This window comes from Trachurus trachurus (assembly GCF_905171665.1).
Source record: "Trachurus trachurus genome assembly, chromosome: 16".
Taxonomy (NCBI): Eukaryota; Metazoa; Chordata; class Actinopteri; order Carangiformes; family Carangidae; genus Trachurus; species Trachurus trachurus.
Window position 1 is genome coordinate 2375348 of NC_139902.1, and position 72089 is coordinate 2447436.

The 72089-nt window shown below is 42.3% G+C and overlaps 1 protein-coding gene and 1 long non-coding RNA gene across 2 annotated transcripts; both read right to left on the reverse strand.

Moving 5' to 3' along the window:
* Positions 1 to 36032: 36032 nt before the first annotated feature.
* Positions 36033 to 39885, reverse strand: LOC310999165 (uncharacterized protein; the record flags this gene model as incomplete). The annotated part of the gene is made up of 6 exons (XM_083989489.1): positions 36033 to 36853; positions 38048 to 38173; positions 38470 to 38598; positions 39168 to 39236; positions 39319 to 39457; positions 39814 to 39885. 6 exons carry the CDS (start codon positions 39883 to 39885, stop codon positions 36633 to 36635), a joined length of 756 nt encoding a protein of 251 aa, XP_083845615.1. The 3' UTR covers positions 36033 to 36632.
* Positions 39886 to 41127: 1242 nt separating this feature from the next.
* LOC310998711 lies at positions 41128 to 42466 on the reverse strand. Its single transcript, XR_014596011.1, has 3 exons — positions 42356 to 42466; positions 41480 to 41548; positions 41128 to 41331 (listed from the first exon to the last, which is right to left on the reverse strand). It is a non-coding gene; the product is annotated as an uncharacterized lncRNA (long non-coding RNA).
* Between the last annotated feature and the right edge of the window lie 29623 nt (positions 42467 to 72089).

The following is a 72089-nucleotide window of genomic DNA, read 5'->3' on the forward strand; positions in this document are numbered from 1 at the left end:
TTATCACAGATTCACTAATGGAACCTAGTCTTACACCACTACCCGAACCTGAAATAGTGTAGTCTGTAAATATTATGCAAAGGGACTTGCATAGAGTTTAGGTGGGAGGGTGTAACCTAGATGAATAAGACGATAAACTTATAAAATTAAGATCAAACCTAAAAGTAAGCAAACATAATAATTATTGTGTTTAATTTAACAGAATGTCATCAAAGCAGTCAAAAAGCAGAGTACTGTTCAATTTATCATTATTTTATGTTTACTGCTCCTTTAATAAGTGCCGGTCAGGTGACTATAGCGCCGCTTACTGGAGGGAGAGGATTAAACAGAGTAACAGCAGAACGCTACCGGCAGCAGCAGGCGGATAACTCGTGAGTGAGAGGAAAAAAGAGAAACAATTAGGAGTGAAAAGTGTGTATTTTGAGGTTTTATACCCTGTTTTCTTTACTTTTTGAGGAAGATATTGTACTCGACTGCTGTCCACGTTGCTGGAATCGTTTTTGTTTTGTTTCAAACGAGGATTTGGCCAGGTTTTTTGTCGGGACCGGTGGACCGTGACAACACCGAGGAGAAACCAAGATGGCGAGCTACCCACGATAGGAGACGGGACCTGAACGGAGGAGAACTGAGGAGCACCTTGCTTGCAGAACCCGCCTACACACAGACACATACACTGACAGTGATACTGGGATCGTGGTAGGACAAAATTGACTGGTTTTGCAACAACACACAGTGGATTCATTTGGATAAAGAACTCAATCAAAAGACTGGTTATTCACCACACTGTGGAAATTTGAGTTATTGTTTACATTGATCTGTGAGATCTGAGAATTGAGTTGTAAGTTTGATATTTGATTTAATTTTATTTATTTTTATTTCTTTTCCTTGTGTGCCAATTTGGTATTACATTGTTGGGTTTTGAAAAGGTGATTTAAAGCTTACACATAGCTGATTAAGCAAATTAAAGGGATAGAAGAAAAATAGAACTAAAACTCTTAAATAGGCCTAAACCGAGAATAAAACGAGAACTTAGACTGAACAAACTCAAAATAGATACCAAGAACTAAACAACCAAAATAGGAAACCTAAACCAAAATTATATCTCAACTCAAATAGGTTGAATTAACACAGAAGAAATAATTAGGGATAAATAAACCTGATTTCCTGGGATTTTGGTTTCATTTTGAATGGTTGAAGGGAGATTGAACATTTCACTTATCGAATGTATGTGTGTATGAATGTTGGTACCATTTAATGTTTACTGTTTTTCTGATCATTTTCTATATAAATAAGCCGGCAGTTAAAAACTCACTCACTGGTCTGTGGTCTGTTATTCTTAACACTAAACTCACCACTCTTCCTGAACCTAGAGACTAGTCCAAGTTATCTGTATACATTACAGGTGTTACATGTGCTCCTCAATGAAGTTGAGGCGCGAAAACGTGTTCTTTTTTTCTTTTTGTCCTTTTTATTTTTGCTGTCCTCCGGCACCGACACAAAGGGGGGGTGGGAGAGTGTGGTCAGATATAAAGGTGGACGTGAAGCGGAGGACCGCTGTCGTCTCAAAAGCAGACAATTTCAGTACATAAAATTATGTGAAATGGATTTACACTTTACATTTGCTTATTGTTACACAACTGACTCACACATTTTAAATGAATGCAGAGTTGCGCCGGGGAGGCTGATAAAGACACATTTCCGATTTTACGCACGTGTTTATTGACAGTCTGTGTAGTTTAACCAGCAAAAACAAAAGAAAGTCACTGACAGTATGATACGTGGGGTCCGCCCGCTATTCCAACATGTCTCTATTTAGGCAAGGCAAGGCAATTTTATTTGTATAGCCCATTTTTACAAACAGTTTGTCTCAAAGGGCTTTACATGGCATCGTAACAACATCCCCTGTCCTTAGACCCTCACATCGACTGAGGAAAAACTCCATGGAAACCCTTTTAACAGGGAAAAATCGGAGAAACCTCAGGGTGAGCAACAGAGGAGGGATCCCTCACCCAGGACGGACAGACGTGCAATAGATGTTGTCACAGACAAGAAAACAGTTTATAGTTTATATTTAGACATCCCGCTATTACGACATCCCTCTAGACATGCCGGTATTCCGACACTTTTTGGTATCGCTATTTCGACACGTCATCTTTTTTTTTTTTTTTACACAGCTGCGATACCCAGGCGCGTCTCTCTCTCTCTTTTTCTTTTCAGCATGCTTATCACCGGTTTGATGAGGGAGTGATTTTCTTAATCTCAACAACTAAACTATCAAGTCGCAAACAAAACTGACACATGATAAACAAACAGAACTATGCTGCAGTTTGTTTGTCAAGTTAACCTGTCACCTTCAGCACCACGGACAGCGCCGCGGAGAGCTGCATCTGGGCTTAGGGCCTGGGGCCTCATTTATCAAAACTGTAAGTAAGCAGTGTAAAACTGCTGCTACTAATTTTTTTGCTTAGGCCTACGGCGAAAAAGACACCCAAAATATTTACACCTTTTTCAGATCTATCAAACTGTGCGTGCACAACTCTCCGCAATTTCTCTCTGATAAATCAAACTGGATCCAAGAATGGTGCGCACGTGAACACACCTCATATTCCGCCCCCGGAATGCCTACACAATCATATTGACCCCTTGCAGCTACGTCACAATTAGAACGTGACGCGAGAGGCGACACCATGACGGACGGCAGAAAGTGCTCAGTGATAATGTACTGTCTATGGGTGCCGTCCAACAATGTGGCTCGATCACTTCACACTACAACCTCACAGCATTATCACTTATTTAAAATAGAATATCTACTCATCCGTTGCAATATATGTTTGTTTTTTTGTTATTCGCCGTAGAATATCTCAGTTTTCTGTGCTTTTTCCACTGCTAAGGAGCTAACGTCAGTCAGTGCCACACTCCCCATACAGCAGCTGCTCCTGTCTTTGCTGCTGCTAACTACAGTTAACAGACCTGGAAATTAAAACCTGGTCCGACCCGTGGGTGTTGAAGACCTGACCCGACGTCTGTATAATTAGTGATCATTCTCTGATTAAACCCGGCTGAAAAATAAAAGAAAACAGGAAGCCGTCTTCGTTGTAATCGCCGCGATCCGACGGCGGCAACTACGTTGTGACGGTGCTATGTTTAATACAAGCGTTAGCTGTTGTTAGCCACAGCATGTAGCTCAGCTAGTTAGCTTCAACTGTGTTTACATCGACTATACACTGTAGATAAACTAACTTATAATGGCATCGATAACGTGTCTGTATATCTTCGCACTGGTCCTGTTGCTCATGTAACCCGCTGCCAGTGGCCAGCCCCCGGTTCTTAGCTCTAGCCCAGCAAGGAGTTGGTGCTTCAGACCAGTTTTAAGGACCAATAACCGGTTTTTAAGCGGTGGAAAAGCAAAGAACCGGTGCTAGTCAGGCTCTGGCTCCGAACCAGCACTCGAACCAGCTCAGTGGAAAAGGAGGGGAAACCCTACAACCCCGGTATGTCACAAAACTATAACGCGCCCATTCAATTACATTGACGTTCACTGTTCTTTTGCCGTCCATCATGGCGTCCGGAGCTATCGCGAGTGGAACGTGACGTCACGTGCAAGGGGTCAATATGGTCAGCACATGTTAACGCATATTAATTAGCCATGTGCGCTCTGTGGAGCGGCTACAAAGTGACAACGAAGACAACGGCGGAGGGCGGGGGAAAGAAAGCGAGATACATGGCATCGGGCAATAAATCAGTCAGAAAAATGATAAATAAAATAAAAACAAAAACCTCCCAAATCTCAACAAAAGGGAGCAGAAAGAAGAATTATCTTATGTAATCTGCCCCTTTATCCTTTTTTTTCTTTTACCTATGTTAAAACAATGTAAAGCAGGATTTCCAGGATAGTTACCATTACTTTGAACGCCTTTCCACTACACAGTTACAGCTCTACTGGACTCGGTTTAGGTCATTTTCCATTACAGCTGAGTCCTTCACAGTTCCTCTCATTCTTTATTCTCTCGTCAGCTCCAAACACACGTGCACCTTGTTAACTCAGGTGACAGAATAGCCTAATAACAGTCTCAGTAGGCTGCAGATCAGTGTGCGCTGCTGCCGGTGTGTTTTTAAACTTGGCGGGTTTGGCACTCAACGCATGGGAACGAAAAACGAGAAATTACGTGGTTGGCACTCAATGAGTTAATGTACACTTTGCACTGCAGCATTTGCAATATCCTCCAATAAAGCTATTGTTGTTGAAGGCATTTTCAGCGCCACTTTGCGCATGGTTTTATATCCACTCACCTAATTCCCAGGGGTCAGCCCTATGTTCCCACAGCTCAATGATCCCACAGCCCTATGTTCCCTCATTTCTAAGAATTTTTTTTTCACTGAAAATTTTGAAAATTAGGCCTTATGTTCCCACAGCCCTATGTTCCCACAGTCCTATGTTCCCACAGTCCTATGTTCCCTCAGGTTTATGTTGCCTCATTTCTAAGATTTTTCTCATTTCTAAGAATTTTCTCAAAATGAAACTCTAAGTTAAGTCGTTTTTATTTTAACACTAGCACCGCCGTTGCACACTATATACCTATAACCGCCATGAGTCGTTCATTGGACGAACTGTAATAAAGCGTTAATTAGTGCTGTATAGGTGTTACATTTGTTGTAGTCTTTTAACAGCTACTCTGGGCCATGAAGTAGGCTGCACCCCGCAGCCTCCGCGAGGGGGGGGGGTCGGGGGGGGGGGGGGGCATACCGTAGGAACCCCGCCCCCGCCTGTAAAGCCGGGTTTCCACCGTATAAACCCCCCCCCTCCCCGCGTGCACTCACGTCGGCGCTTTACATGAAGAGCACAGCGACTCTGTTTTTACACTAGTTTGCTCCTAAATACTGGCTTTATAAAACGAATTTCGTTTTCTTTTGATATCATATTGATATTTCCCCCCTGAATGTAGGCTACACCTCTTCTACAACTAGTCCGTCCAGTCTGGAAAATAATTTCTGCACCGTGCGTGTGTGAAGTGTGGACGTGAGTGTGCATCTGCGCAGCCTGCGCACGTGTACACACAGAGACACACGTACACGCACACACACAAACACACACACACAGAGAGAGAGGGAGAGAGGGAGAGCGAGAGAGAGAGCGCACAAGCCCAATAATGCCGGCGCAAATCGGTGAATTCTCTGGTCGTCCAATGAACGAACGTGGCGGTTATAGGTAAAAATGAGAAAACATGATCGATATTTTTTTGTGTGAGTAATATTAATTGTATTTAACAAAACGGGGTGCTGCCCAACATCATTTTAGGAAAAGTCACAGACTGGTGGACTTCAATGTATTTTTTAAATAAAGTTATGCACAAATGAAAATCAAAGTCGTCCGTAAGTAAAAGTAATTTCAACCTAGGGTCCTTTGCACCATGACCTTGAGCCAAATGCCCCCCCCCCCAGAAGCTTGTTTTCCCTTGCTCGAACAGTGGTCAAGTCACCGCTATTAACCGAATGGTGCCAAGCAGCTATCTTAAATTACCCCACTAATAATGTCCAGAATTCCTGGTGTACTAACTGTACAAACTTTCTAATGCTTTGTTTACTACTACTAACACTATTTGTACTACTGTAGAAGTTTGTTGTTTAAATTGCACTAACTCATGGAGGTGGGTTTAATTTCGGTATACGGGTTCATCACTCAACCCTATGTTGGAGTAGCGGTGTTGGAAGGGGTCAGCCCTGTGTTCCCAGGGCCCTATGTTCCCAGATTTAGCTAAAAGCTACATTACATCTATAGTCAACTGCTACTGGATAATAGGTTGGGTGTAATTGACTACCAAATTGGGAGAAATGTGGATAAAATCTGATGCAAATTGATCATAAAGGAAATGTGGGAACATATAGGGCCTAATTTTGGAAAGAAAAAAATAACCTTAGAAATTAGGGAACATAGGGCTGTGGGAACATAGGGCTGAGGGAACAAAGGGCTGAGGGAACATAGGGCTGTGGGAACATAGGCACGCTCCCAATTCCCACATGTGGATGTGTTAATTGTGCATGTGTCTCTTCTGTGCACATCAAGATAAGGACTAATTTTTTTCACATTATTAACAGTTTCCCAGCATCACCTGTAGGTGTCGCCAAAGGAACAACAGCTGTGGAAACGTGCGTACGCCAGCCATGGAGTTGGCGTGGGCCACCGCACTTTTCCACGGTCATTTCACTTTTGATACATCTGAACGTTGGCGTGGAAAATGACGTACGCCACTTTTTTGTGCGTACGCAACATTAGCTGTGTTTACATGCGCAAAATTTCTTAATCAGATTAAAAATTTGAGGGATCGGAAAATCCGAATCCACTGTTTACATGGGTGCGAAATCAAATAATCCGATCATGACGTGCGTACACATGCAGTTGTACTTCCTGTACTACTGTAAACAAACCAATAAACGCGGAAGTGGCTCAATTTATCCCATTCAGTAGCCTACTCAAAATGGACCTGCGCCAGATTTTAAGAGCTGTTGCTGTACTCCTATTGTACATCGTTATTAAGCCGACTCAGCAACGTGAACTACTGTTCCTGCCATTGATAAATCTCACCGGACCCATGAATAGTGCGGATGTGAACGGGAACTGCCCATTGGCCCGACCTCCCGGTTACATGCTGCCATTCCGACATGCTGCCACTCCGACATACCGACATACCGCCATTCCGACATTCTACTATTCAGACATGTCACCATTCAGACATACCACCATTCCGACATGCAAACGTCCTGCCATTCCGACAGTTTCGTCCCGCCATTCCGACAAGGCTTTTTTTTTCATGTTTTAAGACATGTGTACAGATGTGATACAGTCAGTGGAAGCTTAATAAATAAACAAACACAAAGTCTCGCCATTTACAATCACACACTCCGATGTCAGTTTGTAACAATTTCCCTTACAATAAGGATATAAGGGGAACTGGCACAACGCAGTCCTGCTGCAGGCGGATCTAGGCTCACGCTACTGGTGCGTCCAGGGAAGCAATAATCAAAGTCGCTACTTAGTCTGAGTCTCTGTATTTCACTGAACTCAAAACGCGCCCATCACAGGCGGCATAAAATAAACAATTACACACAGATAAACAGAACCCGAAAGCCCTCCCGCTGTCCATTAAGTCCGAGTCCCAGCTGCGTGTATGTGTGTGTGCGGGCAGGGGTGCAGATCCGATGTCAGGATTGGGGGGGACACCAACGTGATTTTTATTTTTTATTTTTTGCCAATATGCAACTCATACCATGCCATAAATCGGTAAAGGCTCGCCAAAAAATACTGCACAGGGAATCATTTATTGTGCTTACCTTTCTTGTTTATTTGTCCTAAACAGCCAACAGTGTGTGTCACTGCTTACTTAGGCTAACTGTTATATTAGTAAATCATAATTTTAAGGGTTTTGGGCATGTAGTGTCTACTCATGTCAAATTCTTCTCACCATCTTCCTTTTATCCTATGGGACTACTTTATGCACGATCAATTGATATATGGATGAAATATGGAGCCTTAACCAAGTTGTTTAAACTAACTGATCATGTTTTAACACAGTTATCGTGGTAAACAGTTCTAAAAAAAAAAAAAATTACCCAGTGCTAAGAGCAAAATAAACACAGCACAAGTTGACCCAACATCAAATTTATTTACATAAATCCATCCATGCTCGTTTTCATCTGTCATTTTCTAGGACTCCCTGGAAGAAGAGATCCTGTATGGCTAACTCTTCTTGTCAGTATAACTCTTCTTATCTGTATCTAGACAACTCATGGATAATACAACTTGACAATAAATTCATATCCATTCATTTATATAGTCATTCATTTAGAGTAGAGACACAAGAAAATCATGAAAATTATCAACAAAATGTACCCATGTTGCCCTTTTATCATCAATCTGACCAGTAAACACAACAAAATCATGAAAATCATCAACAAAATGTACCCATGTTGCCCTTTTTTATCATCAATCTGACCAGTAGACACAACAAAATCATGAAAATCATCAACAAAATGTACCCATGTTGCCCTTTTTATCATCAATCTGACCAGTAGACACAACAAAATCATGAAAATCATCAACAAAATGTACCCATGTTGCCCTTTTTATCATCAATCTGACCAGTAGACACAACAAAATCATGAAAATCATCAACAAAATGTGCCCATGTTGCCCTTTTTATCATCAATCTGACCAGTAGACACAACAAAATCATGAAAATCATTCAATTTAATTCAATTCAATTCAAATAATGTATTTCAAACCAATCAGACGAACCAAATACCAACCAACAACAAACAAAAACACCAAACAGAACAACCACCTTTGTTTAAAACGGGGATGGAAGAATCAGAGCACATCTACTATTTGCAACCCCAGTCTTCACAAATTTCATCAACATCAAAAAGTAGACTCAACATCATCATGAATTCATATCCATCCATTATACAGTCATGTGAGTATTGACCACTGATCACTACACTCCCAAACTATCATAACTAGGCAAATGAGCCAAAGGTGTGTTTGCGAGTTTCACTACCAGCAATAAATTGCTGACAGAGATTTGGTCTATCAAGCCCATCAACCTTTTCTCTGTGTACATGACACACAACAACACTGTTCAGTCGTTCCTGAGACATGGTGGCTCTAAGCCAGGTTTTAAGCCTTCTTAGGGCACTAAAACTCCTCTCTGCTTCACAGGAAGATGCTGGCACTACCAATAAAAGTCTAACCAGAGCCTCCACTTGTTCAAACAGTCCCCGCAGCTCTACAGGTAGTTCCCTGAGTACCTCTGCTGCTTCCTTACTGCATCTGAACTCATATTTACTCTTAAATAAAGGCAACTCAACAGCAAGAGCACCTCTTTTCAGCTCAGGGTACTGGTCTACCACATCATCCACTTGCCCAGTGAGGAGCATATTCTCCAGTTTCTGCAGATCCTTAAAACTCTCCTGATCAAAGCGTTCAGCAAATTGAGCATCCACAGTATCCAAGACCTTGAAGAACTCCCCACGGTAGTAGTCAACTGCTTCACCAGGAAAGCGTCTGGCATTTGGCACCTCAATGGGTTGCATCTGTGCAGACTTGACCACTGCAGAGTTTGCCTTTTCAAAAAGGGTCACATAGTGTTGGTCGTTTCGTTTCTCCTGGAAAGAGGAGCGGACACAGTCGACTGCTGCCAGCATTCCAGAGACAGTCTGGGTTCTTCTCTGCAGGGATTTGTTGAGGCATTCAAGCTCTCCTACCACAGCAGAAGCGAGTGTAAGACCTAAGACTGCACTGGCACTGGCTGCAGATTTGGATGTACTACCAGCCATTTTATCCAAGCTGCATAGAACTCTGTCATACTGAGTAAGCACAGCCTTAATGGCTGTGTCCCGGACAGTCCACCTGGTTGGGCACAATGGTTTCAAGGTTGTCATTGGCTGAGGTTGATTGTCTGTTGTTGCGATGTCTGCAAACATGGTCTTGAATTTTCCTGACTGACCAAAGAGCACACCTAGCTGGTGGACCCAAAAAAGTGAGTCCCGGATCAGGGGGGAGGCTGAGCAGGCAGCCTGTGTAATAAGATTGGAACAGTGTGCCCCACAGTGAACATACAGCGCTAGTGGTTGCTGTCTTCTCAGAATAGCCTGCGCACCAGAGTATTTGCCTGCCATGTTGGCTGCCCCATCATAGCCTTGCCCCCGCAAACCAGCCATTGGTAGGTTTAGCCTCACAAAAACATCAGTGACCATATCAGCAATGGCCTGACCAGTCGTCTCAGACACCATATAGAGTCCAATAAACTCTTCATGTGGCATTAAGTCATGATCGACATAGCGGAGGCAGACAGACTCCTGCTCTGCACCAGAAATATCTTGTGTACCGTCTACAATTATTGAAAACTGCAGAATGGGAAGAGACCTGATGGTGTTTGCTATGTCACGAATGACAGTGTTCGCCATTACATTCAGTATCTCATTCTGTGCATGACAAGTGGTGTAATTAGTGGCGCGGGTCAGCCACTTTTTCAGAACAGGATCATCTTCTGACCTCAGCTTCAACAGTTGTTCACTGCCAGATTTACCTCTCAAGGCTAGACCCTGTCTTGCCAGGTACTGAACAGAGTTGACGATTCTCAGGAGGCTATGCCTGGCCTCCTCCTGTTGTTTAGCCCATGAGCTGGATAGTTGGACACTGACAGGGTTAGAGTCATATGCACTCACTGTTACTGCGTGACAATGAGAGTGGGTTTTTTGGTGAGCTGCAAATTTCTCCAAAGCCTTCTTCCAGTTTCGGAAGCCTTCATTTACAAAAGCAGCATCCACTTTTTTGCCAAAAGAGGACCTGTTGTCAGTAAACACTTTGTTACAATAAAAGCACAAGACCCCTTTGAGCTTCGGATTGTAATGTAGCCAGGTGTACTCCTGAAACCATTTCTCTTGAAAAGATAAAACCCTCTTCGACAACTTTTGTGTCTCTATGTGTTTTGGGTGTGGCTGATAAGGTTTTGTGCCACCTTCTACCCCTGTACTGCATCTGGGCTCTGGCCTGGTCTGGTTGGTCTCTGGCACTGGTATTTCCCTGGGTCTGCAGGCTGAACCTGAACTCTGAGCTGGACACTCCACCACGCCCGACTGAGAACATTCTGCCTAAAGAAATAAAATAAATACCATTTTCATTTCTTGAGGACATCTACTTTCCTTTTCCCTCTTCACATTTCTTTTTACTCAAAATGACAGAGCTTACTATAACTGTGAAACCTTACCGGAGACTCCGTTTCTACATCCTCTCGACTGCTGCAGCTTGAACTTGGACTCTGTAGCTGACATTCCACCACGTCACTCTCCCTGATCTCCTCTTCTGCCTCTCAATTCAAAATAAATAATCATCATATTACTGTCTAAAACCTTACCCTATACTCCCTTTCCCCATCATCTTGTCTGGTAATGTAATTTAAGCTGCTCACCACCTCTTCAGCTGTCTTCCTAACTTTCCTTGGCCCAAGAAAGAAATCTCTTATGTCCCCTCTCCTTTTTTCTGCCATGCTTTAGGAAACAGTGACCTGGACCACACATAAAAAATAGGACAACATTGGTTATTTTTGGAATGATTACTTCAACTTATTCCTCTTGAGTTCGGGTCACCATGTGACCTGCTCTCAGGTTTTAAATGCCAGTGCCACATAATTGTTTATAACATCAAGGCTTTTTGACTTTGTCAATATCCTCTATTTAAACAAAATGAAAAAAAAAAATCTATATATTATTGTTTAATTACAAAATTCTAAAATACTCTGGTTAAAATTATAAAATTTGTGGTATTAGAGTCAATTTTGACCTGGTTAAATCAATAAGAACAATAATGAGAGAAAACTGAAATCATAAGTGCAAAACCAATCTTTTCATGGATGAGGAGGCCTAACAAAGTAGCCTAACCAAGAGATGAGAAACATCTCATCTAGAGCTGTCAGAGTTAAAACATTAATCGCTTTAACTCAATTAAAAAAAATAATGCATTAATTTTTTTTAATCGCAGCCCATTTAATCCTCCTACTGAGCCACACTCCAGTGCAGTAGGTGACTAAAGGCAGCTTTAAGTTGCTGCCAACCACCAATAAACTCCATAGAAGAAGCTGCAAAATGTAAAATGTCCATCTGTAATAGTTATTTATTCCCATTCTGCTGCTTCTCTCCTGACGTGACCGTCTCATAATGTCACAGGAAACCTGCAGATGTTTTTGCTCCTCCTGTTCCTGTTCTACAGAACTTGTTCTTCTTCACCAAATGCTGCTGCTCTGTCTGACATCTTCACTCACACTCATTTTTAAATACCACCAGCATTCTGGTGCTCATGCTTTCTATTCATATTCTTCATTAATCTGATGATTTTACATAGATAAATATTCACTAAGCTTCTGCCTCAAGTAGAAAAATGCAATTCATGAATTAATCACGATTAATTTTACAGATTTGTGAGATTAATTAGTTAATTCTTTTAATCTATTGACAGCACTAATCTCATCATGTTTTTGGTGTGTTTTACAGCTGATTTAAGACTGGAGTCAAAACTGACCCTCACACAAGAGATGGTAGCTGAAAGCTAACAAGAGGAAGTTTAAATTGAAGTCAAGGGGTAGGTCATACTGACAAAAAAGGCTCAGTGGACCACACCAAAAAATATTAAAACCAATATTTTCATGGATAAGGAAGCCAATTGTATGAAAAAAAAAACTTTTATGTATTTTACAGCTGATCAAAACTGACCCATAAACCATAGATGGTAGCAATTGCTAACACAATACGAAGGTTAACTTCACAGTAAAAGAGCTAATAACACCTAATCAATGTGCACTAGCAAGCAGGCAAGTCATCTTGCTAGTGTATGTATAAGTATTAGGGCTAGTGCTAACAAGCAACCAACTTTATCTAGCTACCTAGCCAGAACCCACTAGCTGGAAAATAGTGCTAGCTGGTTAGTGCTGCTAAACTAGCTTCTAGCTAAGTTACTACAGGTGGCAAACAGAGTCTGATTACGATTTAAAATCATTTATGGGTATTCTACTTCCGATCAAAATTACTCACAGAAAGGCATCTGCTTCTGAAGCAAATTATTACCAGACCCAGGCTGCAGCCACTTTCCAGGGCTGAGAGAAAGATTGAGGAGGTTGTTGTTTTTTAAAAAGCCTGCTGATGTCATCAGTGTCTGTGTACCCATTCATTTGCATTGTAGTGGATGAGACCAGAGATGGAATGTGGAGTCAGAAATATTATTGATATGATATTGTATTTGTTCCACCATTTCTTTTTAGATGTGAATCTAAAATGTGAATAATGTTAAAGGTTGAATGTAGGATTACCAGAACAATAACAGAACGTTAGACCGTTGCTAGGTAAAACGGGTCGTTGCTAGGGACTCCGTTCTGATCAGAGGACACAGAGGAGGAGAACGATGCAGGATTTACCTTATGTTTATTTTTTTACCGTCATTTAACAGCATAAATAAGTGACTTGTAGCTTGTTACAGGGAGAGTGGAGGCTCTCTGCCTTCCACACCGCTGCTGAAAACCAAACCTGTACACCTCAAAATGCACCATGGATGTATTCTTTTTTTAGAAACATATTTTTAAATAAATATTCTACATGTTCAACCTTTAAGTCTGAAAATACATTTGTTCAATTTTGAATAATTTAGGGTATTTTTATTGGGGGGGACAATTCATGGTTTTCAGAAATTGGGGGATCTGCACCCATGTGTGCGGGGGTGCGCGAGCGCACAGTCAATGTGTGTGTGCGTGCGTGTGTGAGTTGACGCGTGGTGAGGGTGAGTGAGAGAGAGTTTGTTTGTCCTACTGTCCACACGGGAGAGACGCTGCGGCTCCGCCGAGGTGACCACCAGTCCTCTCCCTCGTCCTGCTTGGCTGAAAACGGGCCCGGCCGTGCGGTGTCCAAACGGGCCTTTATGATCCACAGGGTAATCCGGTTCCAGGGTGCCATTCCGAAGGGCCGCCATTCCGAAGGGCCGCCACTCCGAACGTTTACTTTAATTTGTCGGAATGCCGACCCTTAATTATTTATGGGAAAAGGGTGCCATTACGAACCTGAAAGAAAGGGTGCCATTCCGAACCTGAAAAAATCTTGAATGGTTTACGGCACGGAGTAAACAAGTCTAATTGCGGTGGTAGCGTAGTGGTCAGAGCATCTGCTTTTGACGCGGTGGATCAGGGTTCGACTCCCGGGGGGGATACATATTAACTGCGATTTTATTGGCCTCTACCTAACCTTTTTACTAAACTTAACCAACTCCTTTCTACATTGCCTAAACCTAACCAAAACACAGAGCAAGGACATTTATTTTCAGCAGGAGTGCCGCGGCTGCATCAGACCATGGATGTAATGCATCAGACTCGCACCTGGGTGAAACTTTGGAGGCGGAGGGGGAGGGGCCGGTCGGGCGCTGTCCCCGCGGCGCGTCGTGTCAAGCCGGGCAGGAAGTCAAACCACGAGAGAATCCGGTCAATTTTCAAAATAAAACACATTCGGAACGGCGGCCCCTCGGGAAGTTCGAAATGACGGACCTTCGGGAATTTTCGGACTGGCAGACCGTCGGAATGGCGGTCCTTCGGAATGGCGGTCACCCCCCGGGTAATCCACCAGGAAAAATAATCCACTATGCCGTTTTGGAATTGCCGCCACGCCAGCCGTCCAAACGCCGACTGTGTCTCTCACTCTCCTCCCCTCTCACCACGTCACTTCTCCATTTAAACCCTCGGCCCCACTAATGCACTTTTACGCATTACGCACACAACTTACAGCAAAAAAGAAACATTCATTCATTCATTCATTAAAGGTCCGCACGTCCCAGTGCGCAAACCACAAGGATAATTGATCGCCTAATACACAATGAAAAAAACCTGGGGAGCAAACCTGCAAATCAACTACCCCAGCTGGCCAGGCAAAACCCAGTGTGTCACTACAAGTTGTTGCAACTTTTGGGAATTTACTCCTGGTAAAAAGGCTTACAAACATGGACCAGGACGGCTCCATAATACGCACAAAAATCCAAAGGAAACGAAAGGTAACTTTAAAAAAAATAGCAACAGCACGAAGTAGTCAAAATATGTGTTTTACGCATGCCTCTGTGCGTCTGCAGATCAAATTGTCTATAATTAAACTTGGAGCCAGACCCGGCCAGGCTACAGGAGAGATCAACAATATGCAGGGGCCCAGGACCCCCATGAGAACCACTGATTCTGTTGAACGTACTGTAACCACTGTGATACAATAAAAAACAACATCACTGATCTGATTCACTGGCGTAGCGGTCCCTCTCTCCATTAACTCTCTCGACCACAGCTGCAAACTAAGTAGCACAGCGCCAATAATAATAATAATAATGCATTTTATAATCGAGATGGGATGTGACAAGGGCGTTGACCAGAGTCAAAGTGCGGTTAGAGGAGAGAGATGGGCGGAGGCGGTGATCATTATTAACCTACACATAGCCTACATTAATGACCTTATGTCGGAATGGGTTACATGCTGCCATTCCGACATGCTGCCACTCCGACATATCGCCATTCCGACATTTTACTATTCAGACATGTCACCACTCAGACATACCACCATTCCGACATGCAAACGTCCTGCCATTCCGACAGTTTCGTCCCGCCATACCGACAAGGCTTTAATTTCCATAAGGAAATGTGCGTTACTCCGAGCGGCGGTTAGGTGTATGTGTGTATGTTTTTTTTTTTTTTTCATGTTTTAAGACATGTGTACAGATGTGATACAGTCAGTGGAAGCTTAATAAATAAACAAACACAAAGTCTCGCCATGTACAATCACACACTCCGATGTCAGTTTGTAACAATTTCCCTTACAATAAGGATATAAGAGGAACTGACACAACTGCTGGAGGCGGATCTAGGCTCGCGCTACTGGTGCGTCCAGGGAAGCAATAATCAAAGTCGCTACTTAGAGTCTCTGTATTTCACTGAACCCGAAAGACCTCCCCCCTCCCACTGTCCATTAAGTCCGAGTGGGAATGAGTGTGTGTGTGGGTGCGCGAGCGCACTGTCACTGTCCGTGCCGGCGTGTATGTGTGTGTGCGGGGGTGCGCGAGCTCACAGTCAATGTGTGTGTGTGTGCTCCGCCGAGGTGACCACCAGTCCTCTCCCTCGTCCCGCTTGGCTGAAAACGGGCCGTGCGGTGTCCAAACGGGCCTTTATGATCCACAGGGTAATCCACCGGGAAAAATAATCCACTATGCCGCCTCTCCTCCCCTCTCACCACGTCACTTCTCCATTTAAACCCTCGGTCCCACTAATGCACTTTTACGCATTACGCACACAACTTACAGCAAAAAAGAAACATTCATTCATTCATTAAAGGTCCGCACGTCCAAGTGCGCAAACCACAAGGATAATTGATCATTTCCCTGGCCTCATACACAATGAAAAAAACCTGGGGAGCAAACCTGCAAATCAACTACCCCAGCTGGCCAGGCAAAACCCAGTGGATCACTACAAGTTGTTGCAACTTTTGGGAATTTACAGGGCGGCTCCATAATACGCACAAAAATCCAAAGGAAACGAAAGGTAACTTTAAAAAAAATAGCAACAGCACGAAGTAGTCTAAATATGTGTTTTACGCATGCCTCTGTGCGTCTGCAGATCAAATTGTCTATAATTAAACTTGGAGCCAGACCCGGCCAGGCTACAGGAGAGATCAACAATATGCAGGGGTCCAGGACCCCCATGAGAACCACTGATCCTGTTGAACGTACTGTAACCACTGTGATACAATAAAAACAACATCACTGATCTGATTCACCGGCGTAGCGGTCCCTCTCTCCATTAACTCTCTAGCTCTCTCGACCACAGCTGCAAACTAAGTAGCACAGCGCCAATAATAATAATAATAATAATAATAATAATAAAGCATTTTATAATCGAGATGGATGTGACAAGGCCGTTGACCAGAGTCAAAGTGCTGTTAGAGGAGAGAGATGGGCAGGCAGGGAGGCGGTGATCATTATTAACCTACACATTTAATGACCTTATGTCGGAATGGCGGGACGTTTCCAAAAAAGGAAAGTACCGCCATTCCGACAATGGAAACAAAAATTGTCGGAGTGGTGGGACGTTTTCAATTAATGGAAGTGCCGCCATTACGACAATTAGACGTCAATGTCGGAGTGGCGGTATGTCGGAATGACCCGCGGATACCGTCGGAATGGCGTAACGTTTCCAAAAAAGGAAAGTACCGCCATTCCGACAATGGAAACAAAAATTGTCGGAGTGGTGGGACGTTTTCAATCAATGGAAGTGCCGCCATTACGACAACTAGACGTCAATGTCGGAGTGGCGGTATGTCGGAATGACCCGCGGATACCGACCTCCCATTGGTTCGACCTCCTGTTACTCCGACGAAATACCCACTGGTCCGACCTCCCATTAGTTCGACCTCCCGTTACTCCGACAAAATCAACCACAAGTCGGACCAATGGGTGGTCCCGTTAGTTCGAACTGTCATCGCTACTTTGTGACAACCATAGGAGCATGTAGCTTTCTCTCTCTCTCTCTCTCTGTGAGAGAGAGCAGAATAACGAGAATTACTGAAAGAGAGAGAGCTCTCAGAAACACACAGAAACGCACATCACACACACGCGCGCGGCCCAGAAAGGAGCCAGATCATGTCAGATCGCGCACAACCATCATAAATGCTGATCAAGATGTGTAAACTGATAATCAAAGCCCCCCCTCCCAGAGTACAGAGTAAAAGAAATACACTTTTTTTTCTCTCCTCTGTTTTTTCTCTCTCCCCCACTCTGTTCGGAGTGGGGGAGAGAGAGAGAGAACCCAATCCACCTGTCTGTATATCTGTCTGTAATGTAAGTTTTCAAGGTTTAATTATGGACACTAATGAGCGCGCAGCGGTTCCAGGGTGCCATTCCGAAGGGCCGCCACTCCGAACGTTTACTTTAAGTTGTCGGAATGCCGACCCTTAATTATTTATGGGAAAAGGGTGCCATTACGAACCTGAAAGAAAGGGTGCCATTCCGAACCTGAACAAGTCTTGAATACGGCACGGAGTAAACCAGCCTAATTGCGGTGGTAGCGTAGTGGTCAGAGCATCTGCTTTTGACGCGGTGGATCAGGGTTCGACTCCCGGGGGAGATACATATTAAATGCGATTTTATTGGCCTCTACCTAACCTTTTTACTAAACTTAACCAACTCCTTTCTACATTGCCTAAACCTAACCAAAGCACAGAGCAAGGACATTTATTTTCAGCAGGAGTGCCGCGGCTGCATCAGACTCGCAGCTGGGTGAAACTTTGGAGGCGGAGGGGGAGGGGCCGGTCGGGCGCTGTCCCCGCGGCGCGTCGTGTCAAGCCGGGCAGGAAGTCAAACCACGAGAGAATCCGGTCAATTTTCAAAATAAAACACATTCGGAACGGCGGCCCCTCGGGAAGTTCGAAATGACGGACCTTCGGGAATTTTCGGACTGGCAGACCGTCGGAATGGCGGTCCTTCGGAATGGCGGTCGCCCCCCGCGCAGCAGTGCGTAAAAGTCGTGCGTAATGACAGCTCCTCGGTGAAACACAAACTGCACCTCTTCTTCCACGTGTGTCTTATTGACAGGTGGAGCCTATATTAATAATTATATAAATGCATAGTGAACGGTAAGAATGGAGAGTTGGACTAATGCTAATAACTAGTCCAGTTCGAACTAATGAGGACCAGTGTTGCCAACTTGGCGACTTTGTCGCTAAATCTGGCGACTTTCCAACCCCTCTTGGTGACTTTTTTTGTCAAAAGCGACTAGCGACAAATCTAGCGACTTTTTCCCGTGATATTACAAACGTTTCTGGACCTGAAATCACGTTATCACAGCTGTTTTCAACGAGCAGCGGCGCTGCCGCGGGCACTCACAGGTATTCAGCCTACACACAGTAGTGTCACGGAGCTGCTTCCGCTGCATTCAGAGACGCACTGCTCCACGCCACAGATAAAGAGCGCCGCTGGCCGCTGCCCCCCCCGCCCCCCCGCTGAGATAATGACGTCATTTAGCGACTTTTAGCGACTTTTACGGCAGCCAATAGCGACTTTGCTTACTGAGGAGTTGGCAACACTGATGAGGACCTCCCATTAGTTCGAACTCTCATTACTCCGATTGTCGGACCAATGGGAGGTCGAACCAATGGGAGGTCGAACTAATGGGAGGTCGGACTAATGGGAGGTCGGACCAGTGCCATGGACCCGGATGTGAACACGCCATATCCCGCCCTCTATACACCCAAACACAACCATATGGTCAATGCAAAACAATGCGTGCATATTAATTAACCATGTGCGCTCTGGAAATTTGGGGCGTTACGTCAGTGGAAGACGGTGAAGACAACGGACAGAGAGCGGGGAAAGAAGGGGATTACTCTGAAAGCGAGATATACGGCGTTAACTCAGGTGACAGAATAACAAGTCTCAGTAGATCCGTGTGCGCTGCTGCCAGTGTGTTTTTAAACTTAGCGGGTTTGATTCCTGTCGGACGTCACGTCACACTAGAGTGTGTAAAAGCAAAAACGAATAGGCTAAATAAATAAGAACCGAGTAGAACTGTGTACAGCCGTGTCGCACTAGTGGGAAAGGACGTAATGATCGGAATAAGTGTTTACATGGACGTCGTTCGGAATAACGATCGGCATAAACCACCCCTCTCGATCCGAACAGAATTTCTTTCGGATCGAGCCGAATCCGATCAGAATCTTCCAATTTACGGTTTTACATGACACATTTTTATTCGGATCAGCCCTTTATTCCGAATATTTGTGTCCATGTAAACGCACCTATTGATACATGAGGCCCCAGGTCTGTACCATTAAAGAGACAGGCACTGAAACCAGCCGTTCTGAATACATAATTTAAGCATTGCGATGTGCACATCGCAGGAGGTGCAATGTTTTCTTTTTTTTTTACATGTTAAAGCAGAAGTGAGTGATATATTTGTGTTAATATAAGTCTTAAATAGTTATATCTTCCGACAGCAATCACTTACATAGAGTGTTTGGACTGAAACACGGGTCTCTCAGTCCCTCTGCTCTGCTCTGAGCCGAAGAGAAAACATTTATCGTATCCTACAGTTTTTATCCAATGAGGAGAGAGAACGGCATGCAGGGCTGTGTGTGCAGCCAAGGAACGCCGTGAATGTGGCGACGTAGGGACGAGGACTGTTATGGTGCGTTCAAGGAAACTCGTATTTTTCCGACCGTGAAGTCGTACCAGTTCGATCTGGTACGAGTTCACCGGTCGGAAGTTACGAGTGGCCGTTATAGTGACTTTCACCGGTAAAACAGGTCGGAAAAACACTAGTGGGTTGCCTGGAACGCTACAAAGTCGTAAGTTGTGACTTGAAGCTGTAATTTACGATTTCAAAAGTCTGGCTGGAACGCAGCATTAGCGAAAACGACCGGATCACTCACTTCTGCTTTAACTTTTATTCTAAGGGCCCCACATAGTCGGGCAAGCGGACTCCGCGGACGTCCATGTGTACTCGAGGCGGACTACGGTGCGGAGTCCGCGTACGCCTACTCAGTGTTACACAATAGACTGCTTGATGGGAAGTCTTCATATCGACCTGTTGTTGTTGTGACACTGAGTTGACACGACTTGCTCGTCTATGAGACCATTAAACATCTGCAGACAGCGCGTGCGGAGTCTGTGCCCCTTACAATACATGCTCAATACAGCCAACTCTGTGGGAGCCACATTGACTTAGAGAAAAAAGTCGCAAATTTACAAGAATTAAGTCATAAATTTACGGGAATAAAGTCATAATATTATGAGGAAAAGGTCATAATTTGAACTCCATGAAGACCAGAGGCCATCACCGCAGCTCAGTCATAAGACTGAACACTACCTTTCAAGTGCATCCAACCTCGTTTAGAAAGGCAGTAATGCGAACTGCAACAGCCTCCGCCTGCTTGTCTGCAGTGACATCCTCAAATCTGAAAAATCTCTCCTTCACGCCTCTGTCAGTGACGTAACGTAACACAAGTGACATCTGTGCTGTGTTACTGGTGTCCGTTGTCTCATCAACCATGACCGCTACAAATGGTGTGTTCCTCACCTCCTCTTTCATTGCATCCCTTAACACATCTGCAGTGGCACTGATCAGGTCATTCTGGATTTTCCTTGATGTACCAGTAAACACCTTAAATGAGGCCAGGTGGCATCTCAGCTCTCTGTCATATTCAGCTAAATAGTCCAACAACTCCAGATAATTCCCTTTGTTAGCCGAATCTCTGCTCTCGTCATGTCCTCTTGGCGGTAGTTCCTGCAGCAAAAATACAGGCTGCAAGCAAATTCACTGATGAGCAATATCAGTTGAAGCTGGCCTATCTCAGCAATGGGTTTGGCAAGCTGAATGAATTAAATCTTCAGCTTCAAGGCAAAGACAAGCACCTACCTCAACTGGCAGACAAGATCACTGCATTCTCCCGAAAGCCCGAGGCATGGGGTAGACAGATGTCTTTGAGAACCTGAGTGAAGTTGCTAAAACCATTGGAGCCACCACACTGCCCTGCTAAGCCAGACCGCAGTAACGCGAACAGTGAAACTGAGAAAAATGGCTTTAAAGTTTTTTGATTAGCCTTCCAAATGTGTTGTAGGTAGATTAGTGAAAATACACAGATTTGACAGGTTTTCATGAAGTAATATTTATGCAATTAAATATATGACCACATATTTTATATTTGACCCCTAAAAAGCAGATACTGCGCTCTGGTGCCAGGTTTCCTTAAATAAATACACAGGTAATGCTAGGGCAAAGTGCAGTAACTACAATGTTGTTGTTTTTTTCCAGCATGCTTCTAGCCTGTCTAGCCTCTACCTGGTCTTTTTACTGAACTTAACAAACTTCTTTCTTCATGGCCTAAGCTCAACCAAAGCATCAGAGCAGAGAAATATTTTTTTTTCTCCCCCATCTGCTGTCAACAGGAGCGGGGGCTGCAGCAGACTCGTGCCCGTGTGGGCTGAGCTCAAGCCGCATACAAGCCGGGTTCAGCCGCGCTGAGCGGAGCGGGGAAGGGAAAAAAAAGTGTAGCCTACCGGTATTTCTTCTACTCTGTGGGACGGTAGATCATAACGGAGGGGGGGAGAAAGCAAGTGGGACAGATCTGCCCAGTCCCTGAGCAGCGCACGTTTCACAGACAGGCGCACAGTGTAAACAACGTCACCGGTTCAGCACCATGGATAGCTGGGGGGGGTCCGAGGGTCCGGGGGGTGGGGGGGTCCGATGGTCCGGGAGGGGGGGGGGGGGTCCGAGGGTCCGAACAGCGGTGGGTGGGGGGGGGGGGGGGGGGGCGAACGAACCGGTCCCTGTGCTGGTGCTAACCTGCCGAAGCTAACGTTAGCTAGCTACCGTAACTGGCTAGCGGTGTGTAAGAGCGCAGTAACTACAGGTGTAGTCCAGGGGAAAAGAGGCAGAGTGCAGTAACTGCGCAGTTACTGCGGTTTGGCTCAGTTTTGAGCGTGATTTTGTACAGGGAAACAGATACAGAGTGCAGTAACTGTAGTTACTGCGGTTTGGCTTAGTTTCAAGAGTGATTTTGTAGTTACTGCAATTTTTCATACCTCATATCTCTAAAACTGAGCAATATTGACCGCTGAAAATTTTACACAAGATAAAACATTTATTGACAAGTTAAATTTCACAAAAAAATCAATTTCGAATTTTCGGTAGTTACTGCGGTCTGGCTTAGCAGGGCAGCACAGTGATCCCATGTAGTGCAGTGCAGATGGTTTAGTGCTGAATTACTGTCCAATACTATAGTCAGTGTTGTACCTGAACGCGTTCAATGAACAATTGAAGAGACTGTGGCAGGCCCAAATGAGACTGTGCCGCCACAATCTCGTTAGTTATGGTAAACACTGTCATGGTGTTCTGACGTGGGGGTTGTGGCATAGGCTACCTCCTTTTCACGCTACATGATTGGTTGATGCATTTATTTGCCGGGCGAAAGCTCAGAAAAATCGACCTCACTCCGAAAAAAAATATTGACGCGCAAATTATTCGCATGAAAAATACGTCTCCGGTGTGAAAGGGCCTTTAGAGCCATCAGTCCCTCCAGTCTGTTTATTCTATATTGTTGTGAATCCTGTAGCACAACTTAATCCTTTCATCAATGTCGGGGGGGTCGGAACAGCGGCGTTTTGGGGGGACGTTCGTAACTGTGGGGTTTCGGAGTGGTCGGAACAGCAGGGTGTCGGAATGGAGGTGTTTCGGAATGGAGAGCTGTCCCCCAAAACATAACCTGTATGCCTGCCATAAAATGCCGCATGCGCAGAAGCGTCTGGAATGGATCTTGTTCCAGGTACCGATCGGGCACTGACAAGGTGCACCCACCAGTGTCTGTACTTGTGCCCCCGGAGGATAATTGACGTAGTTGTTTTTTGGGGTTTTTTTGTGCTAGTTAGCATTAGCAGCTAGGCTATATCTTACAATGTTGAGCTGTTTTTATTAGGGCTGTCAATAGATTAAAATTTTTTTATTCATTTCTAAACGAATAAACTGCATTTGTCCTCTTACGACTTGAGCTTATAACGAAAATGTATTCATGTATAATCATCAAATTAGTGTAGAATGAACACAAAAAAGTATATTTAAATTCAAAGACTATTTTAATGGCTTTCTTTAAACTTTAAACACAGTTTCTCTCCTGTGAAGAACAAATTTGGCACAAAAAAGGCCACTTGCTTATATCCTCCAACACAGTGGTTCCCAAATATTTTTGTCTTGCGTACCCTCAGAGCCTTTTTTCCATACCACAAGTACCCCCTCCCTCATACGTATTGATGATTCTCCAAAAGTGGTCGTATAGAACGTAACACAACTGATTATGAAATGAAAATCATTTCAATTTCTCTCTTCAATTTGTACAAAGACATTTTACACATATTCTCCTGCATTTTATTTGTTTCTGGGGACATGAAGGGCTTCAAAGAACTGCTGAGGATGAGTCCGGAGGAATTCCACATTCTCCTGGAGAAGGTAGCCCCACTCAAGACACGCAGTTCAGAAAATCCATTTCTGCAAGTATCAGGCTTTCAGTCACGCTCCGTTTTCTGGCTACAGGTACAATAGATTCACATTTTCTTTTATCGTTTTCATGGCTTTTTCTAAATACCATTTTCAGGGGAGACCTACAACTCCTTGAGACTCCTGTACAGGATTGGAGCCACATTTTTATGGCCCTATCATTTATCTGCCTTAATTCACTTGCAACTTGTTTTCCAAATGTGTCCTCATCATCTAGAGCTTTGCAAGTGTAACGGATGTGCACTCACTCCACCCATAAAAGACGTGCTAACCAACTTGCCAAGCGGTTGTCAACCTCTTGGCGAAGAGGTTAGCATCGTCGCCTCCGGTGCGGGAGGTCGTGGGATCGAACCCCACCTAGGGCAGGCCGTGAGAAACACAACGCAGAGGGCCAGATATGACGTCGGCTACAGTGGTGCCGTGACCCGGATGCCCTGGGTGGAGTGAGTTCAGCGGGGGTGAGTGTAACGGATGTGCACTCACTCCACCCATAAAAGACGTGCTAACCAACTTGCCAAGTGATTGTCAACCTCTTGGCGAAGAGGTTAGCATCGTCGCCTCCGGTGCGGGAGGTCGTGGGATCGAACCCCACCTAGGGCAGGCCGTGAGAAACACAACGCAGAGGGCCAGATATGACATCGGCTACACAAGCAGCAATAGGCAATAGGCAATACCTTGCTCCTCGTTATCCAGTTGGGCCTCTGGGTCCTCCTGCCTCTCCTCTGCCTGACTGTCCTCCACTGACGATTCATCCTCCTCAAGATCCAACTAGGAAAGGGTACAAGTTAGTGATGTATTCTCAAAATGTAGTCTGATGTTATCCGTGCTAAGCAGTCTATTCTACAGGCTAAGATTTCTAATGAGAAGAATTGTATTTAAATAGTACTGTAGACTAATCTTACATCTATGGCAAATTTTGACCTTGTGTCATTATGACAACATACTATTTATGAGTTATATGAAGTTATTATTGTAGTTATTTTTACAGTTATTGCTACAGAGCTAGCAAGTATAAGCAACCGATACAAGCTCACATAGCACAGATGTCAAATGACAGTTTTCACCTCTGGGACATTAAAGTTTATTCTAATTATGATTCATAGCCTAACTTTTTGTAGGACACAAACCAGTGATGACACAACATTAAAGTGGGAACAGGGATATGCATGTGTGGCTATGTTAACTTACATTGGATTGGCTATGTTTACTTACATTGGATTGGCTCTGCCATTGAATAACGTAAGGTTTTAAAAAATCCAAATGTCTGAGGATCCAGCTCTGCCATGGGGTAAGGGCTTTCTGAGCGCTTCCACTTGGTTTCGGCCTCAACAGCTTCCCAAGTTGGGTACGGAGAGAAGCTGTCCGCCTTTTGATTTCACTGACTGAAATGAGACAGTAGCAACAAACATGAACGGACCTATTGGGCAACTCTACTGCAAACTCATATTATTATGAACAGTGAACACATTGATGTCAACAAAGCTGGAGCCACGTGAATATAGCTACTCATATCCTACCAGGTGAGTCAAGAGCTGATGCTATCACTCTCCAGCTATTGTCCCTCATATTTCTGTGATGGTAGGAAGCAGCTGACACATCAAAGAGACATTCATGCTCCCTCCATAACTCCACCAGTCTCTCCTCTTTCTCTTCAGACCGCTGGGTGTGCGAAGCGGGAGCTCAACCTCGACCTCTAGTTGTCATTTTGAGCTGTTTTTGATTTTGAACAGTGTGGAGACTTTTGGGGGCAAAAACCTGTCATATGTGCAGAATCTTGACATAGGACCCCATACATTGTCCATCACGACAAGAAATTTTCTGGCATGTCAGAAATTTGTCGGGAGGTTGGCGACTTGTCTTTATGACATCGGGAATTTGGATTTTTCCTCATTTCCTCCAGCCACTGGTCCTTTGGCAGGGCTTCTGTCACAGGACAGTACACATTGCCACGGTACTGGCTGTGGCCAGTTTCTGCTGTGCGGAACTGCCCACACTTATTGCAGGTATTTGCTGGTACCGTGCGTTTATATGGCCGCTTTAAGGTGACTTCAGTTAACGCTGTGGATGGATGGATGGGTTGTGGGGTGGAAGCTATGGTGGTGTTGGTGTTGGGGGGGCCCTGAATAGCTGCTGCAGGAAGAGCCCACTGAAGCACTCCAACTGGTGTCAGAAGCTTAGGTGTCCTGGTGCTGGGGATGCAGTGAACAGCTTCCTCTTTGGCATGATGGGCCGAGAAAGCTGGGTGGATGAAGCTCTCTGTCTTTGCCTGGCCTAGCCTGCCGTACTCTCGGGCAGCTGGTACTGGTGCTCCTGCTGTGCCCGCATTGGCTGATCAGGGAGCATTCTTGCCTCCTGAAGAGGCTGCGCTGACATAGGGAGGTCTGGAGGCAGGACAGTGCCCTGCAGTCTCACAGAGAGCTCCAGTCTCTTTAGCCGCCGGTTGTGCCACTGGATGAGGGTGTTTTGGTTCACCTCAACCAGCTGAATGTCTGTGCCCTGCATCACGAGCGCATTGCCAGTGACAATCTGTCTGATTCGATGGTAGTCCCTAAGAATTAAGGACCACCTCGAATCAGTTGTCTTGCCTCGTTTCAATGGGCTCGGATGCAGGTTGCACAGCCTGATGAAGATGTTTTCAACCAGCCGGCAGCAGTCAGGCCACTGTGCAGGGAAGCTACTTGCCCCCAATGTACAGCGGGTGGTGCTCTCCACACCAGGGGTTGAAGCTGGGGAACAATCGTCCGTCAAAGAAGGGGAAGAAGGGGGGAGAAGGAAAAAGAGGAAAAAAGGAGTAAAGAAGGGAAAAATTGGCTATCTTGTATATATATAATACTTTTCTAGCTGCCTGGACGCAAGTTGGAATTTTTTTGTGTTTTTGACAAAATGCAGCCGGGATTCGAACCCGTGAACTCACCATGGGAGTCGCGCCATGACGCACATTGCCTTATTTGGACTACTGCCAGAGATGGGTGGGGGTGTTCCCCAGTTCTAAAGTTTGGGCGCTGACGGGGCTAAATCATGTTTTCTTGTGAAAATATAATTTCAGCATAATTCTTGTATCCTAATTATTCTTTTTTTCTTCTCCCACCATCCTTATAGGACCAGAATGCCCACTGATATGGGCTCATCATTTGGGTAGCAGATCTTTTCCATTGCTGTCCATTCTGAATTTTCTCCTCATGTTTACCAGAGATCACCTCCACTATTTATCAGTAATAGAAATGCCTCCTCTGAGCATTTTATGCTGTTGATGTGCTACACACTGTAACAAAACTGTAACAATTTAACTGTTACTTTTAATCTTTTCCTGTATAATAATAAATTAAATTAAATAGCATGGTGTTTTTTCAAGAGTCGTCAAGTTAATTAACTTGTAAATAACATACCATGTTACTGTTACATACAATTTTGAAAGATTTAAATTAGAATAGACCATGAAAAGTACAGCAAATAAAATAATCAAATGTAGAAAAATATAAAATTATCACACAACTATTCACACAACAGTATCCATACAACATTTAAGTAACAACTAAGCTAAACTCAACTTAACAATAAAATTGCGAATTATCAACTATTTACAATAAATTTAACTTTTATTTTTCAAATGTAGAAATATTGAGTTATGATACAACTATTCACAGTAAACAGGATAAGATATTAATACTTATGTGATTCATGCTGATTCATGCTTTTATCTCCAGTAGACTAGACTACTGTAACGGTCTTCTGACTGGTCTCCCCCAAAAAAGCATCAAACAGCTGCAGCTCATTCAGAACGCTGCAGCTCGAGTTTTAACCAGAACAAAGAGATCAGATCACATCACCCCGGTTCTTAAGACCTTACATTGGCTCCCAGTCAGCTACAGAATAGATTTTAAAGTTCTGCTACTGGTTTACAAATCACTGAATGGTTTAGGTCCAGAATACATGAATGACGTGTTAGTAGAGTATAAACCCAGTAGAGCTCTGAGATCTACTGACTCAGGTCAGATAGTGGAGCTCAGAGTTCAGACCAGACATGGTGAAGCAGCATTTAGCTGTTATGCTGCTCACAAGTGGAACAAACTACCAGCAGAACTGAGATCAGCCCCAACTCTCAGCACTTTTAAATCCAGGTTAAAAACATTTCTCTTTTCACGTGCTTATAGCTGAGAACTTAAAACTTTATCTATTTTCTTTTATTTTACTTTTATTTGCTCTTGCTTTTAACTCTGTTTTCAGTGTTTTGTTTGTTTTTATTCTGTCTTATGCTTCTTCTTTTTTTAATGTTTTGTCTTTATGTAAAGCACATTGAGTTGCCTTGGTATGAAATGCGCTATATAAATAAAGATGCCTTGCCTTGCCTTGCCTTAAAGTATTCAAAATTTCATTTCAAAAATTTCAAATTATTTACAATTTAACTATTATTTACAAGCATTATTTATTTACGATATATTACTTATTTCTTCCTCATTTCCTCCAACCACTGCTGTTTGGTGAGTGCATCGAAGGAAGGGCAATACACTTTGCCACGGAACTGGCTGTGTCCAGTCTCAGCCGTGCGGAACTAGCCACACTTTTTTGCAAGTGTTTGTCTCCACTGTTCTCCTGTGGGGCCTCTTTGCTGGAGGTCCAGCCTCTGCTGTGGTGTTGGGCCCTGTTGTTTGTGGGCTGGTGCCCTGAACTGGCGCAGGAAGGACTATTGGGACAAACTGAGCAAATGTTTGTCCTGTTGCAATGATCTGAGGTGCTGGGGGCGCAACAAGCAAAAGCCTCTTCACTGGCGCTTTTGGTATGATGGTGCGACTGGAGGCTGTCGGCCTCTGTTGTGCCTGACCTGCTGTGCTCTCTGGCAGCTGGTACTGGTGCTCCTGTCGAGCTGACCTGGGCTCAGCAGGAAGTGCTTTTGCCTCCTGAAGAGGCTCCTCAGACTCAGGGAGGGCTGGAGGCAACACAGTGCCCTGGAGTAGCACCCAACAGGCAGGCTCTTCTTTTTGAGAAGACTCAGGCCCTTTGACATCTGTAATGTAATGCTGCGTATCTTCTATCAGTCTGTCATTGCACGTGTTACATTCTTTGCTATTGTCTGCTGGGGTAACAACATCAAGGTCAGGGACAGGAACAGACTAGACAGGCTCATCAAAAAATGTAGCTCTGTGATGGGGGAGGGAGCAGAGCTGGTAGAGGCTGTGGTTAAGTGGAGGATGGGGTGTAAGTTGAAGACCATCCTGGGTGACCCCCAGCACCCTCTACACAAAACCCTCACAGGTCAGAGGAGCAGCCGCAGTAAAAGGCTCATCTCCCTGACCTGCAGAACTGAAAGATTTAAGAGGTAATTTGTTCCTGCTGCAATCATGTTATATAACACTTATTAAAATGTTTTTTGTGTTCATCTTTCTTTCTTTTTTGTGTCATTGTTGTGTGAGCTACTGGAGTAATTTGAATTTCCCTGCTAGGGATGAATAAAGTATTCTCTACTCTACTCTACTAACATGCAACAGGTGGCGCTCTCCACACCACTCAAAAGTCTCCACTGGTGTCGCGCCACGTAGATCACCCGCTGCTTGTCACCTTCGTCCAGCTTCTCCCACAGTGCTATGATTGCACTGGCTTGCTGGTTGGTGAGAGAGAGAGAGAGAGAGAGAGGTCTGCTCCAGAAGCTTCACCAAGGACTCAGCGAGTCTGTCCACGTGCTGGTATCCAGGAACATTTTGGTCTTCAACAGCCTGTGCAAATAAGAAAATAGCAAACCTTACAACCTTCACAGTTTCTTTAAAGTACACATCATCCAGAGTGTGTGCATATGTACTGTGTGCGAATGTGTATATGTAAGAGTTGGGCTCATATCTATACACCTACATATTCAAAAGTGATCACACACACACTTATACCATATCTTCATCTTTAGCCTAAGATTATTTTGTATAGATATTACAGCATCACAGTTTTAATTTTCACAGCAAAAAACTATTATATATTGCAATTTAACTAATATTTTGAATAGTTCAACCATACCAGTAGCTATGGTGGATGTGCCGATGCTCAGGGTGGATATGTCAGGAGCCGTGCCAGATGTGGTGATCGCCAGGGTGGAGACGGTGGACGCCAGACTGGATGAGGGACCAGGAGTGAGAGGCGCTGCAACCTGAAGGACCTCCAGGTCAGCCACTGTGGGGTCGTCTGGGATGTCAGCGAAGCCCTCATCTGCTTCCATATCATCCCCATGCTGTTCAATTAGCTCTGCAGTCTCTTCTGAGTCAGGGTGCATGTCCTGCAGGGCCTGACCAGTCTGCCGGAACAGATACTGCAGCCCTATGAGCTCTCCTGAAATAATTGAAGTGGATAATTTACAGTGTGTGTTTTTTCTGGACATGCCAGATGTGCTCCATCCTCTCCCTGTCAAACAGGGGAGCTCCAAGGGAGTCGTTCCCACTCGTTCCCGCCAGCCCCTGCAGCAGCTCCTCCAGCAGCTTAGTGGTGGTCTCCTCACCACGGGTCCTCCTCCGGCAGTGGAGAGCCAGCTCCTCCCTGGACAGATGTCGGCTGACATCACTATCAGTGAGACATGGCAGGCCCTGGGACTGAAGCTGCTGTCTTTTTGCTTCACGCAACAGAGCTAGATCAGCTGCATCCCACTCGAACACGCACGCTGACAGGCGTGACATGAACACTGGGTACAGCTGATGCGCATCTGTTGTGCATCCCAGGGCAAGTCGGCGCATGAAGTGCCAGATATCCAGCCTTACTGTCAGGTCTGGCCACCCACTGAATCTAGCCTTCAATTTGGTCTCTGCCGCCTCAGCACAGCAGCCACAGTCCACATACAGGATGACAGGGGGATCCACGCCTGCCTGCTGGTACCGTTTCACCAGATCCGCTGCCATGTCCAGGCCAGCTCCCTCCTGTACGGTGTACATTTTAGGACATCCTCAGGATCAGACTTCAGTGTCAGACCTCAGATGAAAAGGTATATGGTCTGAGGAAAACCTCTGTCATACTCGCACCAAACTTCATCAGGTCTTCATCACTAAGCCTTCAGAGTTAGACTGAACGGCCTCACACTTTACGCTGTTATTTATAAACTCTCAGAATCAGCCTCAACGGCATCGCACGTTACGCTGTCATTTATAAGCTCTCAGAATCATTCTCAACGGCATCGCACGTTACGCCGTCATCTATAAGCTCTCAGAATCATTCTCAACGGCATCGCACGTTTCGCCGTCATCCATAAGCTCTCGGGATCATCCTGAACGGCATCGCACGTTTCGCCGTCATCCATAAGCTCTCAGGATCATCATGAACGGCATTGTGCGTTACGCCGTCATCCATAAGCTCTCAGGATCATCCTGAACGGCATCATGAAAAAATATGTCACAGTGTGTATCAGGACAACAGCTGATTCGCCAGCAACGACGCTGAAGTTCGCTTCCAACACACACACACACACACACACACCTCAGACCCTCAGTTTCTCATTTGTTTGTTTGTTTGCGTGTCATATCTCGGGCCCCCATTCCTATTTTCACGAGTGCTGGACTCTGAATTATTTTGCATTTGGTGCGGCTTCTTTTATAAGTTGTTCTGTCACTTCTGCAAATGTCTATGGGAAAGACCCCCTCCCCCACCCCGGCCCCTACTCCTCCCACTACGAATCACCTCCGCTGTGCGTAATAGTCGCGCGCGCGTAATGACAGCTCCTCGCCGGTGAAATACATCGTCCATCGTCCGTTTATGGATAAATGAGTGGAAATTAAGCCTACATTAACTGAGAGTTATAATAATAATAACAATAAAAAAAGCATCACATAGCATGTCGAAACGAGTGTAGGCTCTTAATGGCTTTGTGTGTGCCCCACAGTTTTATCAATGAATCTACAGAGTTTTTGTTAAGATTACATCAGTGACAGATTTCTTTCGTTTACTGATTTCTTTCGTTTACTGAACATTAGGCTATGCGTAAACCCTCTCTCCACACCCTGGAGATTCAATACTGTAACAACCGTTTTCGCCTTGTAAAATCTATGTTGTGCATTTACAAAAAGTTACCAGCTGGTGTCGCACTGCGAGCATTTGGTAGGATCTACAACGTTCCTCGATCGGGGAGTCCTCTTGCCCTTACCATTGCAGCAGGCAGTGACAGAACATGCAACTTAGCCGCACCAAATGCAAAGTAAATCAGAATCCAGCACTCGTAAATGGTCAAGACAAGCTGGACACGATCAGGACAAAAAAGAGTAGAAAAGAACCATAAATGGGCCGCTGCCACCTACCAAATGTGCCCGGGGTCATGAGACCAAGAAGAAAGTTACTTGGCTTTAACATTTGTGGAAATCGATTTTCCCTTCTTATTTTATAGGCCTAACTGAAAAACAACATTTTCTGTTTTTTTGTTTGTTTGTTTGTTTGTTTGTTTGTTTTTGAAACGGAAAAACGAAAGAACTAAGGGTACACGGATTGTGAGGGAGAGAAAAACGCCAAACTGATATTCATAAATGATCGAATTAAAATAATATTGCAGTATTTATTAATTTCACTCATAAACCATGTGGGATAATATAGTTGGTCTGTTGTTATGGAGAAATAAACCCAGACAGGATGTATGAAGCCCAGTAATGTTGTCAAGAAACTATCATTCCCATCCTGCGGTTTGTACCTACTGTCATAATGAGAACTGTCAAATCGGACACAAATAGACCGCAGTCCCTTCCATAGATATATACGTATATATCTATGAGTCCCTTCGACGTGACGTCACCACACCAGTCAGGTCAGAGCCTCCGAGCGAAAGATACAACACAGGACGAGTTGCAAGAAGGAGACACGAACGTAAGTTTTATTCATTGTTTTTATTTTCTCACAACTCAAAACTGTCTATAATAGTTCGTTTTTTATGTGAAGTCTAATACACTTGCCATAGGCCTACATTGTTTACAACAGCCGACGATATCAAAACGTCAGCCCATTAGCATTAGCTTTACTTTACAGTTTTTCTCGATTGCTTACACACATTTTCTGAAAGAATGCCTCATACTCTCAAACGCTTGTAGTTCAGCAGATTTGGTTAAGGGAGTTGGTGGATGAGTTAGATGTAGAGGTCATTGTGCCTCAACAGCCAGAAATTGTGTGTTAACAATCGAGAAAAACTGTAAAAGAGAAGACGAATTCTTTCACAAGATGCAAATGATTTCTTAGTTGGCAGCAGTGGTGTTGTCTACAGGTATACCCACTAGAAAGGGTCAGTGATATCCACCTGCCCGAGCATAGGCCTAATTATCAACATTATATTGTGACAGCCTTCATAAGGGAGCATGCAATCCCGACCGCCCATCTTTCCCATTGTGGAGCAGTGATGCTCTGCTCACACCTCTCCCTCAGCCACTTAACACCGAACTCTATTGCTGCCTGCCACTTCTTTCTGCAATTACGTTTTTACCAGTTTCCATCGCATTTTTATCACAATCTTATCTAATATTTATTATAGCAGTAAAAATAAATTCGCAATAGTAAACAACCAAATGCATTATTGTTTCAAATCAGCTACCAATCTGCAGGGGACGGCGCGTGCTATAAACAAAAACGGACAAAAATGTACACAAACAGGAAAGCTGGCAGCAAAAAGAAAAAGGCAGAGCCTGTTGCTGCCCATCTTCGGGTGACACGCTGTCATTCATTCATATTTCTGTGCTTGGTGATATTCAACACTACTAAGGCAAAATATCAGCAGTTCACTCTTCACCGCGAAATGTACTGTCCATATTATGAGGCATTGTAATAATAAAGTGTGCCCCTTCACATAACACAGTGAATCCATTTGGGCACTATTTGCCTTTTCTAGCTCCATTTATTTACGTGAAGTATATTTGAAGCTAATTTGAGGTGTTTTCTTACTCATGTAATAATCATTATTTATTTATATGTTCTCAAGATGTATACTAGGCCGTGCATTACTGAATGTCATTCAGTTTCAGATGTTTTCTTTATGTATGTATTAAATAAACATCTGAATCTTGATCACATTCAATAATGCATAGCCTACAGTATAGCCTACATGTTGTTGAGAGCATTCTGAAATACTGTTATCAACATTGTGATGGTGCATGAGTTGTTGCCCCAAGATGGTTGTTGTTTTAAAATGTGTGTTTCTGGGAGTGAGTTAGAGTATAGACATTATGCAAAAAACGGCAAAATACTAGACTATACCACTGTTTTACAGCAAACTATAAATAAATTGATTAAGGGATCCTGAATATGGATCGAATCCCCTCTCCCCTAATCTGCATGTAGGCCTACAGTAATTGAAAATGTGGCACTGTGGTTGAGAAATAACAATTTGCTTGTTGTACATGTTTTTCAGACATTGATTGAAGATGTCAGACGAGAGAAGAGAAAGAAGTATCCACAATAATTGTTTTACTTCAACGATGACTTGTCTGAAGCTGTCAATTATGAAGCTTATTTCATGTTAATGTAACAGTGGTAATACATTATGTAATTTAATATAGCCTAAAGATCAATGTGAAGGCTTAATGTAAATTATTGACAGATTCATGACATTTACAGACTGTTACTATTTCATCAGTCCACTGAGTTACTAATAGTCACAACTCTTAAAGGTTTTTGACATCCCTACAAGCTAAGATGCTACTATGACGAGTATGTTATGCCCCCATATGTTATCAGTTTAATTTTAGAAAAGGTGTATTTCTCTTGGCAAGGTCGCTGTGTGAGAGTTTATTTTATTTATTGCAGAATACAGCTGAATCTTAGCTTCTACACTTTTAACAAATACATGCCCATAATTTCCCTGTTATAGTATTGAGAATCAGTAAAATAGGTAGATAAGGCTTCAGCCTATGGTTGTCACACTTGACTGTTTCCAGATGAACTGATAATTTTGTTGTTTCGCAATGGCATGAAACAAAAAGAAATCAGAGGAGCACTGTCTTCATATGGACACCACGTCAGGTAGGCCAACAATTTGACAACTACCTGTAGCCTATGTCTTGCAGTTTCCGATACCATGCTATTACAATACAATAATTATTTTCTTGTGGGCAAGGACAATTGATTTCTTTAATTATGGGAAATTACTGTTTTGTGGTTTGTATTTGTCCTAACAGTGAGAGACACCTTAGAAGACTCCTAAAAGTCCTTGGGTTGAAGCGGAGAGCCTGCGAGCGACCTGTCACTGAGATCCAAAGAGCTGTGGAGGTAACATTTAAAACAGATAATGACAATTAAATAAATCCATTATATATTTTAAGCAGCATCTGTAATGTAAGCAACTTACTTAAACATAATAATTGATGATAATTAAAAAGCATTATAGGTAGGCTGCAGTTAGTGATTTGATGAAAGTAGAAGTTGGTTAAAATTACCCCACAATACACTACCATATCCCTGTATAAAAGTCCAAGTGCCAAGTATCCCCCCATACACATAAAGTCACATGAATGCACAGGCACACACACGCACGCACACACACACACACACATACTGGTTTCCATGGTTCATGGGGACTAAGTTTGTAATCATCACTTCTGGGGACCACCCTTTCTAGTGGTTCTACAAGTCTGAAAAAAATCAGGTAAAGTATGCATTGGTCAGTAAGCCTAAACACACCTTCAAACCTTTGAAAAGGCAATGTAGTGTTTTCCCCATGCTACATGGGGACCTCCGTAAAAACGAGTCAATGTGTTTACAGGGGACACTTTTTGCATAAATTTACATACTTCACACAAATGCGTATTTTACTTGTGGGGACCTATCTTTCTTTTTTTTTAACAATTTTTTATTTTATTTTAATTCATTTTATGCCAACTTAAACAGGGCAGACATACAGTATGCTTATCTTTGTACCTTTGGTTGTAGCAGCATATTGTCCAATATACATTGGACAATATCCCTATCTTTATACTTACATGGCAAACAATTTGCTAAATTCTCCAACATATTGCATCTGGGAGTTTAACTTCTACTGTAGCGGTATCTAGAAAGATGCAGATTGACTCATTTCTAATCACTCGTGTTGTGCAAGTGATGAGGATGATTCTTAAAAGGATGGCCATTGTGACAAATTTCACTATTATAAATACTACCCATGTCAACACATTACCTATTGAATCGGTTCAAAACCTTCATGGCTATTTAAAAAATGTGCTAACAGGGTAACAGCTGTGCCTGAATGATTAGATCTGTGGAACTAACTCCAGTATCCGCTAAATATATGGAGACTGATTCCCAAGTGTAAAAAAAAAATATCATGTCTGGTCTTGTTAGCCTATGAAGACTGCGCTACTACTCAGTCAACTCATCCACACAAAAATCAAACCAATTTGACTTGTACACCATACCTTTTATTAAACAAGGTAAATTAGCGGAGAACTCTCTTTTCATTTCTTCACAAATTACAATTTTGCAATTAACAGTATGTGTATAAAACATTCACAACTTCTGTGATACCATAAAACAAATTTTCTTCATTTGTAACTATCCAAATGTTTTATAACTAATAAAGTTGGCATTCAGACAAAGGTTTGTTTCACTTGTGCCATTCAACACTCCCAGCTTATTGATGGTCAAAGCCTAAACGCTATCTCTTTTACATTTCTTCATATATTACAATTTTGCAACATACACATCTACAACTTCTGCGATACCATAAAGCATCAAGCTTTTAAAGAAATACCTGCCAAACTGAACAATTGGCATCATAAAACTACATATCTAAGAAAAAAACAAAACTTCTCTACAACCCTTTTCTTTGTAATTGCCATACTATTTACCCAATATGTTTTGACTATTCCTTTTTTCCTCCCTTCCTCCATCCTTTCCTTCTTCCTTCTTTCATCCCTCCTCCATTCCTTTCTCTATCCTCCTTCCCTTCTTTCTACCTTCCCCTCAATCTCTCTTTCCTCCCTCCTTTCTGTCCTCCCTCCCTCTTTCCTTCTTCCTCTACTTAACTTTCTTTCCTCCATCCTTCTTTCTTGCCTCCATCCTTCCCTCTTCTTTCTTCAGAGGACAACAATAGGGTTAAATCTAGACATTTAGATTAGACTACTTAGACATTTTCCTTTTTAAGGCGGTAATCCGGTTGTACACATAAAATTTCAAGTTCCGCCAGTCTCTGTTCCTGAGAGCTTCAGGTTCAGCCCTTAAACATTTTTCACAATCACTCTTTGACGGTACAGTACAAGATCGGATTAACTGATTCATTTGCCTCTCTACTGCCCTAATCTCTGCCGGCTGCCAGCGTGCTCTTTTCTGTGGAGCTTTACCTGTAAGTGAGGAGACAAAAACAAAAGTTTTATTAACAGTGTAAGGGAGACGCTACAGTTCCAAGTCCTGTGCCAGTACATACAGTACAAGTGAAATTAAGAGGCTGATCAGAGCTGAGATAAGCATCGGTCCTCAATTATTTGATCAGTTTACAGCTGACAAATTTACAGCCGAGCCACAACTTGTGATTAGATGGCATTATAGGCCATAAGAAAGGCCCTTAAAAGTGCTTTAGTTTTTGAGGTTCCTTCCGGACGTGGAACAAACAAGAATGTTTTCTGTACATAATCAATAATGTCGCTGCAGTATTTATGTCTTTAGATGACATTATTTTGAGTGCTGTTGGAGCAATTAACTACAGTGTTTGCACAGTACAGCGCTGATCCACCAGACCTCATTCACAAAACAAACATTTTAACAGTTTGCGTGTCGTCTTGCAGACAGACGACACAAAGCAATAATTCAGACTTTTTATGAATCTGCATCATGATGTCAATTCGGGATACTTTTGATCACTTTATTACGATTAAATCTCGTGAATATCTGAGTTTATTTTGATGTGGCTAATGACACTTTGTTTTGGTGTACAGGCAGTAACATTACACTGCGAACCCTAACAGTGAAATAAAATCACTTTTTATAGCTTAAACTAAAATTTAAACAATATATTGAGTTACCCTGCTGTACAAGAGCATTGTTATTCTTGTCCTTCACGTGAAGTGTCAAGACGTGGGGTACCTGACGCTTGCATTGTGACCGCTGAGCTTTTCCCTCTATTTTAATGATCTCCTCATGATTGACAATACTTCGCCAGCAGATGATATTGTGAATGTAGCTCTCAATGCGTATTGAAGACCTTTCTGTCTTCTTTCTGATATCTCCGAACCGTTTTTCCAGAAATTTGATATTATTTCCTTTGGTATATCTCTCACTGATATAGCTGAAAACTTCTCATGCTAGGAGCGAAAGCTTGACAGGCGTAGCAACAGTATCCAAGGGGGGCGGGACTTAGCAAAGGGTCAATTTGTACTGAAATGCAGTACTAAAATGCACTCAGTTACAGTCCACCAGTGCTTGGGGGCCACCAGACTGAGGGTTGCAATGATGGCTCTCATTAATCTCCTGTCTTCAAATCTAGTGATATTACAATAAAAAAAGAGTAAAAAACAAACAAACAAACAAAAAAACATCACCTTTGGAGGAATATCCCACAGTACTGACTCCAGATGATGATCCGTGCTCTGCTGATGGCAGTTGTTGCTTGTCTGTTGAGTTTTCATTCCTCACAGCATCTGCAACAGTTTCCTCTGTTGACGGTTCTATGACATACACACAATGTACCTGATAAGACATACTTCAAATGCACTACAAACATTCTGGTCATAGAAAACAAAAGTAGGTCATTTATTGTTGCAAAAATGCTTCAAATTACAAAAAGAAAAATCTGTGCAAACAACAAGTTTCAAAAAACTGTTTTCTTCATTAACTATATCTAAATATTCTTTAATAATTGATCAAGTTGGGGTGATATCTACTTCACGTCACATTGTTGCATCCAGTATTAACTGTCCAGTAAAAGTTTGTTTCACAAAAAAAGAGGAAAAAAAACAATTACCTTTGGAGGAATGTCCCACAGTACTGACTCCAGAAGATGATCCGTGCTCTGCTGATGGCAGTTTTTGTTGCTTGTCTGTTGAGTTTTCACTCCTCAAAGTATCTGCAACAGTTTCCTCTGTTGACGGTTCTATGACATTCACACAATGTACCCGATAAGACATACTTCAAAAGTAATACAAACATTCTGGTCATAGAAAACAAAAGTAGGTCATTTATTGTTGCAAGAATGCAACAATAACCTCAACCTGGTGGAGCAAGAGGAGTCACGCCGGCTCAGCTGCCTTCATCAATAAAACCCGGTCAGTTTATAATGTTTAAGTTGCCTTTAGATGACATTATTTTGAGTGTTGTTAGAGCAATTAACTACAGTGTTTGCACAGTACAGCGCTGACCCACCAGACCTCATTCACAAAAACATTTTAACAGTTGTTTGCGTGTCGTCTTGCAGACAGACCTCACAAAGAAACAATTCAGACTTTTTATGAATCTGCATCATGATATTGTCATTTCGGGATACTTTTGATCACTTTATTACGATTAAATCTCATGAAAATCTGAGTTTATTTTGGTGTGGCTAATGTTTTGGTGTTCAGGCAGCGCACAACGCGAACCCTAGCGGTGAAATGAAATCCCTTATTACACCTTTAAAAACAACCATCTTACTCTTTTTTTTTACATGAAATTACTGAAACATACCATCAACAGGAAATGAATGATTTCCATCCTCTCCGCATGAATCTTCCTCATCACTCCCCATAACGTTTTCTGCAGGAGACATGACACGCTTATAATTCGGTCAGACAAAATGAAAAGACGATAGATCAAGTACAGTGAAAATCAAATATACCATTTGGGTCAATTGTGATTTCGTCCAAGTTCTTTCCATGGAACTCAGCCAGTCTTCCTTTCTCTAGTGCCAGCAGAACTTTACTGATCTTTGCCAGTTGCAGGGTCTTGTCAGGGAGTCGATAAAACTCTCGTGGATCCTGATATCGTGACCAAGAAAGTTCGCTAGTTGGTCCATCTCGGTGTCAGTCATGTTGAGCACTGTTGATAGAGTTGCAGCGTGTTTTCGCAGTTTGGTTGATGACAATGCCTTTGGACACTTTGCGCCAGATGACTTTGCAAAGCCACGTATACAGTCTGAGCCACGGAAATGTGACATAGCTGAAGGTCTTGCAAACAAGTAAGGATTATCACCAAGAACCCCGCAGGCATCTCTTTGCTGAACGAGGAGTTCCAAAGCATGGAGCATTTTTGGAGTCAGGAGAATTGGAACTGCTCTGCCTCGCTTTCCTCTGGTGACAATTCTGGAGAAATGTCTGCAGAGCTTTTTTTCTACCTCTGACAGTGCCCAGTCCAAGTCCTCATGGGGATCTGATGTGTCCCTTGACAAAAAAGCCGACAAAGGCATGCTCGACACCTCTCCTTCTCTGCGTCTGTTAAACATGATGGTCTGTGTTAAACAAACTTTTGCAAGGTCAATCCAAGCCTTTGTCGAGGGACTTTCAGACAATGTGATGCAACATTCATCTAGTTTTTGACTGAGAAACTGGTGCATTCTTTGCACATCCTCGGTAAAGGGCATCACAGTGGGTGCATTCCACTTGGCCTCAACGATGTTCCTTAGTGCTGTTGCAGAAACCAATGCATTCCACTTCTCGTTGTGCACTTCTTGGAACTCAGATGCACGCTTCACAAGCTCTTGGTTGCCGGAAATGAGTCCTTGAGCTTTCAAGAGCTTGCTGACTTTTACCAAAGCATTTCCAAGTTTTGTTGCCAGTGAGGGAATGATATATGCGTTGGTACTGCTCTCATAGCCACAAGTACTTTTGACAGCTTTGACCATCTCCACATAATTCGCAGGATTAATGAAATCCTCAATCTTTCTTAACCTGGTATTTTTCCTGGCATTGTCCAGCAGTCGTCCCAATTCACGCATTCTTTCACGGATGCACTGTTGACTTTTTAATGTCATTCCACCTTTATTGAGCAAGTGCTCTCCATATTCAATAATGACATGGTCATTCTTAATTATTTCTGTGACAGGACCCGGATTCATGGCACTGACAACTTTCCAAAGCTGCCTGCTGATATGTGAAGGCACAGGCGCAGTGTATGCACATAGAGCCTGAACACGGTTCTTGCCAGGTTTTGGGTTGACTGATCCAGACTTGAATCTACAAACTCGCATATGTCTCCATAGAACATTTCGTGTGAAAAGTCCCTGGCAGTGTGCACAGTGCATAAAGTCACTTCCCTGCCCTTCTTTTGGTGGCCGTTTACATGGGACAAGTTGTCCCTTTCCTGACTCCATCACAGTAGCATTATGGGCATAGTTGCCTTTGTTCCGAATATATTCTAGCTGATTTTTTCTCTCTTTGGACTGTTTTGGAAAGCTAAAAGCTCTTGCCACATCCACCATATTTTTGTGTGCATGTTCCAAATGTCTTGCCATTTTGGCATATGGCTTTTTGCAATACATACAATAGTGTCTCTTATCGTAGCATCTCTTGCCATTTTTATTTTGGTGAGCACCAACTACTAGACTATCATTGGTTCGCTGACTTGAGCAGGGTTCTTCCTCTACACCAAGTTCAGGGCAGGGTTCTTCCTCTACAGAGGATTCAGATGCAACGGAGTGGGTGTCCAATCCAGGTGTTGTGGTGTCACATTCATAAGGCATATCTGAGCCAAGGTTTAGACGAGAATCAAGAAGTCTTTTTTTTCTTGGAGTGAGGTCAATACTAGAATCACTGTCAGTGTCCGGGTCAGAATCAGGAACATACTCGTCTTCATCTCCACTGACTGATGATGTGGTATCATACAGTTCTGTGTCTTCAAGAAATATGTCCTTCATCTAAGAGATTTTTTTAAAAGATAAAAATAAAAAAAAAGTCACTTGGACATATTTTCTCTAAAATAAACACTCCATTAAATCATGTACTTTATGAAAGATTGTGGAACATTTCCACAATGTCAATCCAGGCACTTAGTTGTGGACTTACTATAATGCTTTTTGTCCGTCTTAGTCTTGGTACAATTTCTTCATTCTCATTATGGAAGTCCTTCAGAGTCTGTAAAAATAAGCAACAACTTAAATCATTATACAGTATGAAATTAAACTGAAAAGTACAAAAAAAAGTAGTGTATGAAGCTAAATGAGACTCAAACATTCTTTAGAGAATGATAGTAAAATGTATTGACAGACGTTTTTAAGCCACTACTTAGGGAAATTTCTATCTTCAATACAACAAGCTTCATGGGGACTTTAATACACACCATGTTATCATCCTTCACGGGGACTAAGCATCTCTGGATGTTATTTAACACTAATAGTATCATAAGTACATTGTGGGGACATCGTAAATGTGTTGGATTACAGTGATATTTAGGCAAAAAGAAAATGTCCAGACAGGTTCAGATCCATCTTAAAAGTGCTTTTATCTTTTGCCTCATTGAGGCATTAGATTTAACTGTTAGTAGATCTGACCGACAATAAATTACCCTCACAATGACCCCATTTGCTTTATTTAGTGCGACTGTGGTCTGGAGGTAGAGCAGTCGTCCACCAATCGGAAGATCAGTGGTTTGATTCTTGGCTTCTCCATGTCGATGTGTCCTTGGGCAAGACACTTAACCCAAAATTACTCCCAAAGGCTGTGCCATTGGTGTGTGAATGTGAATGTATAACTCTAAAATGTACGTCACTTTGGATAAAAGTGTCTGCTAAATGACATTGTAACATTGTAGCATTAGATTTAACTGTTAGTAGATCTGATCGACAATAAATTAACTGCACAATGACCCCATTTGCTTTATTTAGTTACTTAAACCTAAGAGAGGCTGTTGCAGTAAACAACAAGTGATAAAGGTGAATGTACCTGTTGAGGACTGTCCTGTGGACACGAAGCTGCTTCCATCTGTTTCTCAGACACGGCAAGAGGATGGGACGTCTTTGTAGGATCAATATCCAGGGCACACAATGTCATCTGCAATGATGTATAAAGAAAACAATGGAGAAATTAAGACCTTAATGTGGCCACTATATAAAACTCAAGTAGATAAAAATACATGTTCAAGGATCTTTAAACTTTAGTACATGCCAAAACACCAGACTTCAGAGGAAAGAAAACAGAAAGAAAATTGTAATATTTCAGACTAATGAGTAAACCTGTGTTTGCTTTAACACATCTTCAATACAACAAGCTTCATGGGGACTTTAATACACACCATGTTATCATCCTTCACGGGGACTAAGCATCTCTGGATGTTATTTAACACTAATAGTATCATAAGTACATTGTGGGGACATCGTAAATGTGTTGGATTACAGTGATATTTAGGCCAAAAGAAAATGTCCAGACAGGTTCAGATCCATCTTAAAAGAGCTTTTATCTTTTGCCTCATTGAGGCATTAGATTTAACTGTTAGTAGATCTGATCGACAATAAATTACCCTCACAATGACCCCATTTGCTTTATATAGTGCGACTGTGGTCTGGAGGTAGAGCAGTCGTCCACCAATAGGAAGATCAGTGGTTTGATTCTTGGCTTCTCCATGTCGATGTGTCCTTGGGCAAGACACTTAACCCAAAATTACTCCCAAAGGCTGTGCCATTGGTGTGTGAATGTGAATGTATAACTCTAAAATGTACGTCGCTTTGGACTAAAGCGTCGGTAACGCTTTATATTAAGGTCCTTGTAATAAGCATTAGTTAATAGGTAATAAGGCTCTTATAAGTGATTACAAGATGCTTATTAACATTATTATGCATTTATAAGACTATATATGTATTAATAGACTCATTATAATATAGTTAATAGCAGACTATAATTGATTTATAATAACTTATAATAAACTTAGTTAACTGTTTGTTGATGCTTATGAACATTAATAAGATCCTTATGAGTATCTTATAATTGTTCATAATAACATTACAAACACATATATTGACTCAACTAGCCCAATCATTATGTCTTTGTTATGCCTTTATTAATCTTAAGGTCTGTGTAATAAGCGTTAGTTAATAGGTAATAAAGCTCTTATAAGTGCTTACAAGTATTAATAGTCTCATTATAATATAGTTAATGGCAGACTATAAGAGATTTATAATAACTTATAAGAAACTTGTTAACTGTTTGTTGATGCTTAAGAACATTAATAAAATCTTCATGAGTATCTTATAATTGTTCATAATAACATTACAAACACATTGAGTGTAGCCCAACCATGATGTCTTTGTCATGCCTTTATTAATCTTTTTTGTTTGATTTATTAACATTAATATATACTTTATTGCTCATCTATTATAAATTAACAATGCACTTGTTAACAGTTAACTATGCTTTTTGCAGGTACTGGATCTAAAGCGAGAACAATGTCTTATTAAGGCTGATAAATACTTTTATTGTGCATTATTATGCCCTTATTATCAGTTAACTATGCACTTGTTAACAGTTAACTATGCTTTTTGCAGGTACTGGATCTAAAGCGAGAACAATGCCTTATTAAGTCTAATACATCTTTTGTAATGCATTCATTAATGGTTAACAATGATTTTCACAACTTCCACATCTGTAATGAACAATACATGTGGTCAAGGTTGATGAAATGTAAAGAAAAGATTGCATAGTAATACAAATGTTTCAACAGTGAAGCCCAACATTGTTTTATTCATTGCTGTCAAGTAAAGAGACATTTTACTGAAAATGTATAAAAATCTAAATCACCTAAAACAGGTAGAAAGCACCTTTAAAACATTTAGGCATATTATACAAAACATAATTTAACTCAAAAAAGTGCAATTTTGCAAAGTGCAACATGATTTTTATACTTAAAATGTATAAAAATAACCTAAAACAGGTCTTTGAAAAAAAAGTACACTTTTATTTTTTGTAATTTTTAATTCCATTGAACATTTAACGCAGCTGCTCTTTTGCACTCTTGTTTGCATCAAAAGCAATTCCCTCCTCCTCTTCTTCTTGCCATCATCTGAGGTTGAGGAGCTTGAGGAGTCTGAGGAGGGGTCGGTAGAGAATGAGGATAGAGGAAATTTACATCTGAGTTTTCATAATGACATTTTTTTAAATGTAAAAACATAAAAATAAAAGTCTCGATATATCCTGCAATAACACTTTACAGTTGAATTTTCAAGCATTTTAAATGTAGCACATTTCATTAAACTCAAACTCAAATGACTGTGCTGAATGTACACAGCAGTAAGTAGGCTATCATGTACAGAAAAGTGTCAAGAACATATCAGACGGTGCACAACGAAAGAGAGAAGTTATATATTTCGACAATGTACACTGTATGTACTGTATATAAGCCTAGCTGGAGACAAAATAAACTTCATCATTTTAATATAAAAACTTTCTCACTGATACACAGAGGAGCGCTTCCGTAGGGCAGCAACAGTCATGAGGCGGCTAGGTCTACACTAGCTTCGGCTAACGTTAGCTATGCATGTTTGAGTTTGTACTAACGAGTTAGCAGCAGTTAAACTTACCAGAAGAGTCATCCACCGTCTCACAACGCTTCCTCTCGTCAGCTGCTTCTTTTCGTGGCCCAGAATGGGTTTGAATTCTACTCGGGGGCAGAAATGTTGGGCAACTACCTCCATTTTACACATTGGCATGTGTTAAGCTATCAGCTGCTAGCTTAAACCGGAACTTCCGGTTTTGCTGTTTGCCTTCAAAATAAAAGCGAAAGGGTAAAATGTTTCAAGTGAGAAGAAACTCTACAAGTCTGCTCTTCTCCTCCGACGCACCTTTCTGAAAACCAAAATCAAATGCATAATAAAAGATTTATCAGCCTTAATAAGACATTGTTCTCGCTTTAGATCCAGTACCTGCAAAAAGCACAGTTTACTGTAAACAAGTAAACTAAAAAAAAGATGAGCAATAAAGTATAATGTTAATAAATCAAACAAAAAAAAAGATTAATAAAGGCATGACAAAGACATCATGGTTGGGTTAGATTGATACTCATGAAGATTTTATTAATGTTCTTAAGCATCAACAAACAGTTAACAAGTTTCTTATAAGTTATTATAAATCTCTTATAGTCTGCTATTAACTATATTATAATGAGACTATTAATACTTGTTAGCACTTATAAGAGCCTTATTACCTATTAACTAACGCTTATTACACAGACCTTAAGATTAATAAAGACATAATGATTGGGCTAGTTGAGTCAATATATGTGTTTGTAATGTTATTATGAACAATTATAAGATACTCATAAGGATTTTATTAATGTTCATAAGCATCAACAAACAGTTAACTAAGTTTATTATAAGTTATTATAAATCTCTTATAGTCTGCTATTAACTATATTATAATGAGTCTATTAATACATATAGTCTTATGAATGCATAATAATGTTAATAAGCATCTTGTAATCACTTATAAGGGCCTTATTACCTATTAACTAATGCTTATTACAAGGACCTTAATATAAAGCGTTACCAAAGCGTCTGCTTAATGACACTGTAACATTGTAGCATTAGATTTAACTGTTAGTAGATCTGATCGACAATAAATTAACTGCACAATGAGCCCATTTGCTTTATTTAGTTACTTAAAACTAACTTAGGAGAGGCTGTTGCAGTAAACAACAAGTGATAAAGGTGAATGTACCTGTTGAGGACTATCCTGTGGACACGAAGCTGCTTCCATCTGTTTCTCAGACACGGCAAGAGGATGGGACGTCTTTGTAGGATGAATATCCAGGGCACACAATGTCATCTGCAATGATGTATAAAGAAAACAATGGAAAAATTAAGACCTTAATGTGCCCACCATATAAAACTCAAGTAGATAAAAATACATGTTCAAGGATCTTTAAACTTTAGTACATGCCAAAACACCAGACTTCAGAGGAAAGAAAACACCAAATTGTAATATTTCAGACTAATGAGTAAACCTGTGTTTGCTTTAACACATCTTCAATACAACAAGCTTCATGGGGACTTTAATACACACCATGTTATCATCCTTCACGGGGACTAAGCATCTCTGGATGTTATTTAACACTAATAGTATCATAAGTACATTGTGGGGACATCGTAAATGTGTTGGATTACAGTGATATTTAGGCCAAAAGAAAATGTCCAGACAGGTTCAGATCCATCTTAAAAGAGCTTTTATCTTTGCCTCATTGAGGCATTAGATTTAACTGTTAGTAGATCTGATCGACAATAAATTAACTGCACAATGACCCTATTTGCTTTATTTAGTTACTTAAAACTAACTTAAGAGAGGCTGTTGCAGTAATCAACAAGTGATAAAGGTGAATGTACCTGTTGAGGACTGTCCTGTGGACACGAAGCTGCTTCCATCTGTTTCTCAGACACGGCAAGAGGATGGGACGTCTTTGTAGGATGAATATCCAGGGCACACAATGTCATCTGCAATGATGTATAAAGAAAACAATGGAGAAATTAAGACCTTAATGTGCCCACCATATAAAACTCAAGTAGATAAACATACATGTTCAAGGATCTTTAAACTTTAGTACATGCCAAAACACCAGACTTCAGAGGAAAGAAAACAGAAAGAAAATTGTAATATTTCAGACTAATGAGTAAACCGGTGTTTGCTTTAACACATCTTCAATACAACAAGCTTCATGGGGACTTTAATACACACCATGTTATCATCCTTCACGGGGACTAAGCATCTCTGGATGTTATTTAACACTAATAGTATCATAAGTACATTGTGGGGACATCGTAAATGTGTTGGATTACAGTGATATTTAGGCCAAAAGAAAATGTCCAGACAGGTTCAGATCCATCTTAAAAGAGCTTTTATCTTTTGCCTCATTGAGGCATTAGATTTAACTGTTAGTAGATCTGATCGACAATAAATTAACTGCACAATGACCCTATTTGCTTTATTTAGTTACTTAAAACTAACTTAAGAGAGGCTGTTGCAGTAAACAACAAGTGATAAAGGTGAATGTACCTGTTGAGGACTGTCCTGTGGACACGAAGCTGCTTCCATCTGTTTCTCAGACACGGCAAGAGGATGGGACGTCTTTGTAGGATGAATATCCACACACACACACACACAGCAGCCACAACTACACTTACAGAACCCGTAGTATTAGAAACTGGAGACTTTAACCTCTTCCACTCCCACCCTATTTTGAAGCAAAAACGCATAAAATTCCATGCTCAAATTATTATAGCTGTAGCTTCTGAACCACTTTGACTATATCCATAAATGAGGGCTTGCCAGGAAGGGGACACTGTAGAGTTTCTTATGAAAGTGTAAGAAACACTTCAGGTATTACTGGAACAGAGCAGTGGTCTAGTAAGTGTGCAAAAAATTAAGATTTTTTGTCCGCCTAAAAATGAATAAATTATTAAAAAATAAAAAACAGCCTTTGTGACTTTATCCATGAAGGTAAATGAAAGTATGAATCTGTAAGCACACTATCAATGAACACCTGGTTAAAATTTGAAGAAGATAGCACAAAGTATGACCATTCTGCAGTGTTTTTTTCATGATAAGATCCAGGCGGACATGAGAGTCAAAATGGGGAAAATAGGCTGTAATATCTGAATCCAAGTCAAGTAGCCTAACTTATTGAGAATCAAATCACTCAAATCAATGAATGATTGATTTGATTGTCATAACCCCCCCCCTCCCCTCTCCCCCTCCACACACACACACACGCGGGAGGGGGGAGTGAGGGGGGAGGGGGGCGGCGCGGTTGCTCCGTGTTTTGCCCATACAGTCTATGGTTGTGACACCGTGACGTTCGGCTACACACCGCGACCGCGAGCAGCCGTTACAGCAGACACACACACACACACACACACGTGTGACGATCGTGACGATTTGCTCCGTGTTTTGACATGACGTTCAACAACACCGCGGATTTGCGCACACTTACATTTACAATTCTTCCTCTTCTCCATCTTGTACACATTTATGATGAAATAAGTTAAATCTTTATTTATATTGTCCATTGACCTTTCCGGAAGCTGGTAACATCAACATCCGTCTTCCTGTAACTTCAAAATAAAATCGCGAGACCGTCTCCCTCGGTTGAACAGCGGTTGAAACGAGGAGAGAAAAAAAGAAAAAGATTTATAACGACGGTTATACTTTTGGACTGATATTGTGTATTCTTGCACAAAATAAATGAGAAATGAAATAAAGACAATGCTAAATTTGAAAAAACAAACAAATAAAAACATAATGAAGCCACAGATACCAAAAATGCCATGTTTAGTGTTGTAGTAAGCCTGGGCAAGCTGAGACTGCAGAAGGGGAGGGGCTTGGGGACGCCGGCGTCCCCCGGGAGTTGAAGAGGTTAAAACGATATTGCGTCTCTCTCACTGATGTTTCTGCATGTTGGGATGGATGGGGGCTGATAGAGATGACAGGAGGAACATGACGGAGTATATCATCTCTAAATTCCACACATTTCAAAACTCTACTATTGTCAGCTTACAACAACGTTTATGAGCTGTGATTGGCTGCTCCTCCTATACTTCTCTAACTAACAGGTGGCAGAGGAATTGGATTTTAATATAATAATAATAATAAGGCTTTTTTGGATTTATGAAGATTTAGGAAGCGTTTTTTTGGACACTCAAAACCGATTGACAGAAAACATTAATTCATACCACATTCACAACGGTGGTGTTAGGCTATGTCTGTAGCCACAGCTGCCCTAGAGCAGACTAACTGGCCTTGTGACCACCACCCAAAACATTCATAAACATTCACATTAGGCATTTTGTCCTACATTACCCTTTTTCATGTCCTATTATCAGATTATACTGACAGTTCCATCAAATGACTGAATAATTTTTAATAATTCTAATATACTATTGTAAAGTGTTCTTTGTTTGACCAACCAGTGAAAGTGGACAAGGCAACACAAGACAAAGGTACGGTTTAAAGGAGTCCTTTTTATTTATAGAAATATATAAAAACTAATTAAGTCTATGGGGGAAGTAATTAAAAGAGTCTGGAAGGAGGTGGCTGAGAGTGTGGCTCCGTGTGGCCTGGTGAGTGGCCGGGCTTCACTCACACAGACTGGCAGGCTGGCTGGATCTGCTGGTCAGTTGGTGTACTGGTTCGATGTCAAGGCTGTATCATCATTGCTGGCGCCGTGTGCTGTGCTGCTTACGACTGCTGCAGGCTGCTGCACTCCACTTCGTGGCTGTAAAGCGCTTCTGTTCAGCCCTCGAGGTTCCAACCTGACCCAGCGTCCAAAGTAACTCCAGCCTACGCCACACGCCACCTGTCACAGAGAAGATCAGAGGGAGACTCAACACCAGATACATTCAACTTACAATTTCTTAAGACCTCAGACCACATTCACACAGGTACCTGTCACAGAGAAGATCAGAGGGAGACTGAAGGAGAGAGTGTGTGTGGGTAATTAAGCTGGTTGCCGACCTGTCCAGCACACCTGTTTCCAGTTAGCCCGTCACCATGCAATCACTGCAGACACTCACTCTGTTAAAGCCACACTCACTCTGTTCAAACCACACCCACAGCAAAATCCACCACAGTGTCACACAAAATACAAAGATTACTAGCCGATACAGGTTTACCCCATTACACCCCTCCCTGCTGAAACGGTCATTGTCCCAATGACCACTGTGCAACGGCACACTGGCTCCAACGGTCCTGGTAGCGCTGTGGGGGCATGCCTCTGGTCGCTCTGGTGGATCGTCTGGGCTCTGGAGTCCTGGACGCTGGTCTTGCCTCAGCACCTGTAGGGACCCAGAACCCAACCCATGGGGGCCCGACGGGACCCGTGTTTGAGGTCTGTGGCTGGGGGCTTATGGGCTGGATCACTCGATGATTCGGGCCATCGGACACCTGACGGGGGCCTTGCATCCCATGCTGTAGTGGTGCTGACAGGGGTCTCAAGAGGTTACGATGCACAACTTTTTCAACATTTCCCTCCACTTGTCTGATGACATACACTGGAAGTTCAGGGTCTGGCTGCTTAATCACCATGTACGGTTGTTGCTCCCACTTATTGGCCAGTTTACCCCGGCCCTTGGCTCTCATGTCCTGTAAAAGTACCTGTTGGCCCGTGGTCAGTGGTGAGCCGTCCGCCTTCTGGTCATAGTAGGTCTTTTGTCTGGCCATCTCAGTGTCTCTGTGTTGTACGGCCCTTTCGAATGCGAGCTGCAGCCTCCGTTGGTGACATTTGACCCAGTCCTCTGTTGATGAGCAGCCCACATTCTCTGAGAGTCCTAGGAGGCGGTCCTGTGGGAGAAATCCCTGCCTCCCAAATGTGGCGAGGTGGAGTGGTGAGTAGTGGTGAGTGGTTGCCAACAACGCCACCTGGGGAGTTTCGCCCCAGGAAATAGTTACTGTTTTTTATAAAAATGAAAAAGGTCACGCAGGCTCGAATCACCACAGGGGAGAGTTCAGGTATCAAAAGAATTTATTGTCACAATATTGTTTCTATAAAACTTCAATAGTTGCCAAAATATTTCACATTCACAAAAGACTGGGCCAAAGAAAGGGGAATGGACAGGGCTGGGCCAGCCACGGCGACCTTAAACCAAACCAAGGGGAAGGAGAAACAAACCAAGAAAAATAATATCACCCGTGACACTGCATACACACGCAATGGAGAAGTGAAGAAGCCACCACCAGGGATTGGGCCGCCGCGCTGGACTACAGCACCTGTCCACAGGGAGAGAGGGAAAAATTAAGATGGCCGCAGTCTAGCTGACCTCCACACACACCAAGAACAATTAGATATTATTTATAATACAAAAACATAATGAAGTCTTCTTAAAATATTCAAATACAAATTAGAGGAGAACAATTAAACAATTATCAAACCCGCCCCCCCCACAAAAGAAAAAGGAAAACAAGAAAGAAAAGAAATAAATTGTTAAATGTCTCCGAGGTCACTATCGTCGGCAACAACAATCATTTAATCAAAACCATGTAATCGAGCCAAACAAAACAGCAGCAAACATCATGGTGGCCGATGACCGGAACACACCAGGACGCAGGATAGTGTGCAGAACTAGAAGAGTGGGGGCCGCTGGTTACAGCGCCCCGCTGTAAAGCAAGAGAGACAGTGTCACAACTAGTGCAATGATGTAAAACTGCAACAGCAGACAATTAGAGCAGCCTACCTCTGAGCTCTACTGCACCCAACACGCGCCCACCAGAACCGCTCGCTCCCTCCGGCTCACCGCCGCTCCGAGCACTGCAACGGAGCGGGAGGATGAAGCCCCAGGGCCAATAAAAGTAAAACACCAAACAATAACTAACACGGCATGCTTACCTTAGTGATATGACGGGGAGACTCGGGCATGCACGCCAGCCCGCTCACCGAACGCGCCGCACAGCAGAGGCAGAGAGGGAGAACAGCGACCAAACACACCTGTCCCAATCACACACACACAGCGTCGCTCCACCAGCTCGCCGTTGCTCCAACACTGCAACGGAGCAAAGGGATGAGGCCTCAGGCCCAATAACAGCAAACACAAACCAGCAAATACGCAGAATTCCTACCTTAATGGTACGACGGGAGGACACAAACAAGCACGCCGGCCAGCTCACCGGACGCACCGCACAGCAGAAGCAGAGAGGGAAAATGTCGACCAACACAGCTGTTTTAATCACCTAACAGTGCCGTCCCCCCATTAACCTGCGCCAGGCTGACAACAGCGCCATGCAGTGACCAGGAGGGAGATGACTCACCCGGTCACACAAACATTAAGTAGTGTGGGGGATAGCCAGTAGAGCTGTGCACTGTGTTGTTGTATACCTGTAACACTTCCGGGAGATGTTCATGCCAGTTCCTCTTGTCCTCCCCCAGGGTCCCCAGCAGTCCTAGGAGGGTCCTATTAAAGCGTTCACAAGCGCCATTTCCTGCTGGGTGGTAAGGCGTAGTGTGGCTTTTGGCCACTTTATACAAGTTACAGAGTTCTTTCATGAGATGCGATTCAAAATTAGGGCCTTGGTCAGACAACAGACATTTAGGTGCACCAAAAGGCTGGATTACTTTGTTCCACAGTACCTTAGCTGTTGTTGTTGCTGTTTGGTCTCTGGTCGCTACTGCCCAGGCGTACTTGGTGAAGTGATCTACCATAACCAGCACATTGTGGTATGCGTCTTCTGGGTGACCTATGGACAAAAAATCTACAGACAATAATTCCAAGGGAGCAGAGGTCAAAATAGGGGTCAGAGGCGCAGGCCTAGAGTTAGGAGCCTTACGCAAAACACACTGCTGGCATCGTGCACACCACTCTGTTACCTCCTTGGCCAATTGTGGCCAGAAAAACCTTCTCTGAATCAGAGAGACAGTCTTTTCAGGGCCCCAGTGTCCAGCCTGCTCATGATACAACTGCCAGATATAATGTCGCTCACCTTCAGGAACCACATGTTGGGTTATGGGGTCAACTTCCTTTGGGTCTTGTCGTGTCCGACACAGCACTCCATCCACCAGGGAAAGCCGGGGCCAGTGACGCATGATCTGCTGGACTGGCTTGGTCTCTTGTTGTCGCTCTCTTTTATTGGGCAGAGAGCCCCTTTGTACATACTTGATTACTCTGACCAAAGTGGGGTCCGCATTTTGAAGACTCCTCCACTGGTCAGGTGTCCTTTCCGGAAACAAGGGTATCCCCGGTGTAGCACTTTGCAGGCTCGGCTTTGTAATGTTCTTTCCTGTACCGATGCACAGTGCTTTCACAGTCCTGGCTCCAATATGGGTGAAAGCGGGTATCTCCAGCCCCTCTTTTCTCTCCTCAGAGTCTGATATGGGGGCTTCTGGGGGAAAACGAGACAGAGCATCTGCACTTTGATTAGTACGTCCTGGTTTATATTTTATTTCAAACTGAAAGCTCGCCAGGCGCGCTGCCCATCTCTGCTCCAAGCTCCCAAGTTTAGCCGAGTTTAAGTGCACCAGAGGATTATTGTCCGTATATATATATAACAAATGGAGCACAGTGCAAGTATTCTGCAAATTTCTGGGTTACTGCCCAGGTCAAAGCCAAAAATTCAAGCTTAAAGGAGCTGTAATTTTTGTCGTTTTTCTCTGTGGGGCTTAAGGCCCGGCTGGCAAATGCAATTACCCTCTCTTTTCCATCCTGCACCTGACTCAGTACAGCTCCCAGGCCTCGGCTGCTGGCGTCTGTATACAAGACAAAAGGAAGGTCAAAATCAGCATAAGCCAGTATTGGTGCAGAGGTTAGGGTCTTCTTTAGTGTGTCAAAAGCATCCTGACAAGTTGAGTCCCAGTTAGCAATTAGTTGATGACCTGAGGCTCTTGAGTGTTTTGGACTGATTCCTCTTAAGAGTTCGTTTAATGGTTTGGCTATTTTAGCAAAGTCTTTCACAAACCTGCGATAATAGCCGGCCAGTCCCAAAAAAGACTGTAGTTGTTTCACTGTCTTGGGGGTCGGCCATTCTTGAACACACTTCACCTTCTCGGGGTCTGGGGAGATCCCCTCTGCTGACACACGATGTCCCAAGTACTGCACTTCTTTTTTCAACAGGTGGCACTTTTCAGACATTAATTTTAAGCCATGTTTTTTCAGTTTGTCCAAAATGACATCCAAATGTTTTAGGTGTGAATCAAAGTCAGGAGAATATATTATGACATCAAGGTAAATCAACAAAGACTGTAGGTTGTGGTCTCCTAAACAGGTGTGCATTAACCTTTGGAATGTGGCAGGCGCATTTGACAAACCAAAAGGCATTCGGGTAAATTCATATAGCCCCATGGGAGTAACAAAGGCAGTCTTTTCCCTGTCGGCGGGGGCAACCTCAACCTGCCAATATCCACTCGCCAGGTCTAATGTGGAAAAATACTTTGCTTTGTTCAAGCTGGCCAATGACTCCTCAATTCGAGGGAGTGGGTAAGCATCTTTGTGGGTTGCTGCATTGAGCTTACGATAATCCACACAGAATCGTGGTGTTCCATCTTTTTTGCGCACTAATACGATGGGGGCAGACCAAGGACTAGCGCTGGGTGTAATGATTTTAGAATCCAACATACCTTGAAGCAGGGTTTTCACTTCCTGATACATTTTTGGTGGAATCTGCCTGTAGCGTTCCCTCACAGGCGGAGCATCACCAGTGGGAATCACATGCTGGACGGTGCTTGTCCTGCCATAATCTTCATCATGTGTGGCAAAAACTGCTCGATGTTTGTGCAGCAGGGTCTGCATTTTTTCTCTCTCCTCTGCAGATAAACCAAGGTCAGTTACATCAGGCAATGAACTCTTTTCAGTATGTTTACTTTTCTCCAGGCTTACTTTAACAGCATTGGTGCTGACCCGGACCATACTCACACTATGCTCTGGTGTGATATCGGCTGGATCAACCTCACACGTCTTAGCTAGTTTCTGATGTCTATAAAGATACATTGGGGAGTCATTTGGATTTTTGATTTTAATTAGAACTCTCCCCCTTTGAACTGTTGACAGGGATCGAGCTACAAAAAGTCCACCCACCTCCTCAGGTTCCACGAGGCACTGGTAGTCTTTTCCACCTGGTCCCGCCTTGGTCCGGCCCCACAGCAGCACCTCACTCTGAGCCGGAACTCTCACAGGACGGCGATTGATGGTGCGCACGTGCCCAATGGAGCCATCTGGAGCCACAAACTGTGCCTGTGTGGAACAGATTTTAAAGGCCATAGCCCACGCTTGTTGTTGGCGCCGACTGCCAGAAAGACAGTGCAAGGGCTTGTTGTCCACGTTTCTCCAACAACTTCTAATAATGTTCATGCCCACCACCCCTTCTGTATCAGTTAGGCAGTGATCTTTAACAACCAGAAACCCACCCTCAGGAACTTCGACTTCTCCAACTTTAACAGGTAACACATAACCTAAATAAGGAATGTCCAGTCCATTAGCAGCTTCTAAGGTCAGCCAGCTGTCAGCCTCCTTAAGCCGTTCACCTTTTTCTGCAAAATGTTCCAAGAAAAAACTGTTCTTCATCAACGACACATTTGACCCTGTATCAAGGATGCAATTAATAGGGACATCACCAAGCAACAGGTTAACTTTAGGGACATCTCCAATTAATTTGTGTGTGTCTTCATGCAGAGGCCCATTCACTTCTGAACACCCCACTGTCTGGGCCGCCACAGTGGTGTATTCTAGTTTAACGATGCTGACCTTTGTCTGTTTGTGCATGAGCGTGCTATATGTCCAGGTTGAGAACAAAGGTTGCAAATGGGATTACCCTGGCCATCATACCGGTTTGCTGAACCTAACCGGGGTCGGTTCCTCCTCGGTGGTCCACGTGGGGCAGGCTGGCTCCACTCTGCACCCCGTGGTGTCCTCTGGTGCAGCTCTGACCGGATCTCTTGAATTAAAGACTGGGACAGTTCATTAAATTTATTTGACATTTGTGTGTTCATTTCATCCCTTAATTGCGTCTTGATTTGTTCCAAATCCTTTACATGAGGAGAATTAACTTGGTTGTGCCCCCTCATGGCAAGGCAGTGTGCTTGTTCAAATGTTTCCCCATATGCTTGTTCCCTTAAGGAGAGCTCTGCCTTGATGGTCTGAAACGTCAGACTATCATCCAATAGAATCTTGGCTCTGAATTCCCCCCTCGTTGCAGAGTCTCTCAGCCCCTCAATCAAATGATCTCGGAGCAACACATCGTCATCTCTGATGCCCCTTGAGTCTTTTTTCTTGAGCCTAAGAAAGTCTTCCTGCAGTCTCAATGCAAAAGAACTAATGTCCTCATGTGGCTCTTGGCGGGCATTAAAAAACTGAGAGCGCAGGACTGAGGCAGTGGCTCTATCCCCATACAACTTATCTAATTCCCCAAAAATCAGCTCAGCTGTGTTGCGTTTCTCTGGAGGTAAAATTAAGATCTCTCTCTTAGCTTTTCCCTCCAGACAACATAGCGTTAATTCAGCTCTAAAATCGTTTGGGACTCCTTGTAAAGCAAAGGTAGTTTTCAGATTACTCTTCCACTCTCCTAAACCAATGTCTGAATCTCTTCCTTTAAATTTAGATGTCATCAGATTAAACATAGGAACCATACCAACCGGTCTGGACATTGCACTAGGAGCTTGGTTTTCTCGACTAGGACCAGGTTGAGGCTCACTTTGATCTGTCATGTTGGCCTTGCCCACCACTGGTTTCTTTTTTGGTCAACCCTGCTCACAGCGCCAGTTGTAAAGTGTTCTTTGTTTGACCAACCAGTGAAAGTGGACAAGGCAACACAAGACAAAGGTACGGTTTAAAGGAGTCCTTTTTATTTATAGAAATATATAAAAACTAATTAAGTCTATGGGGGAAGTAATTAAAAGAGTCTGGAAGGAGGTGGCTGAGAGTGTGGCTCCGTGTGGCCTGGTGAGTGGCCGGGCTTCACTCACACAGACTGGCAGGCTGGCTGGATCTGCTGGTCAGTTGGTGTACTGGTTCGATGTCAAGGCTGTATCATCATTGCTGGCGCTGTGTGCTGTGCTGCTTACGACTGCTGCAGGCTGCTGCACTCCACTTCGTGGCTGTAAAGCGCTTCTGTTCAGCCCTCGAGGTTCCAACCTGACCCAGCGTCCAAAGTAACTCCAGCCTACGCCACACGCCACCTGTCACAGAGAAGATCAGAGGGAGACTCAACACCAGATACATTCAACTTACAATTTCTTAAGACCTCAGACCACATTCACACAGGTACCTGTCACAGAGAAGATCAGAGGGAGACTGAAGGAGAGAGTGTGTGTGGGTAATTAAGCTGGTTGCCGACCTGTCCAGCACACCTGTTTCCAGTTAGCCCGTCACCATGCAATCACTGCAGACACTCACTCTGTTAAAGCCACACTCACTCTGTTCAAACCACACCCACAGCAAAATCCACCACAGTGTCACACAAAATACAAAGATTACTAGCCGATACAGGTTTACCCCGTTACACTATAGCTTTAAATATGACATATATCTGTGATTTCCAGAGTGAGATGAGGCAGTGGTCACCTGACCAAGGCATCAGAGCCATGCTCAAACGGGTTCGGGATGTCAGGGGTGTGCAGCCCTGCTACAGGTTGGTTTATACACTATGCTGTTAATGTCAACATAACTGTCTAATATCAATTGCCAGTTTAATTCACTTGTAATTTTTAGAGATGATGTCGCAAGAATAATGAGGGAGCTTGATGCAAGTGGTCTCCAGAGAAGATCTCCTGGCAAGAAAAAAATTGTCCGCAAGAATTACATAAGCCGTGGTCCAAATGACACCTGGCACATTGATGATACTATATCTTTTTAACTGTGGAGATACCCTTTGAGATGGTAATGCTAGTAGTACTTATTGGTAACCAATACCCTTTTTTACCATTTAGGTAATGACAAAATGAAGTTCTTTGGTATGTGGATACATTTGGGGATTGATGGGTATGTATGATTAAAAATAAAATTGAAAATTAAAAAAAATTGAACATTTAACAATATCATGATGTTAAACTAACCAAGAACTTAATGTCAAATGATGAGAAGATTGTTGGTATATACTCCCTGTTGAAGTAAAGATATAACAACCACAACCAGAATGATTCAGTCATATATTTTTGCGGACATGTATACTTTCTCCTTGTGGTTATTCAGATTTTCAAGAAAGGTTATTTGGCTGAAGGTGGGCACCTCAAACCGCAGGCAGAGAATTGTGGCTAGATACTTCTATGATGCCGTTCAGGAAATGGGTGGTATGTACAGTGTTATTTGTTATTTTTAGTAATTCCTGTAAAAGGTGGAATATGTAGCAGAAAACTCCTCCTATGGGCTCTATGCACAGCTCCACTACTTGCTGAAGTTTAAGCAGCTGTTTTATTTCATGTTTTACGTTTTTTGAAAAACTAATTAATCCTGGTGTGTCTGTGTGTGATTTCAATTTATTTTTTAGGCTGTCCTTCTTTGATTCGGAGTGACAAAGGAAAGGAGAACCTTATTGTTGGGCAAATGCAGATTGCATTTCACATGCGAGAGCTGGGAGTCCAGGCACGGCGCTGCTTCAGACAGGGAACATCTGTCCACAACCAGGTAAGTTTTAAACATTTTTAGACAAGCACTGATGACATTCATAAAAAAGTATGCCTTCTTTTCTGTGTGTCTGTGTGTGTGTGTGTTTGTGTGGGTTTTAGAGAGCTGAAAGCTTCAACAGTATTTTGAAGCGTACCTGGATCCGGAAGTGGCTACAAACATTTGAGGTATCAAAGTTTATTAATTGTTATTGAAGTTGAAGATATTTGTTATATTTAAATTGTAAATACCAAAATCTAATTTTTATTGTACTACATCCCTGAGATTTGTATTCACTGTGACAGTCGTTAGTCCTGTGACACTTGGGTAAAGTGAAACCCTGGTGAATGACAATCTTTGAGACGTTGTTTATCCTCCTGGGTATCCTCCTCCCCTGTTTAGGGATGGTTTTTCCACTTTAACATAGGTGGCTTCTTTTACTCCTCTTTCAAACCCAATTCCCCAATATGTAAGTCCCTTATACAAATATCTCTTGAATAAACGCATGGCTCAACACAGAAGGGCAAACTCCTCAGGTTCTGTCTCAGCTGTCTATTCACATCTAAAGGAGAAGGCACACTCCTTTGAAGCCAATAATGCTAAGATCCTGGACAGGGAGGACAGGTGGTGTGAAAGATGAGTTAAAGAAGCCACCAATGTTAAAGTGGAACAAACATCCCTAAACAGAGGAGGTCTTGGATAAGAGGCGAAATGTCTTCCCACACAAATACAACTCCAGTTACCTACGATTCAATTTGCCCAGACAGAACATTTACCTGGATGAATGAGAATATCCATAGAAAATAAAATGAACTCTGCATTTATTCATGCTGTCTGAACTTTTACAACATAAACCACTGCTATCCGAAAAGTTCAATGATTATTTACTGTGTGTGTGTTTACATACCATTATAAAAAAAATGTGTCTTTTCCCAAAATCATGTTTAGGCCATGATGCAGTCCGGTATCCTAGAACTGGACAACCCTGTGCACATGTAACTAAGTTCTTCAAGCAGTAGCAAGATCGAAATCATGTTCGAATTGATGACATGCTACTAATATATGTAATTTTAACATTAACTTTTTTTGTATAGTAACTGCTTGCAATACACCCACCTGCCAATGATCCAGAAGGATCTCAAAACGGAGCAGACTGTGTGGAATACACATGACATCCGAAAGCAGCGGCATGCTCCAGGGCCTTTTGGGAAACCAGACATCCTGTACACCTCACCACCTCCTGGTACTGTATGTCTTGTATATTGCAGGTTAATTACGTATATTTTCATTATCCTAATAAAATCAAGAACAGAAAATACATTTTTCTCATGTCATTACAACACCATTGCTTCAAAATGGCGTCCAAAAACAAGTGAATCGTTGAATTCATTGAAGTTCCTGTTACAATATCCCTATACGACATATACAATTAAATAGTTAGCGTCTTTACCTAGAAAAGCGCTACATAAAACTGATTTATTGTTGTTATTTTTATGCAGAAAAGATCTTAAAGCTTCACGTAAAGCATTGTAATTAATAGAATAATTGCTTTATGTATAATTTTAAAAAACAATGCAAATAATGCATTCCTTTTATCATTCATACATTTTTTTAAATCTCCAACTACAGGCTATGCTGACAGGTTGACTTCAATCCATGAAGACCTCTTGGACCATGCCAAAACTCTTATCAGTGACGAGGAAGAGGCATCACAAGTGGCGAACGAAGAGTTCAGGGAAATGTGTCACAACATTTTAGTGGACAGTGCTTTTCCAGGAACAGCTGATGGCTGCCTTGCTGCTTACCTGAAGCTGGTGCAGCAAATAACTGCTGCAATGAATGACAAAGACATTCCAACGCCCCAAACATTTGCGGAAGCAGATAGGATGTACAAAAAAATACACACAGCAAGACATGAGGAAGGTCAGCAAGAAAAAAAAATTACTTTTATTTAAAGTAATAACAATCCAAACAAAGTGTGTCACAGCAAATAAAAAACAAAGTGTCTGTCACAGCTGATCAAAAAAGAAAAAAGAAAGTATATAATAAAGATTCATTGTCACTGAGCTCTTCCACGTCTCTCTTTGAACCTTTTCGTAATACAAAGTAGAAGAACATCATAGAATGGCAGAACATGGTGCCCCCATAACAAAGAAAGCACAAGAGAGCTTTGAGCTGGCTGGCGTGATTTTTCTTGTTTTGTTTGCACTGAACAAGGTGCACAAAACAAACATCAACAAGCATGTACTACCAGCTATAACCATAGCGGGTTGGCAGATCCACCAAGGACTTCAGGAAAGTAACGACCTCAGAAGCATCAGGCCTCAAGCCGGCCTGATAGCTTAAAAGGCCACCAAGAAAACTTAGTTGGTCTACAAGCTGGGAAAGGCCATGTGGTGGGGCTTCTTTGCTCAAAAGCAACGCCAACTCTCTTTGCTTTTTTACTGACCAGGGGGCAGACCCAGTAAAAAGCTCAAGGTATGTTGCCCCAAGGGACCACATGTCTGTTTTGGTGGATGCATCGGCAAAATGCAACACACACTCAGGGGCCATGTAGAGAAAAGTGCCGCCTGCTGGCCCTACTGCTTGTGTTGAAATGCGGCTGCCCTGGCGGATGGATACGGTGTCCCGTATTTGGGCCATGCCCCAGTCAGTAAGCGCAGCCCTCTTTGAAAGCTGGTGAACCTGTAAGATAGAGTTTCAATGGTCAAATTATCAAAAACAGAAGTACAGTTAATTGTTAAAATAAATCCCAAAACTATCTGCTCTCGGTCAGGAGACCTTCATCAGGGTAACAATCAGCACATGAGTTCTGGGGAGTATTTGGCTCAGTAACAATCTGCCCACTAATGCCCTGAACCTTCACTGATTTGACTTAAATAAACTGTAAGTGACACAGTCTGAGACTGAGCGTCCTGTAAACATGAGTGGAAATGCACTAAATCAATCTTGCGATGTTACCTTGACAACTAAATATTGATGACTTTTTCCAGTCTGGGATTGATGATTTACTTTTTAATTTCAGCAGCAAAAGGTGTGAGGGACACATAAAAAAAATATTCTTGGGTCAAATCTGAATAAATGAAAGTTTTTTTCATGTCCCAAAGGGCACTTTGTGTTGCAGCTCATAAGATCACACAAAAATAAAACATAAAACACAGGACACATTAGTGACAAAAACGTGCATCTGAATAAATAATATAAATAGTATGTGCACTACCTGTGGTCATATAGTAAATATTAAATATAAGAAGTAACATTATGGCACTGGATAAAGTAAACAAAGGTAAAGTAACAGTAACACAAACCTTTAACACTGAGGACAGTACAGTGACCATTACAGGTTGTGATGATACAGGGTACTATCACTCCGAGGCATTCAATGCTCGAATAGAAAGATGTAGAAAGGGAAGTCGGTATCTGTTTTTTATGGCCCAAGGGACGCACAGACAAAGGCCAGACGGGAGGAGCCTGTACTCTGAGCACAGGGGATGGTCATCCTCTGAGCATATGGACAGTGCTTCAATGCTTTAATTGACAGTGCTGTCTCCTATCTCTGATGCAAAGATTGCCGTACCAGCAAATAATAGAAAAGGAGATGACAGACTCATTGTAGGCACAATAAAATATTTTCATCAGAGTCTTGTCAACATGGAACTGGCCAGCTTCCTCAAGCAGCACATGCACTGATGGCCTTTCTTGCACAACATTTCAGTGTTGTAGTTAAATTTCATTTGATCGTCAATTATTGTATCCTGGTATAACTATTTACAATTTCATATTTAACCATTAATAACACTATTTGAAGCAGTTGAGTGGGTATGCCTAAAATCAGGACCGTGACACCCTTTAAAAGTCTTGATAACACTTAGTTCGTCAAAGAAATGATTCAAAGGCTGACAGGAGCCTGTTTTTGGAGCTCAAGGTGTTTGCTAATAAAATCATGTCATCAAAATCATCAAATCGACCATAAAAAGCATTACGTCTCAGAGTTATAATTGGATAACATGATAATAAAAAGATCACAAAAAGAAATGTGACAGCCAACAGTACTACTGCCAGTCAACTTCTTTCTTTCTTTCTTTCTGTCTGTCTGTCTGTCTTATAAGACACCAGGGGGCAACATAAGTAAGTAGATAGCAGGTAAGATGGGAATTCCAATCCGCCAAAAACAGAAGAAACAAAGAACAAAGACATCTGTCCTAACTGTGCTGCACCAATCATGTTCTGGTGGGAGATATTGTTCAAGGGGCAGCTTATTTAGTCCTTTCAGTAGATAGTACTTTGTTAAACATAAATTACAGCAGAGACACAGGAGCCATGCACTGACAGATTCCTCTTTGTAATTACACACGTGCTGATGAGGGTGTCCTGACCAAAAGCTTGTGCATTAACAATAGGTCTTGGTTTATGATCCTGACTGAGAGAAGAGAATGACCAAAAGTGAAAGACATGACAAATATGTTACCATGATGTTTGCTGGTTTTATGTCATGACCACAATTATTGAGAAATTTAAACCTCAGATTAGAGCAAGTTTTTACCTGAGCCACAATACTGTCGTTATCACCGTCAGTATCTGGGAACAGAAATGAAAAATTATAATATATAATGTAAATACGTTTTATAATTAAAGGTATAAAACAAGTTAGGGAGAAGCTAGAAGCTTAAACTTTTTTTTTTTTCAATTTGTTGACAGGTTGACCGGTGTATCTTTTGAGACAATTTTTTATCATTGATAAGCCAAAAGCATTTCAGATTTCACCTTTTTACTTGTTACCATTTCCTGATTATTGTTATTGACTACAAAATGAAAATGTTAAAGTTAAATAAAACAATTTAGTGACAATAATAGGGATATTAACTCTTTAACCGCCATTGACGAGAAATTCCGTCATTCGCGATCGAACGGTTTACTGCCAATGACGGAAATTTCCGGCAATCCGTGTTTACAGTGCCATATGATAGCGGGGCTTGCTGTGCACCTTGTGAAATGGTGCTGGACTAGCTATATGAAAATCAAGTGAAGAAGAAGCTTCTGGAAACAATACAGGATGTATCCAGAGCGAGCGCTCTGAATGTATCTATTTTCGCGGGCTTTGACGATACTTTAACTGACAGCGCAACAACAACAACAACGTCAGGAAGCTGTCACCCAGCTGATCCGCCGGCAGACAGGACCAAGAGGAACTGTAAAATGCCGGTCCCGAAAAGATTTTCAGGCGAGGAGGCACTGGACCAGATTTTTAACAACAATAATAATGAAACTGGATCAGAAATAGATGACGACGACGATGATGAAGACAGCAGAGAGGACGACGAGGAGATAACGGGCGACGGAGTACGGAGTTTTTCTCCGCTGACAACAGCTGGTAAGGCAACATATTTAATGTTCATACAGTTTTGTCAAAGTTACTATACATCTGAGTTTATCCCAGACCGGAAAGCTGACATCGCAGCGCCCGCCGTCCTTTTGCCGCACCGGCTCACTTATTAGGTCGAGTGTAAACAAATAAAAAAAAAAGAGGAAAAGAAAGTAGCCTAACGGCTTCCTTGTTTTGAGTCTATTTATATCTGGGTTGTCAAAAAGTTTATTTTTGAGCTATGAAATCATGATCAGGATCATGTTCATCGTTTTCCACTGTACCTCGGACCCTGACAGATTAAATGACCAGACACAGTCTACCGCGTCCCGGACCCGGCGTCCCGAACCGGCGCGGACATTGATGTTATTTTATTGTGATATTTCAGAATCTACAAGGCTCAGATCTTCTTCACCTTCACCTTCTCCTCCTCCAACTCCTTTTCCACCCACCAGAGATGAAGAAGGTAGCTGCTTGTTATTTTGATATCTGGTATTATGATTATTAGGTTCATATTTGAGGGCTTTACTAAGAGTGTAGCGCTATGTCTGACATGTTAGAGAAATCAAACTGAGATTTATGGTTTATTTTTACTACAGTTATTGAAACAGAGTCAAGTGAGCCGCAGCTCCGGTCCTGCTCTCCACTCCCTGCTGGCACAAGTGAAAGAGGTGGGATTCAGAAAAGGCCCTAATCTATCTAAATATCGATCTAATGTGTCTGTGTAGCCTATAAAGTATTCTTATAATCATTTACAGGTCGAACAGACCAAAGAACAGACCACAGACGGAGACGAGGAAGAGGTTGGTCGAAGACATCTCATGGGTCAAGGACCCGATTCCCTTCATTCCCACCTGCCAGAGATGAGGAAGGTAGCTATGTCTTGCTAAATTGATAATTGATAATTTTAAATTTGACAATGACCATCTGTTTACATCGTATCAGACAGCAGCTACCACTGTGGCTCAATTCTCTGCTGTTTTCCTGCCTCCTCCATGTCATGTGCGTTTGTTTTTATTGAAGCTTTTTTATAATCAATCAGCAAACAATGGATTATCTGCATGTTATGATGCATGTATTATCTATTCACATGTGTCATAAACATGAGATTACAGCTTACTGGGTGGGTTTGTGTCATGGTGCAACCAAGACAAGTGTTTTATTTTTTTCCCCGACAGACATGAGAGCTGTGTCACCAGGTCACAGACTCCGATCATGCAGGTTGGCGGAGAGCCTCCATACTCTAACAAGTTGCACCTCATTTATCTAACATCACTCTATGTTTTTGTTTATGTGACGCTGAATGTGTGCTCTGCTGCAAACCAAATTGCCCTTTAAGGGACACTTGATAAAGTGAACTTGAAGTTCACAAATAGTCAGAAGCTGTTTAATGACGGTAAAATTTAACTGTAAAAATGAAACATAATATATACAAATGTCCTGTATAATTATTGTGCTCTGTGCGACTCTGATTACGGCAGCCTCTAGCAACTGTGAGTTATACTTGGAATGGTCTGGCAAGTGACTTCAAGAATTATTTTTCTGTTGTGTTGTTGCCTATATTGATTAGTAGATGTTGGTATTCTGCTAATTCTCCACATTCAAACTTTAATTCACTACAGGTGATATGGTGACTACAGTATTGTAAAAGTTTGTGACAGATTTACTAAATTAAAAGACAGCCATTTGTAACTAACCAAGCAAATATTGAAAGTAAGTCTGGCATCTGAGTACAAAAGTATATACACTATATACACACCTGTCAGGAAACCTTCCCCCACATCTGACTTAACGTTTTCATCTGAAAAAACAAAACACAGTTCACAATCTTACAGAGCTTTGACACTTAATCCAATGACACACAAAAAAAGAGAAATGTAAAACCTGTGGAGGCATCACTTGTTTCAGAGTTCACAAGTACAATGAAAAATGTGAGCTTCTGGGCAAGCTTTACCTTGGATGTAGAATGTAATGAAAAAATAATATGTTGATAGCAAGCATACAAATACGAACCTGGCTTATCTTGTTTAAAATCCTCCAGACACACGACATCTGCAAAAAAGCACAAACATTTAATATGAAATCAATTCAAATACGACAGACGTCGACAAATACTATTAATTGCCCTGTTTCCTCTTAATTACCCATTTCTCTTCTCCCCACAAATATTGTCCGCTTCCACACATGTGGCATTGATGAAATGTCTTTAAATTCAAGGTTGAATTCCTCCTTTGTCCATGTCGTTCCATCCGTATTGCAGAGGGTGAATTCACACCCCTCTGCCTCCTCCTCCGTCCAAAACCTGACCGGAAAGCTGACATCGCAGCGCCCGCCGTCCTTTTGCCGCACCGGCTCACTTATTAGGTCGAGTGTAAACAAATAAAAAAAAAAGAGGAAAAGAAAGTAGCCTAACGGCTTCCTTGTTTTGAGTCTATTTATATCTGGGTTGTCAAAAAGTTTATTTTTGAGCTATGAAATCATGATCAGGATCATGTTCATCGTTTTCCACTGTACCTCGGACCCTGACAGATTAAATGACCAGACACAGTCTACCGCGTCCCGGACCCGGCGTCCCGAACCGGCGCGGACCGACTTAATTCTCGGTCCTGCCGGCCCGTTAAGAAATTTACCTAGGCTACATTTAGGAGCCCATACAGATTCATGGTCATCTAGGAACAGCCCACTGCTCCAGAGCAGTTACAGTAAAGAGGCAGGGGTGTGTGTGTGTGTGTGTGAGTGAATGTGAGTGAATGAGGGAGAACTGTAAACTGCCCCCCCCCCCCCACCCCACCCACACACACACACACACACACACACTCCCTCACTCACTCCTTGAGAGCAGACAGGAAAGACAGTAAAAAAGCAGGTGTGAGTGAGATAGAGAGATTTTAATTTTTTTTCACCCCTGTCATAACGAAAATGGTATCAAGTATTGAATATTTTCCTGAGTATCGGTATCGAGTTGAACATTTTAGTATCGTGACAACCCTAATTGATATTCATAAAAACATTGATGTTATTTTATTGTGATATTTCAGAATCTACAAGGCTCAGATCTTCTTCACCTTCACCTTCTCCTCCTCCAACTCCTTTTCCACCCACCAGAGATGAAGAAGGTAGCTGCTTGTTATTTTGATATCTGGTATTATGATTATTAGGTTCATATTTGAGGGCTTTACTAAGAGTGTAGCGCTATGTCTGACATGTTAGAGAAATCAAACTGAGATTTATGGTTTATTTTTACTACAGTTATTGAAACAGAGTCAAGTGAGCCGCAGCTCCGGTCCTGCTCTCCACTCCCTGCTGGCACAAGTGAAAGAGGTGGGATTCAGAAAAGGCCCTAATCTATCTAAATATCGATCTAATGTGTCTGTGTAGCCTATAAAGTATTCTTATAATCATTTACAGGTCGAACAGACCAAAGAACAGACCACAGACGGAGACGAGGAAGAGGTTGGTCGAAGACATCTCATGGGTCAAGGACCCGATTCCCTTCATTCCCACCTGCCAGAGATGAGGAAGGTAGCTATGTCTTGCTAAATTGATAATCTGATATTATGTTTATTATTAGATTGTAGCATACTTGCCATATGCCATATGACGAGTGTTACTAAATAACAAATGGTCTGATAAGTGAGAAATATTATTCTAATTTTTGTGTACATAATATTGACCAAACTGATATTTATTAATTTTACTCTTGATATTTCACAGAGGTGAATCAGCCCAGATCTTCTCCCACCCGGTCCCGTTCTCCACTCCCTGGCTCAGATGAAAGAGGTGAGATTTAGAGAAGGCCCCTGAAAACTGTCTTTTGTATGAAGAAGATGAAACACGCCTAGGCCATTTTGTATCACAGCCTGCTTGTATCATTGCACTAGTGTGAGGCAGTAGTAGTCACTGTTAATTATAATCAAAATGTCCAAATGCCTCAGTGTCTGAGTCTAACATTTTTGGCTACATTCAGTCTTAGTGGAGACACAAATCTTTATGCTACACTTTTAACTTTTGTCTAGTAGAGTATTTATTATTTCTTGACAGTATTTAGAAGGATGTCTGTGTTTTATGTTGATCTCATATAAATGTTCTTTCATTTTGTTACTTACAAAATGACAATAAATCTTGATACCTGATTTAGCACCCTGACAAATATTTTTGTACTAATTTAGTTGTATCTATATAACCATTTACAGGTCGAACAACTCAAAGGGGCAGACGTCAGCCTCAAAGACGAGGGCAGACATCAGCCTCTCGTAGGCGTGGCGCGGCTGCTCGGCAAACAAGGGCTCCAGCTCCTCATCCTGAGTGGCAGGACACAAACTGGCAGCCACCAAACCATCCATTCACCGCCAACCCTGGACCTGCGGGTAAAGCTGCTGATCTTGAATCAGAAGATCCGGCTGATTTTGTTGAGCTCTTCCTGTCCAATGAGCTGATCCAGGACATTGTAGCACAAACTAACCTGTATGCTGAACAGTGTCTTGAAGCCGAGCAGTGTTTGACACCACAGGCTAGAGCTCATGCTTGGAAACCTGTTACAGTGTCAGAGTTGTCAGAGTTAAAAAAGTTTCTGGGGCTTTTTTTTCTCACTGGCATCATTCGCAAGCCTGAGCTGGAGATGTACTGGTCTTCTGAAGAAATTTTAGCCACCCCCTACTTTAATAAGGTCATGTCTCGCAACCGATTTCAAATTATATTGCGCTTTCTTCATTTCAGTGACAATCAAGCAAGGCCAGCCAATTGCACTGACAATCTGTATAAAATCCGCCCCGTCTTAGATTATCTTATCTCCAAATTTCGTGAAATGTATCAGCCCAGTGAAAACATTTGTATTGATGAGGGTATGCTTCTGTGGCGTGGCCGCCTAGTTTTCAGGGTGTACAACCCCCAAAAGCCAGTCAAGTATGGCATAAAATCCTACATCCTTTGCGAATCAAAAACAGGATACTGCTTCAACTTAAAACCCTATGATGGACAAGCCTCTGCCCTTGGAGACACGGTCGTCTCTCTTCTTGATCGCCTAGCAGGTCACGGCTACAAATTATTCATGGACAATTATTACAATTCGGTTTCATTATGTGAGCGCCTACTTCATCTGGAAACCCATGTCTGTGGTACATTGAGGAAAAACAGAGGTGAACCACCAGTCCTCCAAAACATCACTAAAGCTGACCTTCAGGCTGGAGAGACAATCATGCGTCACAATAGTAATGTGATGGTGATGGCATGGCATGACAAAAAAATCGTAAAAATGGTAACAACCTTCCACCAGAACAACATGGAGAATGTCAGTGTATGGCAGAGAGGCCACAAAGATAAAGTTGCCAAAACAAAACCAGAATGCATTGTGAGCTACAACAGTGCAATGAATGGCGTAGATAAATTAGATCAAAATATTGTGTACTATCCATTTGCTAGAAAATCGAGCAAATGGACCAGAAAATTTGTAACATATCTCTTTGAGATCAGTCTCTTTAATTCTTTTGTGATCTATAAAGCAAAGAACCCACAGGGCAAATGCAACACATTTCGGTCCTTCATTGAAAGCCTCGTGAAGTCTTGGACCAGACAAGAGCCTGTGGCACAAGCTAGTCAAACTGCGGCTGAGGGAGAAATACCTCCACCTCAAAAAACACCTAGAGCCCCCTATAACTATGACCCAAGGAGCAGGCTGGATAACAGAATTGCTGCTCATGCTCTTGTCCAGATCTTGCCAACAGCAAAAAAGCAGAACCCGACCAGACGGTGCAGAGTATGTGCACGAAAAGGGGTACGTGGGGAAACATCTTACTACTGTAAAGGATGTGGTGTCCCCTTACATAAGGGGGTTTGTTACACTGAGTACCACTCAAAGGCACATTATGCCTAATTGTTCTGCTGTTTTAGGCAGCCAGAAATCAGTTAAAATGGAAAACAAAAAGGGAGAAAAACGTAAATAAGCTGTGCCCCTGTGAATAAGTTACAAAATGTGGTGTTTTATTATTCTAAATGTTATTGATTTTGTTGAAAATGAAATATATTCCAAGTGCATTTATGTGATTGCAAATATAAATCTGTAATTATTAATAATATGTATAGAGAATCAATGTTATATTTAAAAATCTGTTTGTTTTTACAAAAATCAATTTTTAACAGCTTTGTGTCTGAACATTCCGTTTTTTGTTGAAAACTGTCATCATTCAACTGTTGATAAAAAAAGAATGAATGAACATAGAATAAATTGTTTTTTTTTTAAATGACAGTAGAGACTCTGTCCTTTCCTTTGGTATTTTAACCTTTTACTAAATCATAGCACAACATATTCTGTGGGTCCTGAAAGATTGTTGAAAATGCCCAAAAACGCTGGCACTGGCTGGCCACTTCTAAAGAGAATGCTGGCAGGGAAAGAGTTAAATGTATTTAGTGTAAATTACTTATTTTAAATTTGACAATGACCATCTGTTTACATCGTATCAGACAGCAGCTACCACTGTGGCTCAATTCTCTGCTGTTTTCCTGCCTCCTCCATGTCATGTGCGTTTGTTTTTATTGAAGCTTTTTTATAATCAATCAGCAAACAATGGATTATCTGCATGTTATGATGCATGTATTATCTATTCACATGTGTCATAAACATGAGATTACAGCTTACTGGGTGGGTTTGTGTCATGGTGCAACCAAGACAAGTGTTTTATTTTTTTCCCCGACAGACATGAGAGCTGTGTCACCAGGTCACAGACTCCGATCATGCAGGTTGGCGGAGAGCCTCCATACTCTAACAAGTTGCACCTCATTTATCTAACATCACTCTATGTTTTTGTTTATGTGACGCTGAATGTGTGCTCTGCTGCAAACCAAATTGCCCTTTAAGGGACACTTGATAAAGTGAACTTGAAGTTCACAAATAGTCAGAAGCTGTTTAATGACGGTAAAATTTAACTGTAAAAATGAAACATAATATATACAAATGTCCTGTATAATTATTGTGCTCTGTGCGACTCTGATTACGGCAGCCTCTAGCAACTGTGAGTTATACTTGGAATGGTCTGGCAAGTGACTTCAAGAATTATTTTTCTGTTGTGTTGTTGCCTATATTGATTAGTAGATGTTGGTATTCTGCTAATTCTCCACATTCAAACTTTAATTCACTACAGGTGATATGGTGACTACAGTATTGTAAAAGTTTGTGACAGATTTACTAAATTAAAAGACAGCCATTTGTAACTAACCAAGCAAATATTGAAAGTAAGTCTGGCATCTGAGTACAAAAGTATATACACTATATACACACCTGTCAGGAAACCTTCCCCCACATCTGACTTAACGTTTTCATCTGAAAAAACAAAACACAGTTCACAATCTTACAGAGCTTTGACACTTAATCCAATGACACACAAAAAAAGAGAAATGTAAAACCTGTGGAGGCATCACTTGTTTCAGAGTTCACAAGTACAATGAAAAATGTGAGCTTCTGGGCAAGCTTTACCTTGGATGTAGAATGTAATGAAAAAATAATATGTTGATAGCAAGCATACAAATACGAACCTGGCTTATCTTGTTTAAAATCCTCCAGACACACGACATCTGCAAAAAAGCACAAACATTTAATATGAAATCAATTCAAATACGACAGACGTCGACAAATACTATTAATTGCCCTGTTTCCTCTTAATTACCCATTTCTCTTCTCCCCACAAATATTGTCCGCTTCCACACATGTGGCATTGATGAAATGTCTTTAAATTCAAGGTTGAATTCCTCCTTTGTCCATGTCGTTCCATCCGTATTGCAGAGGGTGAATTCACACCCCTCTGCCTCCTCCTCCGTCCAAAACCTGTTTTTTCCCATAAGAAGAAGCTCATCATAGCCTTCGTTCCCTTGAACGATTATTCTTGGGGGCGCCTCATCCAGTATCACTCTCTGGTACCGTCCAGAACGTGTTTTTGTCCTTGGCCTCCATTCCATGGGGGCCAGTCTTATCTAACATCAAAATGAAAAATGTATTCATACAAACAAAGACCTTATATACAGACATTTATACAATAAGTATCTGTGGCACAAAGTTCACAAACCTTCAGGACTTTCCCAGTTTCTTTGGCCTTTTTGCAGAGGGGGAACTGTTTTTTCTTTACAGCTGCCCCCCCTATGGCCTTTTTTGCAGCACCGAAAACCTCTGCTGCGCCTGTAATATAGATACATTTAAGATGATCATGTTGCAGGCCAAACAGTTGTCAAATAAAAGTCTTTGCATATTTGGAGCTGAATGTACAGCATCCTCCCGTAA